The sequence below is a fragment of the Crocodylus siamensis genome, chromosome 7 (assembly GCF_052110815.1).
Source record: "Crocodylus siamensis isolate JL-2025a chromosome 7, ASM5211081v1, whole genome shotgun sequence".
NCBI lineage: Eukaryota > Metazoa > Chordata > Crocodylia > Crocodylidae > Crocodylus > Crocodylus siamensis.
Genome location: NC_143401.1, coordinates 8,680,538 through 8,751,906, shown reverse-complemented (window position 1 = coordinate 8,751,906; position 71,369 = coordinate 8,680,538). Strand labels below are relative to the sequence as shown.

At 49.2% G+C, this 71,369-nt stretch overlaps 1 protein-coding gene across 2 annotated transcripts; it reads left to right on the top strand.

The window, feature by feature from the left end:
• Nucleotides 1-44,301: 44,301 nt before the first annotated feature.
• Nucleotides 44,302-53,478, top strand: C7H1orf216 (chromosome 7 C1orf216 homolog). 2 transcript variants are annotated; one of them, XM_090058281.1, is made up of 2 exons: nt 44,302-44,578; nt 49,342-53,478. In XM_090058281.1, the coding sequence occupies exon 2, from the start codon at nt 49,354-49,356 to the stop codon at nt 50,239-50,241; it is 888 nt and encodes a 295-aa protein (XP_089914407.1). In that variant the 5' UTR covers nt 44,302-44,578; nt 49,342-49,353; the 3' UTR covers nt 50,242-53,478. The 2 variants fall into 2 exon arrangements, with proteins under 2 accessions (XP_089914407.1, XP_089914406.1); XM_090058280.1 differs by having other exon boundaries at nt 49,338-53,478.
• The last annotated feature ends 17,891 nt before the right edge of the window (nt 53,479-71,369 follow it).

The following is a 71,369-nucleotide window of genomic DNA, read 5'->3' as shown; positions in this document are numbered from 1 at the left end:
TACTGCCAAAAGTCCTATTTGTAAAATTGTAAGTGTAGCACACCAAAGTCTAGAGGCTGAGGCTAAGGACAAATATTCAGAAAGCCTGAGCCTGAATTGATTTAATCTTTGCAGGTTAGTCTAATCTGGCTAGGCTAAACCAGTTTGTAACTGTGCAGACATTCCCTCTGGACTGAAAAAAATGCAGGCACATGCCTTCAGTGGCTCAGGCTAGAAGACGGGGGGTGGGGGTGACGCTAGAGCAGCCCTCCTTTCCCCTCCACAATGCTGAGCTGAGGGGGCGTGGCCACGCCCCTGGCAGGAGGGTCTTATTAGGGAGGGGTTCCCCACTCCTGACCAGCCCAGCAGAGAATTGGTAACACAGTGTTTATCACCCCTAACTCACTGTTTATGAGCTGATTAAGAAAACAACAGAGGGGCATTACCAGCTACCTGTTGGTTCTGCCTTTGTCCCATCTGCCCCAGCACAGGCCGAGGCCAGCATGCGGTCTGCTAGCTAATGCTGAGACGTGTCTGTGTAAGTCAGAGGGGCGGGAGAAATCCCTGCTTTGCAGGGAGTGGTGGTGGGGAGGGGCAGCAGGGGGAAGCCAGGCAGATGCCTTCAGTCTCTGGGGCTCCAGCCAGAAGCAGAGGGGAGGGGCCTGCTCTGCTGTGGAGCAGAGAGCCCCGCCCAGCCCAGAGAGCATGCTGGGATGCTGGAGGAGTCTGATTTAACATAGACCAGCAAGGGGTCTGGGACAGACATTACATAAACCGGTTGGACCCAAATCTGTTAAGTATGATACTACGTTCAACCGGGTTTCTCTCAAACCGGTTTCAGCCATTTTCAAACTAGTTTATGTGAATGGAACAGCTGCTCTGTTACAGGTTTAAACCAGTTTCTGATCACTTAAACCGGTTTATGCATAATGTCTGTCCCTAGCCAGAGTGAAGAAGGGCTGGCTTGCTACACATTATTGCCTCCAAAACTCTCACCGTGACAGCGATGCCTGGGCTCTAGGAGTCGCGCTTGTGGTGCCGGTGTTCAGGGGCATCTGTGTGTATTTTTCAATGAGAACGTCCATGCTCCTGGGGAACTATTTATGAGACAAAAATGATGGGAAGTCCAGTCTTTTCACAACTTTTTAATTCCTAACGGTGGAAATGGAGCAAAGAGACTGAATCTTGCATTGTTACAGCTCTCAGAAACAAAGGAGGGATTAAAGTCTGTGAAAAACATAGGCACAGCTTATACAGGCTTTTGGCTTGCTTGGGTCCCTCTGAGGTCAACCTCCTCATCATTGCCCCTCCATGTGCCATCCAGAGCTCCAGAGCACACCCAGCGATGCTCACTGGCTGGGGTCTATACGACATTATATTGCCATATTATGAACACCTGTCATGGGAACTGGGACTATCTGCCGCAGTCACATATTTCCTCACCAGGACATTTGAAGAAGAGGTTATCGTGGTTGGCAGCGAGGTGTAGGTATGATGATAAGTAATTACATTGCTAGGAGATGAGGTTTTCAGGTCAAGCACTGCAGGAGTGACTGATAACCCCACTGGAGTTGCTCAAAAACCTTTTCAATGGGACAGTTTTGCAAGAGAAAATGCAGGTCTGTTGCAATCAGCAGGTTTCATTAAAATGTCAACAACATTTCACGGGGAAAAACCTGAAACAAATTGTTTCAACCCATTTGCTTCATTTTGATAACATTGAAACATTCAGATTTGAAGGTATTATTCCAATCAATTCTGTTTGGACGTCGATATTATGCGTAGCATACATTATAGATCCTATTCAATATAAAATACAACTTAAGGTAATACAAGGAAAATAATATTTAAAATAATAGAAAAGTAGAAGGAAAATAAACAGATGGCAAAGGGAAATGTGTTTTTCTTCTAGAAAAGACATGGGTTGGCGTTAGCGAACTGAAATGATCTGATGGCTCCAGATGAAAACTGGGAGGATTTCCATTCCCCAACAGATTCCAGCTTTTCCTTCCGATATGGAGTGAATATTTTTTTGAAATTTCATGGTTTCCCTGGGAATGGAGATTCTGGTTTCCAGCATGCTCTTCAACTGTCTTTGTCCCTGGGAAGTTCTCGTTTCAGTGAAGTGGGGGGCGCTGAGCACATTGCTACACAAACACTAACGTCACCTGCCCAGAGGAAATCTCGTGGGCCAAAAGCGTCCTCCACTCAGCAGCATCTGAGCTCAAGCAGACACGCGCTGATACTGTGTTAAAGGACCATAGGTGCCAAGGCTTTGTTGTCAGTTGTTATCATATTACCAGCATGGGAAGAAGCAAAAAGAAAAGAGCAAGCAGTAATGCAAGTGGCCAGAGAGGCTGAGCTAGCAGGAAAGGTGGAGTCTGGGTAAGCCCCAAGCTGGTTGATCTGTTCAGCTGTCTAGAGGAGTGAGGGAGAACATAGCACAGACCCTTAGTGGCACGAGTGCCAGGACTGCACTAGCAATGGTTATTTTAATCCTTTTTTGGTTTTAAGCCAGAAAAAGGAGTAGTTGCCCCAAATCCCATCCATTCCAGGTGAGCTGCTTGGAAGGAGGGCACAGTGCTGGGGGGGAGATGGTGGGGAAAGCAGACTGCAGCCAGTTTGGGGGTGCCTGGGATTGAGCTGCAGAGAGAGATGCGGAGATGTGAGGTTGAACTTTGGTTCACCTTACAGTGTTTCAGTATGTATTTCACTGGGCAGGATCCTGCTACACCTTCTCAGAGGACTGGCATATTTTAATGGAGAATCTCCTGCAAGACTCACCACTTTTGAGTCAGTACAGTGTGCACTCACTTTGCTGGCATTTCAAGCATTGTTTCCAAAGCAATGTGTGCCATGTTTGATGACGCTTTATCAGAGCATGCAGGCATTGGTGCAATAAACTACAGTTTCACTAGTGGTGAGTGAAGCTTCAAATGGTCCAAAATTGGGGCTCAGTTTGGAGAGCCCCTGAAGGTCTCAGTGCATCTGAGCAGCACTGTATCTAGACTCCTGGCAGCCCCAGGCAAGCTTTTAGTATTGGGTCCCCTTTGCCAGAGATAATTATAATAATAATCGGACAATGGGGAAAAAAATTACCATTTTGGGGCCCCCTGTCTGGGCCCTGGTTGGCCGACCAGTTCACCCATGCCTGTGTCCAGTCCTGCATCTGGGAGGAACGACGGGAAGCATGGCCGGGGGTTAAACCTGGGGCCAGGAGTCACGAATCCTGGCTTCTGTTCCAGGCTTTGCCACTGATTGGTTGGCCAGTCAATGGCTCAGTTTTCCTTTTGATAATATGGGAATAGGAGAGAAGATCTCCCAGGAGCTGTGAGGTTTAATGCGTGTGTCTGCTGCGCACTTGGGGATTCTCAGCTTGAGTTTGAGATGAGTAGAAAAATGGACTTGTTTTCTGCTTGGGGTTTGATTCAGGTCTGCAGAGATGAATTCAGTCAGCTCCCCCAGCCTTGCCTGTGAAGGTATGTTGAGCAAATATGAATCACCACAACACGCACTTTTTCATGACGATTTCGCATGCTCTGTTAACCAGTTTAGTATTTCTGCATGTTCTCCAGTTTAGTACTTTCCTTGCCATATTTTGCAAGACAGGGGCTGGGGGGGGCCCATTGCTTGTGAACTTCTACAATGACTGACACTGTCTTCCATGCATCTGCAATGTGCTTGCTTCCTGGCTTCTTAGTGACAGTGATGGGAGAGCAGAGACCATGTGTTGTCCTAAAGTGAATATATTTGCTAAGGCGGAAGAGCAGGAAGCTGCTGTCTTCCACACATTTTTGCATATACACCAATTCCCAGGGGAGAGGAGGCCAGTTGCCACCTGCCTGCATGTTCATTGGCCTGTCTGCAGGAGGGGAGCTAATACGGCTGGCTTGTGTGGTAGGGTGGGAACCAGGCTGCCTATCTGCTGTGAGAGGGGGTATGAAAGGGGAGAAGATGAGGGTGAGAGCCCTAACCACAAAGCCATGCAGAGAGAAATCAGCTTCTGTCTGAACTTCATCTCCTGCCTTGTGACAGCTGCTGCTTGGGAGTCCAGTAGCTTTGAAAAGGGGCTAGGCAGTGAGCACAGGCCCTGACACACATCACTGTCCGCCCAATGCCAAGCACAATGGCTGGGTGCTTAGAAGAGGAATAGGTCCTTTCTTGTGATCACTCACAACTGCAGTGCTGCTCCAGAGCCCAGAGTGTGCAAAGACTTTGCAGAGACAAGACAACCCCCAAGACAACATTAGCAATAGCTAAGAGCAGAAAATCAGGGGTGACCCCCAAACTGAATATCCCTGCGAGGCCCATTTCTGCAGCTCCTGCAGAACCTTCCTTAACTAGAGCTCATAGACTCAGAGAAAATTAGTGTTGGAAGGGACCTCAGGAGGTCACATCTAGTTCAACCCCCTGCTCAAAGCAGGACCAGCCCCAACTAGATCATCCCAGCCAAGGCTTTCTCTAGCTGGGTCTTAAAAACCTCCAAGGATGGAGAGTCCACCACCTCTCTGGGCAACCTGCTCCAGTGTTTTACTACCCTCCTAGTGAGAAAATTCTTCCTAATATCTAAACTAAACTTCCCTTGCTGCAACTTGAGCCCATTGCTCCTTGGTCTGTCATCTGCCACCACTGAGAACAGTCCAGCTCCATCCTCTTTGCACCCCTTCAGGTAGTTGAAGGCTGTTATTATATCCCTTCTCAGTCTTCTCTTCTCCAAAATAAATGAACCCAGTTCCCTCAGCCTCTCCCCCTCAGTCATGTGTCTCAGCCCCCAAACCGGTTTCATTGCCCTCCACTGGTCTCTCTCCAATTTGTCCACATCCTTTCTGTAGTGGGAGGTCCAAAACCAGACTCAGGACTCCAGATGTGGCCTCACCAGTGCTGAATACAGCAGAATAATCACTTCCCTTGACCTGCTGGCAGTGCTCCTACCAGTGCAGCCCAGTATCCCGTTAGCCTTCTTGGCAGCAAGGGCACACTGCTGGCTTGTATTCAGCTTATTGTCCACTGTAACTCCCAGGTCTTTTTCTGCAGAGCTGCTGCCCAGCCAGTCAGTCCCCAGCCTGTCCTGGTGCGTGGGATTGCTCCATCTTAAGTGCAGGACTTTGCACTTGCCCTTGTTGAACTTCATGAGATTCCTTTTGGCCCAATCCTCCACTTCGCCTAGGTCACTTTGAATCCTAGCCCTACCGTCCAGCTTGGTGTCATCTGCAAACCCATCCCATCTTCCAGATCGCTGATGAAGACATTGAACAAAACCCCCCCAGGACCGACCCCTGGGGCACTCCACTTGATACTGGCTGCCAACTGGACATCGAGCCATTGATTACTATGCCCTGAGCCCAATGCTCCGGCCAGTTTTCTATGCACCTGACTCAGATTGCCTTTTTGCAGACAGCTCTCTTATTTTATATCCTATAAGATGTTCTCAGCGTGCGCTGCTCTAAAGGGGATGGCACACTATCATAACAACAAACATGTTTTTTATAGCTATGATACTTACTGGCTGGGAAATTATACATTTAAGATACAGCATTCAGTATTTTCCCCTGGGTTATCTAAATTATCACAATATATTTTCATGACAGTAGTATCTAAAGGGTCCAAATAATACAGGGACTATAGTCCTAGTGCCATAGGAAGAGTTACAGGAGGAATGGGGTAGACCTCGGCCTTCCCGCATCGCGACACTGTTCCCTGGACTGTGACCACTTGGTCTTGGTCTCTGACCTCTGTAGCCTGCAGCAGGAGTGGAAATCAGAGTAGGAGGGAGGCTGCTTCTGGATCAAGGGTGCTGATGTGCAATACAAGCTCCAGCAGTCTCCCACGCTTCGTGACGGTTTTGTCCTCCATAAGGCTGTCTCTGCCGAAAAACTGCTCCTGCTTAGGGCTGAGCTGCTGTCCACCTGCTTCACTGTCACCGCTCCAAATAGCCGCAAAATCTACGGGAAACATGAAGAGGAGGAAGTCAGGCATGGTGGGAACAGAGCTCCTGCCCTGCAGGTAACACAGAAGCATGAGCATGTGCCACCCCCTCAAAGAAGTCTCCAAGCTCCAGTCTTGAAAGTAAAACCTAGACAGCGCAGCTGTGAATGAACGTGGCCTTAAAACGCCTCTAGGTGCGGGGAGGGGAGGCCAGGAACAGAGAGAATGACGTGCCCAAGACCCTACTGGTCTCCTGGAGCAGAGCTGGGAATGGACCCTACATCCCCTACAACCCAGGGGAGCATTTTAGCCACAGTCCCGTCTGCCTGCCTGCTGCTGTGGCCAGAAAGCAATCCACCCATTTCAGTGCATTGAATCATGCTTGGGACTCGTTGGCATCTTTTCAAACCAGACAGAAGTCCGGACGGGGAGGCCTCAGATGTAAGGGCAGTTCTCCCTATGGATAGCACAACTCAGAGGCTTATACCCATACCATTACCAGGCTGACCCAGAGCACCAAACCCCCATGTTCCCAAGCCATGGGGAGAGACTTAGGCCCTGCCACCCCAACCTGTGCCTACCTCTACTGTGAGCGCCATTCTAGTCAGGCCAATGCTCTGCTTTGCAGAGAAGGTTCAAAGCAGTAAATCTCTATTAGGGCTCCTTGTCAGATAACAATGACAGGATCATTTTGTCACTCAGAGTCCAAAGAAAAAGCATGCTGATGGCGTTAAGTCCTTGGGCCTTAAAGGATGCTTTGCAATGTATTCCTCCCCTCCTGCTCCCCCTTCCCCAGTTGCTATGAATAAATCATTGTTTTATTAAAGGGAAGCAGCTGCTTTTTTTTTTGATACCCCATCCATATCCACAGAACTCTTATTGGCACATGCTCTGACTCCAAAACCCCCATTGACAACCTCTGAAGCATAGCAATTTATACACAGAGCTCCCCAAATCCCATTGAGGCCTCGCTTTTCTGCACGAGCAGCCTCTAAACAGCTAATTCACTGCTCTTTTTGTCACTGGGGTTAAGTGGTTAAGTGTGTGTGAATCCCATAAAAGGCCTTTACTCCATGAAAAGCTATATTTACATTGTAATCACCAAAGAACTATTTAGACAGTCAATAGCCTCCATAGAAAAGGCAGCAATTGTTGTGGCATCGCCAGGAGTGACCCCCCCATCTGCACCCCCTGCTGAAGAGGAAGGGGATTATGTCCCACCAAGCCAGCTGCCTAGTGTCAGAGGCGGGGGAGGCCAAGAGCTCTCCCGTCTTTGCGGGAGTAGTTTTAGTTGCTCAAGTTCAGTGGCAGCCCTTTGTTTCTGCACTTCACTGGTGGATGCTTCAAACAGGGCTTGCAATGGATACAAATGGCTTCTGGAAACTCACCCAGGCAGCTAATCTCAAGCATTTCCAAGTTCCAGGCAAACTTTACAAAGCATTTGTTGGCTGTATAGTCTGGTCAGCTGTGCTGTGCTATGTGCTGGGCTCAGCTCTGCGTGCCTATGTTTCTCACTTATTTTTGAATGAGCAGTTATTTGTGTGCATCCTGGCTTCAAGGGTTTTGTCTGAGGGCTCCGACAGGACCCTTGCTTATAGCACAGGGCACTTTGCAAAGCCAAAAAAGATGCTCCAAGTTTGGAGATCTTACAATGTCCAAAGCCAATCCTATCATTTTATCAAAGAGGAAGGTTTTGATGCCTCCAGCTGTGCAGATGCGCCAGTTTAAACCAGGCTTATTTCAGTTTAGCTGAGGTCTCTACTAGGAACAGAACTGAGCTATGTCAAACTGTCAAATTAGACCAGAATAAAGAGAATCCACATAGGAGTTTGCAGTCTCTCTTGAGTCGCCTCCGATGATCACCCTGCTCACAGGACTGCATGCTGGCAGGATGGTGTCCTGGTTAAGCAGAAGAGAATTTGATTTTCTAACCACAGAGGCTGCAGCATCAGAGCAGTGGTTCACCAGGGCCCTTCAGAGGGAATGCAGGCAAATAGCTTGGGTTACTGTCCTTGCTCAGTGCCTGAGTTTCCTCCCCTGTGCAATGGAGCTGATGTCAAATCATTTTTTCTCAGGGTGATGGGAGAGAAGATGCTGAGGCTGGTTTCACTGGTGCTTCGCAGTCACTTGGAAATCCTGCAGCAGGAGTCAGTAGATATACCCCAAGCAACAATACTACTCTTACTTGTTAGCAATGCTCTGGTATAGAGGATAACATGTAATTCCTATTTGCTGTTATTAATTAGGGGTGGATTTTCCAAGGCCCCAGATGTCTATTGGCTCTTATTGGGATCAGGCCCGTACTTGCTACCTTCCTATTGGGATCTCTCCTCTTATAGGTTCATAGGTTGTAGAATCGGAAGGGACCACAAAGGATCATTGTGTCTGACCCCATGCCCCTGGCAGGAAAGAGGATGTTCATATATAGCCCCATTTGCATGTATTGCTGGCCCAGTGAACTCAAATGCTAGTGCCTTGGGAGTTGATAATGTTGCATGTCTTTCTGCAGCGACAGCAAAAGAGGGTTGGAAAGAGGGGAGGTCTGGTGGTAACAAAGGGGCTAGGGCACCATTGCTGTGGGATAGCTCTACCACTGGCTCATCTTAGGCACATTGCTGAATGCTTGCCTCTAAAACGGGGGTAATGATCTTTCCTCTGCCACTTTGAGCTGTAAGGTCTTTAGGGCAGGAAATGTCTTTTACTCTGGGTTTGTATGGCCCCCGGGACAAGAGGACCCTGTTGCTGGCTGGGACCTCTGGGTTGTAACACAGGTTTTAACCAGGTGTGAACTGGAAACAGAGGAGGGATCCTGGGGACCAAAGCAGCTTTGGTCAAGGGCCCATCCCTTAGGGAGAGGGGCTTAAGGGGTGTCAGCAAATGCACTTATTTTAGGCATCACTGGCAACAACAAAGTGTAAAAGATTTTTTTGGACCAGAGCCTGAATTTCAGGTAGTTGCAATCCTTTTAAAATTTCCAACAAATAAGTGACTTTGTTACTGTCTGCAGTGCTGCCCTGGGACGATTAAGCATTCCTCATTTTCTGAAGGGTGTTTGGCTGGGCCCTCCTATGGCATTTGTACAAGTGTAGTAGATATCATTTGAGGCTGAAACACAGAGGGACTGGAATGGTGACCTTTGAAGCATGAACCTTGGCAGCCTGTGGTAGGGAGCAGGGCTCTGCATTAGACTTACATCCTCTGGCTTGGGTCTAGGCTAGGTATGATCCTCCATTAGAAACTCTAGCCCTGATCTCCTAGCTGACAGGAGGGTACTTGCCCCCCCTGTCAAGGGGGCTGCAGAAGTGCTAGCCCCTCGTTGTTGTAGGCTGGATCGCCTCCAGCCCAGGAGCTCCAGCCTTTTGCCCCTCGGCCCTTCCAACATGGCCCATCTGGCACCGGCCCACACAGCCTCTTGCTAAAATAACAACTCCCCATTACTTCATCATTAACTAATCTCCCTCATATCAGACAGCTCCTTCCATGTTCCTCTTTGTGTGAAGTGCAAACTAAAATTATATCACTTTAACAAGATTAAATGAGCACAGCAAAAAATGGCACAAGCTAAATTAATTCATTGAGAGTAAAGAGAGGGCTTCCCTTTCCACCAAGAGCGATTTCCAAGTAATCAATTAGACGATGTTCCAACTGATATCCTGCCACGAGGGAGCGAGCACGGGTGTGAATATTCATAAGAATTACACTAAAATTTTAAGTGAGAAGTTCCTTGCATCCATATCTCATCTTCCAAGATCTTGTTAGGATTCCAGTGTGAAGAGCAGAAAAAGGAACTCCTTTCTCCACACTATCGGAATTGCTGCAAAGGGTCAGACTGGACCCATCTGGCCCTAGATCCTGTACCTGACAGACGACAGAAGAAGGTGCAAGATGCCTTGCAGGTCTGGGATAACCTGTCTCCAGGCGAAGCTTCCTTCTGACTTCTGTTAGGTAGATGCTGGTTATGACTTGGACCTTTATTGTGATGACTCTGGAAGCTTTAGAATAAAAATAATGAGGCTTGGAAGGGACCTCAGGAGGTCACGTCTAGTCCAACCTCCTGCTCAGAGCAGGACCATCTTCAATTAGACCATCCCAGCTCAGGCTTTGTCTAGCTGGGTCTCAAAAACCTCCAAAGATGGAGAGTCCACCACCTCTCTGGATAACCTGTTCCAGGACTTTACTACCCTCCTAATGAGAAAGTTTTTCCTAATATCCCACCTGAAACTTCCCTGCCTGCACCCTGAGCCCATTGCTCCTTGTTCTGTCATCTGTCACCACTGAGAACAGTCCAGCGCCATCCTCTTTGAAGCCCCCCATCGGGGACTGAAGGCTGTTATTAAATCCCCCCTCAGTCTTCACTTCTGCAGCACAGACACAAGTTACAGATGATGCTGTTTTGAAATGTCTTCATCTGAACCCCCATACAGGGGGGGTTCAGATTTTTGCCCAATCGGCCATTTCTGAAGCAGTCTGCAGCCACGCACTTGTGTTTGGTCACGGCTATAGACCACTTTCTGTGACCAGATCAGGCAACAATTGTCACTTCCGTCTGTTCTCCTGCAGACTAAATAAGCCCAGTTTCCTCAGACTCTCTTCAGAAGTCATTAGCTGAATCCTCACCCTCCTTTGCATCCTGCAGAGCTCCTGACCTGTTTACCCCATTGTTAAATAAGAACAATAATGATGAGATACATGTCATCATCCACCCATTTGGCCATTGCATCTCTAAGTGCCCATCACTGTAGTATAGGTGATGGCAGTCAAGTTTGGTAGCTAGTTCCCTGGTATCCCGTGAGAGTTGCATGCTTTGGCAAAGTACTGGCCACTCCAGATGCTATTGTGCAGGCGTTATAACTGGCCATGGTCCAGCGAGCCAGCAGCAGTGGGCAAGACAGAGATGGGGGAGGGAGAATGGAAAAAGCCATGGATCCAGCGGAGGGAAAGGCTCTCTCCACTGGCATTTTACATGCTTCACCTTTTCACCTGGCAAAGGCACTGCATCTGAAACAGGCCCGGACCGGCACAGACTCTCCTGGTCCCCCTCCTCCCAAGCCAGAGAGGTCATTAGGCCACTAATTGCCACTGCCTTTCCCTGAGAACCTGACCTGTGCTCCAGAATATGGCTGGCTCGCAGGCTAATTTATAATGAAATAATTTATGCTAAATACTCTCTGGGAGCTGTATTGGCCAGGGCTCTCCCCACTGATTATGGCCTGCGTGTGAGTAGAGAGCGTGAAAAGCTCGGCTGTGGCGTTTGCGTAGTGCTGGCTGTAAGCAGCTCCCATCCTGCCTTCTATCCCCCCTATGCTCCTTCCCCCATTTTACAGCTCCCAGCCTCACTAGCTCCTTCCAATTGGTGCCGGTGAGGAAAAAAAAGCAGGTCTTCCCCATGACACGTGCACGGGGTGCATTATAGGCTCTCGGGAATGCTTTAGCGGAAGAACCCTGTGCTCCTCCATGGTATCTCAGGGCTCAAGGGTTGGAAACTGGAGACTCACCAATCCCCCTGGGACAGAGCATGGATCATAATGCCACTGACATGCTCAATAGTTTGAGAGAACAGTGAGCTTGTGGGGGTGCCCATGGGCTAGGACACAGCAGATTTGCGTGTGCCACAGACATGATCTTGGGCAACTTACTGAGCCTCCCTCTTGTCCAGCTGTAAAATGGGGCTAATTCAGCTCTCAGCTATTTAGATTGCAAACTCACTGGGGCAGGGGCTGTCTCTCTGTGTATATGCAGGGATAACACTAGAGACTATGGGTCTGGCTTGGGCCACTTGATGCTAGTAAAAAATAAGCAATACAATACCTAGATGTTTATATTTCCCTAGAAAATTTGAGACAGGCACCTGGATGAAAATAAAGGGGGGAACTATAGGAGGCGATGCTCAATGATGCTATTGGCAGCCCAATACCATGTACATCACAGTCCGGCTCCAGATCACGTTTTCCTTCTCAGTGTTCTTCGCTATAAAGATGCGCCTTGATTTTTCTCTCCTGCGTTTGTCTTGTCTGTTCTTGGAAATGGAAATTAAAATGTTTTTATAGTTATCAATTACACACTCTGACTTTTCTGATGCCTAATGTAAGCTTCACAACAGAACAAATTTAAAAGCATTTTATTGTACCCTCCAGCTGCATGGAAATTGTAATTATAAGGCTGAACACTTTGGTGAAGCAGAGAAGCCAATTTTCTTCATTGGGCAAAACACACAGACAGCATGGACTGAATCTGCCTGCTCCAGAAAAGGTTTAATGAGAATTTTTTCTCCATCCAAAGCTTTGCAGTGTCCTGCCAATACGAATGTCTCCCCGCTAGAGCACGGATGTGCTTTTTCCTGCAGTATCTGCATTCCTAACTCTTTCCAAAGTACAAATGTCCCCACTCTAGGACCTGTCCCACTAGTATCATGACTGCTTGCTAGTCAACAGCAACAGTCATGCATAACCCTGCCCACAGCATGGGGTAGAGAGACTAGGGAGGCTGCAGTGTAAATCTGAACAGGGCTAAGATATCTTCTCTTTTTCCCTGTGTTCTGAAGGGGACCCCAGGAAAAGCGGGGAACCTGCTCTGTTGAATCAGGGACCATATCATTCTTTGCATTGGAGAAGTATATTGCACCACAGGCCTGAAAGTGAGTTCATTTTTTTCCCTAACAAGTTCCCCCGATTCCCATTGTAAAAGTCAAAGAAAAAGCAATCCAGTGACAGATCTCTTGTGGCCAATCTCTGCCCTTATCCCCCCTTCCTCCTTTCTGGATATTGATCTTTGCATCATTAATATTGATATTTGTATAATTCCTAAGAATTACAGAAAATTTCCTGACAAGGTTCTCTGGGTGAGAAATGACAGAGAATTTCCTGGACATGGAAGTGGTTTAAGATAAGGAAGCAACTTTGCTGTCCCCTGCCCCCCTCCTGTTTCAGTCTCCTTCATCTCAACAAGTCTGCAGCTGCATAATATTTTGCAATGATTCATCTCCCTAATTGCGACAGTACCTCTCACCACCAGGATCTGCCATGTGCAAAGGATCCCCTTTATCTGACCTCCCCCCAGGGACTGAGGCCATGCTATGACTTTGAAACAAGACAACATCTCCCTTCAGCATCTTATAAGACCAGGGATAGATCACCAATAGGCTTCCTGTTGGTCTCCTTTTGGGGACTGGAAGCTTACAGGCCCCGCAGCCTGCAAAAGCCCCATTTCTCTGCTCTAATATCCGGTAACTGGAACCAGCAGCAAATTGTTCAGCTGGGATATTCTGCTATAAAAGGGAGAAAGAGGATGTTGCCAACTTGACCTTCCTGCCAGCACTGTACATTGACTCCTGGTGGCCCTGGGCGAACTTGTAGTATGGGGCCCCCCTTTGGCAGAGATAATGATAATAATATTGATGGCCAGACCAAAAAAATACCATTTTTGGGCCCCTTTTCTGCCTAGGCCCTGGGCGGCTGCCCAGTCCATCCATGCCTGTGTCCGGTCCTACTTCCTGCTAGTGACAGGTCCAAAACAGACCCCTAAGTATGAGTCTTGGGCCCCACATTTTGGGACTTGTGGCAGCTGAGTTCATATCTGAACCAGTGCTGCAGGGAGGGTCTCTTCCACCAGGAGGCAAATCAGTGATTGCACTCAGATGTAACACCATTTATGCCTAGATCTCATGGAACAGCTATAGGAGGATTGGGAGCAGGATCATTAGCCCCATTCTGCTAAGGGAGAACCATTGAAATAGGCATTGAAATACCACTTGCCTAAACTCAGAGCCAAACAGGGGCTAAGCCAAGAGTAGGACACAGGTCTCCTGGCTTGCAGACCAGTGCCCTGTCATCCACCCCAAAAGGCACCCAACCCATCTCCATCTCCCTCACAGCCAAACGTTGAAAGCCAGACTTGACCCTGTCCCTTAACTTTACATTCAGAGCCATGTCCCTACTACGCAGAGGCAGGATTTCAAATTGAGACAGCTCTGTGGTGCGGGGCCAGAATTCAAACGCTGAATTCCTGGGCCCACATCTCTAACACAGACTGTAGCCCAGGGGACCGACGGCAAACATACATCCCTTGTGTGAGCTGGGAGTTTTTCCTCCATTTGGTTTGGCTCAGACCTGGAATTTGCAAAGGAGCCCTAAGCAGCAAGTGCCCCCTCCCCAAGCACACATTGTTTAGATTAGTGCTAAATGAAAGGATATTGTTAGTTCCTGTATGAAGATAATAACCTCTGGTAGCAGAGGGAATTTCACCCATGCAGAGAGAACTTACCAAACTATTTCAGTCGGAAGAGACATGGGCTAGAGCCCTCTCGCAGGGATCTGTTTCTCCGTGGCCCAAACAAGTTAATGGAAACAAACTCACCAGGAAGCGAGAGTTTATCTTGGAATGTTGCTATAATTGCTAAAAGCCCTTGTTTCCTACACCGAAAATGTGCCACATTTCCCATTCCAAGCCTGGTCCTTCGACGGCAAAATGTTGGGCTAGACCAAATATACCCATCTTTCCCTCCAAGAGTCAAGCCGGCGAGGAGCTGCTGAGCTGGGGGCACTAGGCTCTTGCAGAGATTGAGATCGGTGGTGGTAATTCTTACAATGTGCCTTCTGGCCCAAACACACAACCAGCCCCGAGTTGTTATTGTAATGCATTAGTGGCCACCCAGGCATCCCTGTTTTGTCACCCTGCTGCATGGGGGTGGCTGTTTTGAACTGTATGGTGCAAATGGTCCCACTTGAGGCAAGCAGAAATCTCCCCTAGAAAGTAGCAGTAGGAGCCTGTGACACACTTAAGCATTGCTTTATAGATTCAGTAGAGGGCAGTGGTGTGCATTTACACACGCACGTACATGCACACATACACATTGCATTATACATGCCTAAGGTGGCCAACTTATAGCACAAGTGCCACAAATGGCAGAAAGGAAAGCAGTTTGGGAAGGGAGAAATGGGCAGGGGAGCAGAAAGCAGAGCAGCAGAGCAGGCAGGAGAAGGGGACTGGAGTAGCATTTGGGGAGGATGCTGGGCTAATTTGCGGCATGCTTACCAAAAAGGTCCCCCCCCAACCATGATTTACACTGGGGCGGGCAATTATTTTGGGCGGAGGGCCACTTACTGAGTTTTGGCAAGGCATCAAGGGCCACATGACAGGCAGCCCAGGGCAGATAAATATTAATTTTCTAAATTTGTAGGGGTCCTGCAAGCCGGATAGAATGGCCTGGTGGGCCGCATCCAGCCCCCAGGCCGCATTTTGCTCACCCCTGATATACACCCTGATATACACTATTACCCACTGGAAAACACTTGCACTTGAAAACGTTCCTGAGTTTCTCCTTTATTTTTCCTGAATATTCAGGCCCCCCCATCCCAGGAATAGGAGGAAAAAGGAAAAGCAAAAGAAGCGAAAAAATTCCAAACCTGAAATTTTGAGGGTAGGGAGGGCATTGTCTTGCTCAAAAATGGAAAGTTTTCAACCCAAATGAAAAGTTCCTCTGATAATTTTTGTTTTGGAGAAACAGATACTTTTTCACTTGAAAAAAAATTTGATGCAAATCCCCTCAGAAAAATGGCTCCATACAGCCAAAGAATTCACTGCAGTGTAATAAAACTGTCACACTCCCAATGCCTCCTCTTAAAGGACAATTAACAAGCAGACAATCTTTCCTGGGGGAACTATGAGAAACTCCCTAGGACAAGCTCTTCTATAAAGATATATTTTCCGTGTGTGTTTCTATCCCTCTAGCTTTGATCTCGGGGAAGCAGGGTCTCTTACTCCTTAGCTTGCTAGTGCTTGCTGCCGACTCTCTCCAGTGTGACGCCATTAGGCGAAGTGTGCAAACCTGCTGTTAGCAGGCAACGTTTGCCCGCTTGGGAGAGCTTGGTTATAAATCCTTGGTGGCTGAATTCAGAGTTTGAATCCACCAAATTCATGTGCTCACGTTCAAGTTTGCAGGAAGGGCTGCAAATGGTTTGGAACTGTAGTTTGAGTGCTGAGTTTTCCTTGTGAGATTTCTGAGATTTGTGTGGACCTTAAATGCAAAGAAAGCCTCTGGGAATTAATCCTGCTTGGATCAGAACCAGAAATAGGTTTAGCGAGCCCCTGAGAGCTAAAGCCATTCAGTCTTGCTCTGGGTGGTACTCCCTCGCTATGCTAGGCATTGTCAGTCCGTGATCCTCCTGCAGTGAGCACACTCAATTCAGTCCTGCGGGGAGAAACACCCACGCAACCCAAGGACTCATCTTCTGTAAAGTTCTCTATAGGACAAACCAGACAACAAAGGCTAACGCAGCTGCAAAGTCAGTGGCCCCCAATTAAAAACATCATCATCCCAGGCCAATATATATGCCACTGTCCCTTGCAGAGCCCAGAGATGGATTCATGGCCATCTGTCTGATATTATTATTATTAAAACAAAGTTGCTTTAATAATCTGGTTCATTTCTTGTGTTCTGATTGTAAAGCACTTTATTTCCTTCCTTGTAAAGCAAACTTGTAAGGAATTAGGGGCTGAGCTGTGAGAAGGGATACAACTTCGGCAGGGTAATGGCTTATAAACCTGCCCCACACTGCCTTAAAGAACTTAAAACCTACTTTTAAAACTCCAGGAGCTTTCCTGTCTCCTGCTAAGAAACAAGCTTAGCAATTTCCACTGGCTTTCTTTGACGGATGATGACTGACTTTAACCCACTGAATCTCAGAGTAAAGCTTCCACACTGAAACCAGCAGGAGTTTTCCTCTGAATCTGCTGAACCGTCTGTTCTGTAAGATCCAATACAGGGCATATCTGATGCCCACTTCAACAGAGCAAATGCCATGAACGTGCTGCAGCTCCACATGCACTTTACAGATGATAATTCAGTGCCCAAAGGCTGGCTTGGCAGCATCATTTCTATGTTATGGGCGAGGGAACTGGGTCACAGAGAGAGAGGGCAACATGCCTGGGATGTGGTCGCACAGTAGGTCAACGGGAACAACCATGCCAGTGTCCTGACTCTTGCTGTGGCAACAAGATTCTCCTTCCCCCCTGCCCGCAGCAGCAAGGAGGACGGCTTCAACGTGCATTGCCTTCTCTTAATGCAGTCTTGCGGCGCTGCCTCTTTCCCAAGTGACGGGTGATGAACAAGTTATAAAAGCAAGGGCCTCCTTGCTCTGTGGCTGCAGAACGCACCAGGGCACGGTGAAAAAGGGAGGCGGGGAAGGTCACACTGTATTCTGCTCAGGTCTGTACGTGTTGCTTTTCTGACTGACGTGACAGCCAAGGAGGTGACTCAGAGCAGACCTGGCATAGCACGGTCCAGAAACAGCCTGCTGGGAAGCAGGGACAGCCCAGTCCTGCAGAGGAGGTCACCTTTTGCTCCAACCGCCAACGGGCTGTCCTGACCCACGGTGGGGGAAGAAGCAGGGATTTCTTGCTTCAACCGTTGTTTCCAAGTACAGCATTTGCTTTCATTGCGGAGACAATGATCGAGTTAATCTGACAATTTATTGTGTCAGATTAAAGTAAAATTATATACTGTGGAAGTGACCTGAGGCAGGCTTGCCCAGGACAAGGTGACTGGATCCCTCGGCTCATTCCCACAGGATCAGCGGCTTGTGATCCAATCTGTGGAGGTTATAGTTACATTTGATTCTTTCTGACAAACATTCAATCAAAAGGGATTTTAAAAGATGTTGTATGGGTTATTACAAAGCCCTGGTTTCTGTGGGGGCAGAGCAGTCTGAGTGCAGGGACTTTGTGTGCACAGGCTCATCTCTATGCTGGGGGCCAGATCTTTAGCTGGGGGAAATTGCCAAAGCTGTACTGATTTACACCAGATGGCCTATGACCTTTATCTCTAACGGACGGCTTCCAGGTACAAAATGCGTATCCATTTTCCTGCAGTGAATGTGTACACACACACACACACTCACACACTATAAAAGTAGTGAGCTGGATCCTGAATTGGGGTAAATTAGCTTTTCTTGACTTCAGTGGAGCCATGTTGACTCACACCAGTCGAGGATCTGTCCTAGTACAAACGTGCACATACACATACACCAGGTGAGGAGCTGCCCTACTACACACACACATACGCACACACTTTAGTCTCTTTGGCCTTCCTAGATGATCCAATGCTCTAATGTCAGGCACTGCATCAGAGAATTTGCCTTGGCTTAATTTTCAAAAACACAGTGTAATTCGGCTCTGGGTTGAACTCTAGGTGCTGACATGGTGTCTCATCCTCAGCTGATGCAAATCGACGCTGTTCCATCAGCTTTGCTGGAGCAATGTTGATTTGCAACAGCTGAGAGTCTGGACCAAAGGGGGATGGGGTCCGACTCTATACTCAGTTATACCACGGGCACAAGAAAGACATGCAGAGTCTGATCTCCTGCTTGGGAATAAAAATTTAAAAAACAAAGATAAATCTTAACCCCCCCCCAACAAATATTTAAATAAAAACAACTACTGTGGCTGGCTGCACATGGGCTGTGGACTTTATGAGGTGACCCAATGCTATAATTTGCTAAGTTGCATTTGCTAAGTGGGGAAGAAAAAGGAAAGGAAAGGAAAGGGCAGGAAAGGACATGGTAATTGAGAGTCTCTTCAGCACCGAAGGGTCATGCTACCCTCGCCCTCAGCCCATCAGATCATAATGAAATGAGTTCAGTGTTGAGGCTGAAGGAAGGGTGGGCATAGTGGGAAGACCTGCAAGTTCCTGAATTGACATGACTCTGTACAAGTACACAGGGAAGAGGACTGGTGTCTGGTGTTGCAAGCCTGAACTGAAGTCCATGGCACTTGTGTTTTTGCAGCTGTGGTTACCTGTGTTAGCTAGGTTAGGGGTGCTCAACTCCCAGCCCCTGGAGCCATGTCATTTAGCCTGAGAGACTCCCCATAGGTCATGGCCCTGAGTGCTAGATGGAGCATGCAGGGTTGGCTCCCTGCACGTGCGGCTGGGCAGGGGCAGCGCAGGGACCCAGGGCCCAATCCCAGCCTGCAGGAGCCGTATGAGGCCACATGGGCCAAACTGGGCATGTGGACCAGCCCTGCGCCCCTCATTTGCCCGGCTGGCTCTGGTCAAGTGCCGTCCATCAGACCAGGAAGGAGGCTGTGGCTGGGGGGGAACTCAGGTGAGTGTGGGGCTGTTTTCCCGTGACTCCTCCGCACACGTCTCTGGGCGGCTTCACTATTCAGCATCCACAGGCTCCTTTGACTTGTTCAAAAGGCAGTGGGCATTGGTCGGTGCACTCTGCTTGTTGTCCCTCTTTGGATCCCTAGCGATAAAACTCTGCCCGTCACTCCCATCCCTGTTTTCTTTTTATTTGTCCCAAGCAATTAGTTGCTATGTCTCCACTGGTCTCCCTGATCAAGGAGGGCTTATAGTTTTTCCTTGTGGGCATAAGCCCATGTCTTTCCCATGGCACAGCAAATAGGCCTGTCTCTGAAAGTGGCGGGAGTGGATGCTATATAGGGAGAGCATCAAACTGGATATCTATAGAGTGATTTATCCCCTATTCAACACCCTCCCTGTCATCTACCATTTACTGTTTTACAGATGCCAGCGGAAGCATCTCAAAGCCATTCTGTTCAATGCCCATTCATAGATCTATCACCCATGACTTAATCCAATTCCTTTTTGAACCCAGCTGTGCTCTCTGTCTCCACCACCTCCTGTGGCAATGAATTCCACAAGTTAACTACGCCTTTCTTTTGTTCATTTTAAATCCATCATCAGTAATTTCAGTTGGGTGCCCCTCAGTCCTAGTGTTTTGGGACTTGGTGAACAACGGTTCCCTGTTCACTTGGTCTATGATGTTCAGGATTTTATAGACCTCTATTCAAAACAAATTAAATCATTTTGTTGATGTGGTTGACATTTCTGCAAGAATGATCGAAGTATTCAATGCAGTTACTCCAATGCAATTCTATTCTATCCTATTGTATTCCATTTTTAGCCAAGATGCTAAAGCTGAAATTCTAGGTTTTTTCTAAAATGAAATAGTCATAAAAACCTTATACAACCATTCTATTTCAGTAAGTTTGGAAGATTCGGCTTCAGCCTTTTCTCTCAAGTTAGGATGAAACTCAAATTCAAAATCTTCGAATTACAGGTGTCTGAAATTCTCAGTTTTCCCCACCTCTAGTTTTGACCAGTTCAACCCAGACAAAACTGCGTAGCAATTTAGAGACAGCAAAAACCTTTGCAGTCTTCCAGGTTCCATTTGTGAATAGCTTATAAACAGATAGTAGCACTTAAAATGGTTTATCAACTGTTATGTATTATTACAGAGACCAACAGATTAATAGGCTGAGTAATTATTACCACGAATTATTCTTGCTTATTAACACACTCTACTGATGTGCTTAGAACTGTCTGTAACACGCTCCACCCAGGTCTCTAATATGCTTGTAACACAGTACTTTTTTCATAACACGTTAAAAAACCATTTGCAAACAGAACTTAAAATGACCGGGTTTAGTTTGTGCTGCCACTAATTCACCAGATTCAAACCAGCTAAAAGAGGCTCTTATCTGCCTCAGATAATCATTCAAAAAGCTTTGTACTACTTCACTCTTCTTCCTTCCTTATTGCTACCCATTAAAAAAAAAAACCATACAAACCAAATGCAGGCCCAGAAGGAGAAAATCCAGGTTAATAAATCCTAATAACATATCAATGAATTTAGAGATGATAATGATTCTTAGCGCCAACATTTAGCACCTAACAATAATAGTTTAGCATCAGTTACCTGTAACTCTCACATGAGAGTTCACTTTATAAGTTAAAATTAGCACCACCATCATCGTTCTTCCTCTTATTATTTTTGTTAACAGCAACAGTAATACCAATTATACCAATAGTTATAGACACAGGAAGGGAAATGACTTGCTTAGCCTCCCACCAGGACCTAGGTGTCCTGACTCAAGTTTTCCTCCTCCCCGGATGAGATGTAGTTGAACTTGTAAATGTGTTAGAATTAGCAGGGCTGGAAGGTTTTTTAGGGTTTTTTTTTTTTTTTTTGGTAAATATTCACAGACAAGAGCCTCAGTCAACCCTAGGGGAAGTAAAGGTGCCAATGGTGCTTTTGTGAACTTCTTGTCCCTGCTCCTGTGCCCTGTTCTGCATTACGGAGGTATCTGTAACCCAGCACTTTTCCTCTCCTTTCCAGTGCTGTATCTGTGGGAAGCAGGAACAAGGACAGTGGTGTTTGGGGGTCCCATCCACCTTCCTCACCCAGACATGCAGCATGTGCCGGCTTCACTGAGTGAGTGGCCAGCAGCAAAAAAGCACTTTGCTTGCTTGGCCCTGGGCTGCTGTTTATTATAATATCTTCAAGCGTGGAGAGTTTTAGCCATCAGAGGGCACCAGAGCAGGAACCACATCTGTAGCTGCTCCTTTTAAAACCCCGAGCCATTCCAGGCTTCCTTTTCGACTGGATCGTCTGCTTTAGGGATTAAATTTGTCCCTGTACAAGGGACGGATCCATTAGCTGATGTAGGACACAAGTGGTGCCTTGCAGGGTTGAAGCGGTGTATGAGATCTTACAATGACTATCTGCATACGGGAGATTTTGCTCTCAGAGCAGCCCCGTGGCTCAAGGGATCTCTTAAAAGCCTCCTTCTCTCCTTTCCAGCAGGGACTTCTGCTTTTTTTGCTGTTTCACTTGTCAATTTGTGGAGGACAGAGCCACCCAGGTGAAGGGGTCAACCTGTTCTTACTTCCTGGCCCTCTCCATCAAAGCCCCACAGCAGAGCAGAGACTGTTTGGAGAGGGGTGGGAAATCCACTCCATGGCACCACGTGCATCCCCACCACAGCACTTTTTGCAGGCCATGAAACTCAGGGGCTGTGAAGAACTGATGAGAAGCACTGTCTGAGGAAGTCCACGTGGTCTCCTGTGATGTGTCCTGCGTCGCATGTTCAAGTATCGTAGTGATTCATACATCGTGGGGCTGGAAGGGACCTTGGAAGATCATCGGGTCAGCCTCCTGCACCAAGCAGGAAAGATAATTGGGGGTCAGGTGACCCCAGTGAGATGGCCGTCCAGTCTCCTCTTGAAGATCTCCAGGGTAGGCGACTGCACCACCTCTGCAGGGAGCTTATACCACAGTCTGGACACCCTGACTGCGAAGGAGTTTTTCCCAGTGTTAAGCCTGAATCAGACTTCCAGGAGTTTGTGGCCATTGCTCCTGGTTTTCCCCTCGGGTGCCTTGTGAACATTTGTTCATCAACAGCCCTTGATGTACTCCCCTAGTGTAGCTGTAAGCTGCTGCCAGGTCCCCCCTCAGCCTTCTCTTTTTCAGCCTGAAGGGTCCCGGGTCCCTCAGCCTTTCTTGTATGGCTTGCCATGCAAGGCTTTGATCATACGGATGGCTCTTCTCTGGACTCCCTCAAGCTTCACCACGTCCTTGCTGAAGTGCGATGCCCAGAACGGGATGCAGTCCTCCAGCTGGGGTCTCACCAGGGCTGAGTAGAGCGGAAGAATCACCTCCTTGGCTTTGCTGGAGATGCATCGATTGATGCATGCTGGAGTGTGGTTTGCCCTGCTGGCTACAGCGTCGCACCGCCGGCTCATATTCATACTGTGGTCTATTATTACCCCCAGGTCCCTTTCAGTCACGTTGCTGGCCAGTTTGGCGCTGCCAAGCCTGTAGGTGTGTTGGGGGTTGTTCGTTCCCCAGTGGAGCACTTTGCATTTCCCGATGGCCAAAATACCCCAAAATCTGAGCAAAGCTAAAGGGCATACCTACACTCCCTGGCTTTCATCGTTCTTCTTTTAAAGGGCCAAAGGGTCTCTGATGGCAGCCACACTGGACAGTACTTGCTGCTAGTTTTTCCAGCCTTGCAAATTAGATAACCGTTCCCTTCCTCGCATCCAGCGAGGGAAACTCGCCCCAGATGAAGAGCTCCTATTTTCCAGCCTGTCACAGCTCTCTCCCTCCCCGAGGGGAAGCACTGAGGTTTAGCTACATCCTGATATGTACATTCTTCCCCCATCACAGGGAGGACCATGTGACACCTTCAAATATGTTTCATAACTTCATCGTGCAGCCCAAGGAATTCCAGCCACCGTCTCGCCGATTATCTCATGCATTCACTGCCCTTTCTGCTCTCTGTTGATTCCCCACCAGTTTTCCCTGTCCTTCTAGCTTTCTGGTTGTGGGGTGCACTGGGGTACTTTCCTCCCACACTGTCATTCCCGTTCCACCACTGACGCGGAGCTTTGCAATAGTCCTTGATCCCCTTCTTCACTGAAAATTCAGGCACCCTGGGGTCTCTCTGACTCTCCTGTTGCTTTTTGCAGGGCTACCTCTCCCCCTGCTCCACGTTTCTTGTTTCCATGCCTGCCTCCTCAGAGGTGTTCAGAAGGCAGGACGTGCAGAGCTTGCTGCAAACCTGGATTTAAACCAGGCTTGAATTTACTCTGCTTCTCTGTCTTCCCTTCCTTCCACCTCTTTGTACTCAGACTACAGACACAGGCAGGCATCACTTTATGGGGCTCTTCTGAGACTGCTTCTTGTCCACGTTTCTCATTGTTAGCCCGAGCAGACTGTCTCCAGGAAGTTGGGAAGCCAAGGATGTTTTCCTCCCGCTGTCGCTCCCAGCCATGCTGTATGTCTGCTGCCTAATAGCTGCGCTGCTTTCACATCGAGCATATCACCATTTTTAAAATAATTTTTACAGTGTCGTAAAAGCCAGAGTTTCTGAGCTTAATTGTCTTATCGGGTTTGTTTGCGGGTGTGATTCTAGCCAGTGGTAATCTTGCATTCCTGCCAAATGCTCAGCAGACATTTTCCCAGCCCAGTCCCCACTATGTACAGTTGCACCACAGACAGTTTTATAGATGTGGACTAATTGCAGCCAGATACATTGCTATCTTATTCAGCAGGGCAGTATGCTCAGGAAACTCTCATTAAATCTATGAGGGCCTGGTTTTGACTGGTAGGACGTTGAGGACCGCTGTTTGGCTTACAGGGCTTTCGGGCAACTCCATTGATCTAGGGACTGCTGCTGCTTTTAAAATACCTCCAGTTATTTCTTTTCTATTTGTAGAAACATGTGGTGCTCGTGGAAGTGAGTGGCAGGTTGCTTGAATTCAGTCTGCACTGAGTGACAGCAGGATTTGTGCGAATTCCTGTTCCCAGCGCACCTCATTCCTAAATGTCACCTTGCAGCTACTTCAGCCCTTTCCTTACCAAATCATGCCACAAAACCAATAACACATCCAGATGAGACTAAGGGGAACCAAATGATCACAAGGGCTCAAGGCAGGATCAAACCCACACCTGACCATAGCATGCATTCTGCATCAAGCAGCTGGCTCCACAACGAAGATGCTCCTGGGGCTAGCAGATATCTCTTGTAGGCATCTGTACTTTTTCTAGGGTCCCTTCTCTACAGCTGCTGCAGAGGAGATTGGGTGGGTCCAGGGCTGGTGTGGTTTGCCAAGCCTTGGACGCATTGCAACCACACTGGATGCCATATCACTGTTTGCACTGCCTTCTATTGGTGTCACCTCCAAGAGCAGATGGAGGTTGACGGGGGATGTAGGGGGCTCATGTGGCCTCTGAGCAAGGGCTTATTTTACACAGTGGGCATTCAAATGCATAGAGCCATGGGATCATGCCAGTGGCTTCAGCAGTGCTGTATCTTTTACTTACACCATGGGTCAGTTTGGTTTATTGCCATTATTGCCATTCTCTCTGTAGAACAGCAGAAGGAGATCTAACAGGAAGAATATCTGTCATTTTGCTATCCTTGTTTATCAGCAGGTTCATCGATAGATAGCATGGTGATAGGCACAGTAGCAATCCGAGGCTAGGAACAGACATTGCATTTATCCTTGGATAAGCTGTGCCTGTGTTTTTCCTGGAACAGAAATGTTCCTAGCTTGGTGTGTACACACATCACCCTTCATATCAGGGTTTAGTGAGCTGATGAAGGCACTTCCGCTTTTCTACCATTGATTCAAAGAGGCAATCTCAAAATAACTGTACAGACGTACTTTGCCATATCCTGGGATAAGCTGTTACTCCTATCCAGGAAATGTTTTAGGATTTATCCTGGGACAACAGACATGGGTCCATACAATTGCACTTTGTCTCAGCATAAAATGCTTTATCCTGAGATAAATGGGATGTCTGCTTGCACCCCAAGAAACTCAAGGTTTGATGATGCAAAGACTTTGGCGTGGCTCTCAGAGGGGATTCCCCCACAGCAAGCTCTCTTGCTCTCTCAGGAAAGAGAGGCCTTTTCAGAGCTCCCACCGAAAACTCCCTGCCCCAAGGATCCACTTCTTAGGGGCTTCTTGATGTCACTGTTGCACAATTATATGGATGTGCCTAATGATACACCATCCAATTGGCCGTATGTCTTAACTGGCAGAAATCTTTTACCACAGTTGTCGATGCTGGTGTTTTTAATGGTTGGCCTTTACCACTAGGGAACAGCTAACTGCCTTGTCATGTGCCAGCTCCCAAGTGCCTGATGCTTCAGGAACGAAAGAATGTGGTAAAAATGTGGGCGTAAAGGAAGGCTGAGTAAAGGAGACCTAAAGCCCATAAAATGACTCACGGTAGCATTTCTCCCACTGATGAGCCAGTTAACCATGCTTTCACCCTTACTACTGGGGCTGCTCATAAAAACTTCAGTGACTTCTTCTCGGCAATAAAGAACCCTTCTTGTCCCTATATGCATTATTCACAATTTACTAAACGTCCAATGAATATTCATCCTCTTTAGTAGGCATTTCCCACAAACAAGCAAGCAAGTCATTACATTTAGACACCAGATGCCTGCTGCACTGACTGTAGAGTACAGTTTTATTCATTCCAGGCTTTGGAGATGACTAGACCAGATTGCATAGGCATGCTGATATAGGTCCCATTTTACTGAAGCCAATGGTTCAGCCTGTATTGCACCTTATCTTTTATGATCTCAGAAGCTACACATGCAGTCCTAGACCTGGCTAGTACTGGGATGGGTATCTAGTGTCCTGTAGTTAGAAGTCAAAGAGTTGTGTTTAAACCCAGCACATATTAGACTTCACAAATTAAATTAAAGACTATATTCAGCCCTATCATCTCTGCTCTGGCAACAGATGGGGCTCAAAGGGAAGAAGGTTATATTTGTGTTAATGTAGCAACTTTCATCCTTAAATGTATGTGGACAGGGGAGAACCAGCTTGCTGCTGAACCATTTCTGGGATATAGATGGGCAGCCAGGAGACTGTTCATTTTTCACATGCTGTTGTTTCTTCTCTCCCCTCTCTTGTACAGAGGGCCAGGTGGGTAAAGACTCCAGAGGATGAGACATAGGGCATGAATCGGCCTTTGACAAATTTAAAAAGCAGACAAAGCGGTCAAAGCAAAATAACCGATTTCTAAGCGAGGAACAAGTCAACAAGGCAGATCCTTCCACAAAGAAGATGTCATGCAAGCCCTTCACCATGTGTTTGAACAATTTTTTTGTTGCCAGGACACGCCTCATCTCTCACCTGGAAACACAGGGAACACTCACTGGTGCACCCACGCAAGTTGAAAGCAGATCCTGATCCACATTAAGTTCTCTTTGCCTTCAATGAAATGCTACTCTTCTGAAAATCACCTTCTTGGCTTCCTTCTGTGTCCAGCAATGTCCACAATCAGTCTGGGGGCCTCAGCTGAATCCTGCTCTCAGACGTCTAGGCCCCAGTAGTGGTCTGGAGAACAAAGGCAATCATTTATTCATTAAGTCTGAAGAGTGTTTTTTCCATGGGATGCTCAGTGAAAGGAGCCTGTGGGTTGAGAGCTACAGGCTGCCCATCCTGTGGGTTCATTGCCAGTCACCAGCCAGAGCTGCCCACAGTTTTGCATAGTGAATCCAGGCTGTCTTAATGCCTCTCCAGCACAGCTGCAGGAGCCTTGGCCACTTGATATTGTGAGCACTTGTGCTGGACTAGTTTCTGTCCCAACCAGGGATAGCTGGACCGCAGGTGCCAGCTCGTCTTCCATCTGCTAGTCATCTAAGTGGCAATTGTGCACCTAAGTCTTTAAGTACTTTCCTATTGCACCCTGTTGGAGTCCCTGTTGTCATGTGCCTTCCTCTTAGCTTTAAAACTCAGTCACAAAAAAGACTCAGCCACCTTTTCCACTAATGCTTTTTCAGAGATTGGAGCAGGCTGCAGTATGATTGCACTTTGACACCTCTGAGGTGGCGTAAGATTTGGCCCTAGGTTCAGTGCACCTAACCATTGAAGGGCTTTGAAATCCATTGAAGGGATCCAGGTTTTGCAAACGGCTCCCTTCCTGAACAGCTATAGGGTCTGCCCTGCATTGAGCTCAGCAGAGCATCTTTAGCCTGAATGACCTTTCTTCCCTGGAAAACAATGGATCTTAGATATTAAGATTGGGAGGAACCATCATGATCATTGTCTGCCCTCTGCATAACACAGGCCAGAGAGGTCTCCCCACTTGTTCCTGCCCAGTGACTTGTGGTTAAACTAGCATGCATCTTCCTGAGAGACAGGCAAGACTGGATTTACAGACTCCCATGTAGAGGATTTCTTACATTCTCTTAGCACTCTGTTTCATTGCTTTCAATAGAGAGTATTTATTTCCTCCAAGCTGAATCAAGGGAGGAGTTCATTAGTTATCCTCTCTGTGATGCACACAGGGAGCCTCTACATGAGATGCTACAGTGCAGTAGCAACAAGCTACTGCTCCATAGCTCATTGCTACCATGCAGCAGCATTGCCGGGCACTAACAAGGTGGCAACAATACTGCACAGTAGTTACGAGCTACTGCATAGTGGCGTTGGGAAAAAACTGTGCAGTGATGGTACTGTGCAGTAATGCTGGTTACTGCTTAGTCATTTAGTACTTGCTTATGCAAGTACTAAATAACTGTGCCATAACAACTGCGCAGTTTACACAGTTAACTCTACAGAGGGTTAGGGAAGGGTGCAAGATGTCAGGCTGCAAAATCAGCATTTCTTCCCAGCTTTCACCCATCATAGGGCCCTGGGGTCATGTTATTAGCCACAAGGAAGTGCACAGGTTTTCAGTCTTTAAGGAGTTTTGTCCTGGTGCAGAGAAGTAGCCTTCCAATCAAATGGGGTCTCACAGGCATTTAACTGACTGGGGTTTTCTAGGGTGATTAGGTGATCGTCATAGCCCACTGGGAAGAGACCTGAAGGACGATGTTGCTAACACCACTTGGATGCTTAGATATAAAATGACTACCTTCTCTAAGCCTTGAGAAAGCAATGCAGAGTATGAAGCTGCATTCGGAACAGCAAGAGGGTGGGGATAGTTCCCTGCTGACGATGAGATCCATTTCTCTCTCTGGATGCTAACAACCCATACCTGGGCAGGGGTGTATAAACAGCACCAAAGAACTGTATTAATGCTTTTTTGGAACGCACCAGATTGCACTAAAAGATACGTATTAGATATTAGGGAAGGAGACTGGTCACTCAGCACTACCCAGAACTAAGGCCTCGTTTCCTGGGAATGCCTGCATGCCCCTTCCTGCTCCGCAACCATGGAAGAAAGCTCCTTCCCACCACTGGGGACAGTCAGTGCCTAAAGTGTTTTTTCAAGGAGAGGGCTAGACTGAGCCCAAATGCTGCTGTTTGCTTTTGGTCTAAACACCTGGGGTCCTGGAGCAAAGCAGCTGGGGCTGTAAATCTGGAGAAGGAGGAGTGAGATCAAGTCCCGGCACTGCCCCAGATACCACATTCACTTAAAGGAAGGAAGGAAGGTAGGGAAGGGAAGAAAGCAAAGCAAAGCAATCTCCCAGCCCTGCCGCGATCCAAAGGCCTGGTCTCAGCTAGAGCACGAGGGCTCCACCCCCTTCCTTTCAGTTTTGCAAACAATTTCCTAATCAGACCTTTCTGTCTGGAATGTATTAGTGATTCACAGACCAAGAGGAAATGGTGATTTTGGGGTCCTGGTCTAATGGAAGGGGTGGAGTCGGCATCAGTACTCTCCTTTTGTAGCTGAGCAGCTGAGAAACCACAGAGGAAGTGTCTAAAGGACACCAGCCCTGTTCTCTTGGCACGCAGAGTCTCCTTGAATCAAGATAAAGCCCTTTTTTTTGAGAGTTATGAAAGTGAAGAGAGTTTGGGGAGTGAGATGAAGGAATCGCTTCTCTCTGGGGGAAAAAAAAACTTCAAAAAGGCTGCTGTTTTTATGAATGGGTCATAGGCTTTTCATCCACAGAGGAGAGTACGAGACTGGATGGGTTATTTCCCAGATAACCTCAGTGACAGATGGATCCTAGCAAACCCATTCAGGTGGCTTTTGGGGCACACCCCACTGTATACTGTGTGCTAAATCCAGCTCTTGGAAATCCTTATAATCCTACAAATGTGATACCAGCACAGTTACCTTGTGTGTGGTCCTGTCTTTCTTCTTGCACAGTGTCGCATTTACATTTTCTAACTACTTTACTTCAGCTACCGTAGACTGCCTGACTAACTGCTTGTCTTAGATGGCATCAGTATATGCCAACTCTGCACATATGTAGCTACAATGTGTGGGGGCTTATATTGTGTTCCAACTATACCAAGCCATGTAATAACTACAATTTTAACATTTTTCTGAATAAGGTTTTATATCTGCACTGGGCACCAATGTGAATGAATTTGTCTTAGCCGTGCCCCTAGGAACAGGGAGTTCCTGGCACAGGCGGGGAAGATGGCAGGACATACAAAGTGACTGGTTGCATGGGGAGTGAGTGGGACAGCTGGGAACTGAATCCAGATCTCCTGAGCAACACTCCAGTGTCTTAACCACAGGATCATCATCTTTGGGCAGACCAGGGATCAAGGTGCTCCTTAGATCCCATCTTCTCCGAGTGCTACAGGCCTGTAGTGTCCAGCACAGGGTGCCGAGGAGGCGGCGTATTTAGCATCCGTAGTCTGCAGACCAAGATCCTGAGCTGGGGGAATGGCCGGGTGTGGCGTGGCATGGGCCCGTCTGAGTCTACGTGCCGTGCAGAGGAGTGTAGGTGCTCATTGCACAACTGACTCTCTGTGACCCTCCTTCCAAAGTGAGGCAAGGCTGAGGTTTTCCAAGAGGTTCCCCATCGACCCCACTCAGTGCCTATGTGTGGCATGGTCTGTGCTGGTACTGGAACAGGGCTCCGACTGAGGGCTAAGGGTCCGCTTTGTGGTCACCGGTGCGGCTGTGCATCACAGGGTGACATCCGGCCCCGTGTCTGCAATGACTAGGTCTGCTCTGGCCTTCCGCTCTGCTCTGACATTTGGATAGTCAGCCTCCCACCTTAGCACCAGCAATGACCCTCAGGCCATGGGGGGCCTTGTCAGGAGACTGGAGGGTGGTGACTCATTCACAAATACTCACCTGCTAGTGAGCCTGGATCTGCAGGAACTACTTCCTCACACTGCCCTTCTCTCCAACCCCTCCTGTCCCAGGCAGTCCCTTTTGTCCTATCAGCATGAGCGCTCTTGATCCTCTGTGCATGGGAAATGTTAGCCAGCAAAGGGGGGGAAAACCCCCCAAAAAACAAGGCCTGACCTCATATCATCTTGAAATCATCTGGAAGTCTTGGCTCCTGTGAAATCCAATCTGGCTGTGAATTCTTGGCATTTTTCATCAAATATAGCGCATCTGTCACTCGCTTTGATTCTGATTGAAATGCAATTTGTTTCACAGGTGCAGGAATAGCCTGATGGTAGGCAGTGATGGGATGAGAGCTACGATGTTAGTATTTGGGTTCCAAGGTCAGTGGAAAAAGCAAGGCCTCAGCTGAGTTTATTTCTACCTTGTCGCCTCTTCCTCCTCCCTTTTAATTCCCATAGTGTTTCCCCCCAGAAAATCCCATTGTAGGACAAGGATTTTGCAGCTGTCTGTGTGCACTCTCCAAAAGGTGACAGGACTGATAGCTAAGTCTCTTCTGGTGAGACTCTTGACCATCTTGGTTTTTATGATGGAGCATGAGCAATGTCTGTGAGAAGAGGGAAAGAGGCTGAGGAACCTCCGTCCACACATTGTCCTAGCCTTGATCCTTGAAGAGGTCAGCCAGGCGTGATCATCAGACCTTCCCAAGTCCTTGATCCACACACTTCTTCCAAGGAAGCTCAGGTATCACTTGAAAAATGTCCACTTTTAACCCCTTCCTGGGCTGTCCTGTCCAGCTCTGCCTTTGTGCCTCTGTTTTGACTAGAGCCGGGCAAGGCATTTTTCACTAAACAAAAATGAATGAGGAGGAAAATACTTTTCAGGGCAAAGGGGTTTCCAGGTGGTTTCTATTCTGGAGGGAAAGAAAGAGGGAGCCAGAAGCTTAGGGCTTAAACCTATGGGAAACACAGGGGCAAGACAATGCTCTCTCTGATTCCAGGTGACTGGAGCTATACTGCTCTTCCCAGTGGGGCAGGGGCTGGACCCTGGGCCCTCTCCCCCTGACCCCAGCAGCAAACCCACCAGGATATCTGCTTCCAACCCCACTATTTGTCTGGGCAGAAAAGTGCAGGTTTCAACTGGAAAATGGATCTTCAGCACCATGCCCCCTTGGGGAAACCGTTCCAACCTGGTGTCATCCCAAAGCAAAACAAGAACCACGCTGCATAAGCTTGAAAGATGCTGTGTTGCCCCTGGGCAGCTCTTCTGCTGCCAGGCTGCTCCAGTCCTGGGGCCTTGCTCTGGTGCTGACCCCCAGCTGTCTGTCTTAGGTAATGGTGTATGCTCAGGGCCACTCTCAAGCAGCTCCCCCACCTCCTTTCTGGGATTTAGTGCTCTGTGAAAAGGGGTGAGTGAGCAAGTCATGTTATCAGCTGCTAGGCATAGCACAGAGGCAGAAAAACATGCAGGATGCATCTACGTGTGCAATTAATTCAGAGTACAAGACTGGATGGGCTATTTCCCAAATTTCTGGCTGGGTTATTTCTGAGCAGAAAATTCAGACTCATTAAAGTGCTCCGTGGTGCACATCTACATGTGTGCCCCTATTGGGAGCAAACTGAGCCCAACAGGAGCAGCCCAGTTCAGCCCTGCTCTGCCCCCCTGCAGCAGCCAAGGGGAGCCCCACGCTGGCAGGGGGCACGGGGGCTTAGCCCTGAGCTACTCTAGTGGGGCGCTATCCTGGCTTGGCAGGCAGCTCTGTCCCACTGGCGCAGGGGAGGTTGGGCTGATCACGGGGGAACCTGACTTGGACTTCCCACCTTTTCAGTGTTGTCGGGTCTCCCGATAATATGGCACTCCCCAGGATACTGGTGTTGCTCTTAAAACACCAACTCCTGGGGTTGTGCAACAACATGGACATCAAGGCTTTCATTTAAAAGAAAGCGAGTTCCTAGCTCACAGAGACAAGTGACATGACAGCCCCAAAAGGCTCAGAAACAAGAAAGAAAAAGGAAGAAACAAGAAAGAAAAAGAAGCCAATTATTTTATGATACCTTTTAAGCTAATCTCAGAAATTTTTGGCCTGGCTTGCTGGCTATTGAATGCTTGAAGTTGTCAGCACTGAGCACTGTGTTCCTGCCCAGTGACTTGTGGTTAAACTAGCATGCATCTTCTTGAGAGACAGGCAAGACTGGATTTACAGACTCCCACGTAGAGGATTTCTTACATTCTCTTAGCACTCTGTTTCATTGCTTTCAATAGAGAGTATTTATTTCCTCCAAGCTGAATCAAGGGAGGAGTTCATTAGTTATCCTCTCTGTGATGCACACAGGGAGCCTCTACATGAGATGCTACAACGCAGTAGCAACAAGCTACCGTTTCCCTTCTGGGAAGAAGACAATTGTAGGAAGTTATGGGCGGGATTGCAATTTGTAGTCCCTGAGTATAAAATGTTCAGATGTGCCTACATGACTTCAGTGCCAGTCCAAAGTGACTTAGGCCTGGAGGAAACAATGACTCATTTAGAGCCTGTGCGATACTGGCTCCCGAGTCTCTTTGGAAAGCAGGACTTAGGCTACAAAGTCCTTAGGCTTGTTTGAACTTGGCTCAGAAGAGGTCTCTGTAAGCCATGGGTGAGGGCGTGTTTGATCCAGAGAAGATGTGTGTCGGTCCTCGTTGTGTGCCTGATCCAGAGAAGATAGGAGTTGTGATCGCCCCTGCCTCGGAGCAACACCCACTGCTCAAACCAGAACAGCTCCAGAGGCCGCTGTCCCTCCCTCGACATGTCTGCCAGGAGGGTGCCCTTCACCTCTCCTGTTCAGCGATGCTAAGATGTGATGCTCCTTATGAGTTCTCACAGGACTTTCATTCTGAAATAGTAGATTTTCTCAAGGTGCATCAAAGAAACCCTGTTGACCGTGCCTCTTCAGCCCAAGCTGCAGAGACTCATGCTTTCAGATCTCAGGAGTTGACCAGCACGGCATGGCAGCACGGTGGCCCTGCAGAGCCACGCGGGATGAAGAGACACTGTGGCTGCTGACACAGCTTTCCAGTCCCCATCTCTCAGCTTTGCATCTTCTTTCTCTGAGAGCACAAGAAGAGATTTCTCTTTTGCCCTGGGACAGATGTTCCTATCCCAGGCGCATTACTGGATCCTTTCTGAGAGGGAGCTGCCTGCCACCGGACCCTTGTATTTACTGAATGTGTTTACAATTAAACAAAATGTCAAAGCGTCTGTGACCATAAGAATAGACTTGAGTCAGTCGCAGGGCAGCGAGGGGTCGGAGGTCAGAATGTTGTTTACTTTAATTTCTTTGAGAGCTTTTTGGGAGATTTTTTTTCCACCCCCCTCTCGCTTTATTAAATTCAGATGAGCCGTTCGGGGAGGTTAGGTCGCATGTGGTTCAGGGTTTGGGTTTTTGTTTTTTTTTTTTTAATCATTTTGCTTTTAACTCTTCCCAGGCTGGCTCCCCGTGGTGTTCGTTTGCCATGGGGGAGGGTTGGATGGAGCCCTCTGCCGGGACAGTGGCCAGCCTCCCGTTGGCTGGGCAAAGCTGGAGGTAGCATGAAGACCCAAGTGCCTGTTGCCTGGCCAGGGATGGGTCCGCTCTAGCCCAGTGGGTTGATGCTAATGCCCAGCACAACCGTTCATCAGAGAGGACAGTGCTGATGAAGCAAGGAGGTGGCTGCTGTTGACTAGAGCTGGGTGGAAGATGGGCGGGCGACATGCACGGCCACCCTGGTGACATGCACGGCCACCCTGCCCCATACAACGCCTTGTTATTCCAACCCGGGGCTCGCCACACAAGAGCTCTCTTCGTTCCCGAGCTAAAGTCTCCCTCCCCTGGCCTCTCTTCTTCATGGGTGGCTTGTCGCAGCCTTCCCATCCAGGCTGGGCAGAACTTCTCTCCCCGTAGGGCACAGGGAGGACGTGTAGTTTAAGAAGACTGCTGTTCCTGGTGGGGCTGGCAGTGGGGCTGCGTGGAGAAAGGGAGAACATAGGCCTGTTGTGTGAGGTGGCTGGATCATGATCAATGGAGCTTGGCCTATGTACTCCCCACTAGGGTCCAGGTGCTGCCGCTTTGCCCTGACTCCTCTGCAGTGAGGCTGGGTAAGGTCTTCAGAGCTTGGGAAGCAAGGGTATCATTTTCCCACGGGAGAGCAATGAGGATGGGACTAACCCTCTGGACAGAGCAGGCACATTCAAGCAAGCAGGAGGTGGCACATTGGGTCCTTGAAAGGAGAAAGGCTTTGGTATTGTCTTCTGGGTGCATTGGGCAGTGGCTTGGGATTAAAGGCAATGGAAGAGCCATGGACCACGATGCTAAGCCAAGCCATGGGCTGGGACTACGGGGAACCAGCAGAGGGGCATGGGGGAAGGGAGCCAGGTTCTGCATTAGGTGGAAATTCTGCATTGCTGAATAATCATAAACTTTGGAGGCAGCAGTGACCCTAGGACACCCCAGTTATGAGGAGCAGAGAAGAAAAGGGTTCCCATGTCCACCCCAAGACTCAGCATTGTCCTTGGCCTCCTGCTCCCCGGCATGGCCACGGGCATGGGGTAGTCAGGGCTGTGAGGTCAGCATGTCCCTGTAGGGGTAAAAAAAAAAGAGAGGAGAGAGAGAGAAAAAGAATGTGGAAATCTCCCAAATAAAAGTTTCATTTCCTTCAAGTGCCTGCAGATCCCAGTGCAGATGCTCCCGCGCCCTCCCCCCGCCCTCCGCCCACCGCTGTATGCACAACAGTGCTAGCTGGCTTCGTTGGCTATGCACCAGCCTTTCCAGAAATGCCAAGGCCTCTTGCTTACTTACTTTTCCAGTCTCTCAATCCTCCTCCTTTTGGTGCTTGCTGTTGCCTCTAGAAAGGAGCCATGTTCTGGCCACTGCAGGTGGGGGGGGCGGGGGGGGGCTTGCAGACCCCTAATTCTCTGCCCATCCTCACTCCCCTTTTTGGGTCTCTTGTGCTGTCTAAAATAGAGAGCCTGACTGACTGGCACCGACTCACACCTTTCCTTTGTAGACCTGGGTCTTTGCGTAGATGTGATATCTTTTATTAGACCAACTAAATAGTTGGGAAAATTGTTCTTTGCAAGCTTTTGGGCACAAACACCCTTCTCCAGACATAGGGAGGGTCTGTTGGTGTTTGTGGGCTCTCTTGGCATCTGCAGACCTTCCCTTCGTGGACTCTCTGCTGCTCCTTAAAACACCCTGATTGCAAGAAGGGCAAGGATGCATGCAGTTGCTAGCTGTACGTCCCCGACCCTCCTAGGCTCAGTCCCGTTCCCTCCACACTGGCACCTCTTGCTTGGGCAGAAACCTGCTCCTTCAGCATCCATGTGCTTCTCAGCTCTCTAGGAGTCCCAGACTTGTCTGGCTACCAGGTGCCACACTGGCTCCATCTCATCTGGACATAATCAAACCTGGCCTGTATGTTAATGGGTACCAGAACTGCCTGATGGGGAAGTTTTGTGAAGTGTCCTGGGGAAGCTCCTTGTTTCTGGGTAGAAATACCCATAGTGTGTAGGGAGTGTGCAGTGAGGTGGAGACAGACAGGACAGCTCAGTCAGTCAGTCAGTCTAGCTAGATGCTGGGGGGCTGGCAGGAGCTTGGCCGGCTCTGCTCACACATACCGTCAGGCGCTGGAGTTGCCAGGCCTTGGAGAAGGCATCCGAGGTATCTGGGGAACAGGAGATAAAGGAGCCTGCATTCATGTCCAGTCACAGAGCCAGGACCAGGGGACATCTCTATACGCAAAGTAGGAAGCCCAGTCCTGGTGTAGCAGCGGGGTCTGAGGATTGGGTCTGAGCGGGGCTGGATGTGGGAAGTTTGCCCAGGTCCTTCCAGCCTTGTCCAAGCCTCCAGCAAACACTACTGCGCCCCCTCCCTTGCAGTGGAGAGGGCAGGCATGTGCCTCCTCCAAAAGGCTGTGATCTTCTCCTGTCTCACATATTCCCCCTTCTGCAAAGCTGGCTGGTGCCACACGCAGGGCCAGCCCTTCCCTGAAACCCAGTGCTGCGACAGAGCGGCTGCACCGCGTGCCTTTTGCGTGTTGTATTCACCCCTAACTCATCCAGCATGTGGGATGCTTTGAACTTCCTTATTCATCCTTCCTGAAAGAAAAGGTTAGGAACCAGCAGCAGAATCTCGTGACACGGAGCCGACGTCATGGGGGTGCTGGAGCTGATTTTGAGGGCTTGTGCTGGGACCAATTTTGTTCAAAGCCTGTGGCACGGTGCCTGGGTTAATGGGAAACACGGCATATGAGAAGCAGGTGGCAGGCTATTTGCATGAAGGCTGGGTCAAGTTTGGGACGGGGGAGGCTGGGACCTGGTTTTAGCCTCAGCAGCATGGGCTTGGAAGGACTGCTTTTAAGAGAACTTGCCTCTGTGCTTGTAAACCTCTGTGATCTGGTAAACTACAGGCTGTGGGACACGCTGGGATGTGAGAGACCTGGGCTCTATGCCCAGCTCTGACGGGCAGCAAGAGCCTGGACAATTCAACCACATCCTTCTGCCTTGCTTTCCACGCCCACCTCCTTGCCTGCCTTGCCTGTCATGGTGGAGGCCTGGTTCAGGCTGTGGTGGAGATTTCACATTAGCAGCAGCATCTGGACAAAACTTGGCATGAGCTTGTTAGTGGTTTGGGGTGGAAGATGGGCTGGTGCAAAGAGAAAAACAAGGGCGCCAAAATCATGAGATTTTGAACGTGTCTGTGGAGCAGACAGCTGTGCGGCGGGCTTGTGTCTTCCCAAGAAACATGGTGGACTCTGCGCTTCGCTCCACTTTTCGCCAGGGGTGCTCAGCAGCTCTGGGGATCAGGTCAGCGGTCCCTCACTGTGGGCACCCAAAAAGTCAAGGCACGTACAATCGAATGCTGCTCTTGAACACTTGGGGCTAGGTCATTGCTTTAGGTCTTCCAATGACTTGGAGGTACTGTTACGTGAGCAGCCCAGGGGGCAAAGGAAGGAACCAGGAGAAGAGCCCAGGAGCCCTGTCTCAGCCCTTCGCGGTAGCTGGAGGCTGGGGTCGGGTCATCCCTAGACCGGTTCTGGATTGCTGGCCCACGTGCCATAACCCCTCAGTCAAACCCCGCGCGGCATGTTGCGTTTACCTCCTCCACAACATCTCGCTCTGGGAAGCCAGCTCATTACATTTGCTGCTCAGAGTCTTCAAAATAATTTTCAATTTCCTGTAAGGATAGTTTTTAATTTATTTCTGACATCAGGAATGGGAGGGGGGAGAAGGCAATTCTAAAATTCAGCATTAAGCCCATGTCCTCCTCCTCCCCCCCCAGCATGTCCTCCTTCCTCTGAGAAAAATCAGCACGTTGCATTTTACACCCCTTTCCCCCCACGCCCCAAAGTCTCCCTGCTTTCCTGGCTTCCTGGCCAGCAACTCAGATTCCTAGATGCTCTTTCTTGCTGAAGAGAGATGGCTACTGCAGCAAGATTTGGAGGCTACGTCTAGACTCCACCTCCTCCTCCCAGAGGGTGAAATTAGGGAACAATGGCAGCCCCGGATCCAACATCAACAAAGGAGAGGGGCTTTGATCTGAAAAGCAAAACGATTTGTTTTTGTAGCAGATGCACAAATGAATTCCATGCTCTTTGCTGCGTCGTGTTGCGTGCGGCGTTTGGGGCTGGATTAGCGCCGTTTCTCTGTGTGGTTCAGGCTGTGATCATCTTCTCTGTGAATTTTAGTCATGGTGGGCTCTCAGCCTGCTCCCCACTAGGGGAAATGGCCGCATCACAGAAAATGGCACGGTTGTCAGCTGCTGGGGACAGGTTTAGCAGCGAGGCAAAGGAACAGAAAGAGGCTTGTGGCTGGGGCTTGGGAGATCTGGATTCAGGTCTTGGCTGTACCACAGACTCCCTGTGTAACCTTGGGCAAGTCACTTGATCTCCCCTTGCCTCTGTTCTCCCTTTGTGCTGGATACGAGTCCAGTGTGGAAGGCGAAGATAAAGTAGTATTAGGGGTCCCTGCGCATTCGCCCGGATGAGTCATTTCACTGTTCTGTGTGTCCTGCTTCCTCATCTTTAATCCATCACATCTTTGTAGACTATGAGTTCTTTGTATGTATGCGGCACCTTGCAAAACGTGGCTCAGCTGGGCTTTTTAGGGGCCAGTTAGGGGCCTTGGAAATGTAACTGCCCTCTTGCTGTCTAGGAACAAGAAGAAGTACTTAGGATGGTGAAGGGCAGGCTGCTTAGTTGACAAACAGGGCATCACTTCCTATTGCTCTTGATCCATTTATTTTTTACAACAGCATGCATGAAAATTGTCCTGCCACACTTCTAACCAGAGAAGCTTGTTTCAGGGAAGCTAGCACCAGATGTGGATGAGTGTATGGTTTAACTCTGGGTGAGTCTATGGGTTTTAGGGAGAATGTTTTTCAGTGAAACAGGATTATTTTATTTTCAGATGGCAAATACCACTCTGGTCTGAATTAGGATTAGAGCAATTCCCTGGTTTCTGTGGGGAAAGGGAAACTCTTGTCTGACCCATTAACCACATAGTCCTGAACAGGCAAAACAGCTGCAAACTTTGTCCATGCTTCACTTCTTAAATAAGTGAATAAATCGAGGTTTGCAAAGTCACCAATAGCCTTGAAATGGGACAGGTAAGATGCTGGGGCTTATTCTATATGCATGTGAAACCAAGCCTGGAAGTGTCCACACCAACCTGCCCATGGTGACGTACAGAGTAAAGAGCAATCAATCTGTGGGAGAGGAGCAGGTGCCTTTCCTGTGAGAGCTGAAGGAGGCTTGGCTTCAATGAATTCCTCAGTAAAAAGAAAATTTTAGGGAAAAAAAATCATGTTTCAGGTTGACATTTTCAAAATGAAAATTCTCTGTTTTTCCTGTTCCAGACGATCGTTTGCATCAACCTCTAAACCAATCACAGTAAAAGACCCCAAACTTTATAAATGTTTAACATGGAAACAAAATGGCTTGGGTCAATTCAAGCTCTTTTTAATTGTCCATTTGCAAACAAGTAAATACCTAAGGATGGGGATTTTGACTTTTTTGTTAGGATTTTGGGATGGGAAAACTTTTCCTGGGGCAGGAATACCATTTTAATACCCCAACCCCCTGTGTATAATCATAAACACACTCATCAGGGACAGCCCAAACTCCTTCTTTGGTTGCAGCTCAGTTCAACAATGAAGAATAAGGTAATAGAGGATCCAAACCTTCTCTCCCAAGCTGTGCTACCTGTATGGTTCCTCTCTCTTGTCTGCTCTCATCACGACCGAGGTCCATCTTCCAGACACAGCCCCCCTGTTTCCCGACTCACTCATCTTTCTCACAGCAGGACCGATGCTCTGATCGTGATTTCAGGCCCACTTGGCTCTGTTGGCCTATGCTTAGTGTGCAGCAGGAGCCCCTTTGCCTCCTCAGAGCTGAAGGCTAAGTCCCCTATGTGAAGCAGCTGCAGGTGGTACACGCAGGTGTAGAAAGCTGCTGGTTTTCACTGTTTGCAGAGAAATACAGCACCGTGCAAATGCTGATTAGAGCAGAGATCTGTCTGCTGCAACTGGCTATGCTGTGGTGCAGCTAAGTTCTTTGAGCCCTACAGCCGTCCCTTTATCATTCACAGTTGTTGTTACTTTTGGGTCTCAGTTCTTGTGGTTGGACTGTGAAACTCATAGAAATGTAGAAAATGAGGGTTGGAGGGGAGCTCAGGAGGTCACGTCTAGTTCAACCCCCTGCTGAAAGCAGGACCAGCCCCAACTAGATCATCCCAGCCAAGGCTTTGTTGAGCCAGGTCTTAAAAACCTCCAAGGATGGAGACTCCACCACCTCTCTGGGTAACCTGCTCCAGTGCTTCACCACCCTCCACATGAGGAAGTTTTTCCTAATATCCAACCTAAACATCCCTTGCTGCAACTTGAGCCCATGGCTCCTTGCTCTGTCATCTGCCACCACTGAGAACAGCCCAGTGCCATCCTCTTGGGAACCACCTTCAGGTAGTTCCACCTCTCTGTTTTCTCTTTTCCAGATGAAACAAGCCCACTTCCCTCAGCCTCTTCTCAGCAGTCATGTGCCCCAGCCCCCTAACCATTTTTGTTGCCCTCTGCTGGACTTTCTCCAATTTGTCCATGTCCTTTCTGTAGTGGGGGACCCAAAACTGGACACAGGACTCCAGATATGGCCTCACCAGTGCTGAATAGAGGGGAATAGTCACTCCCCTCAATCTGTTGGCAGTGCTCTGACTAATGCAGCCCATGATGCTGTTAGCCTTCTTCACAACAAGGGCACGCTGCTGGCTCCTATTCAGCGTCTTGTCCACTGTAACCCCCAGGTCCTTTTCTGCAGAGCTGCTGCTCAGCCAGTCGGTCCCCAGCCTGTACCGGTGCATGAGATCGTTCTGTCCTAAAGGCAGATGTCCCAGGATTGCATCACTGGACCAATTGAAGAAAAGCAGGAGTGCATTCAGCCACTCACTAAACCCTGATTGGAGGGGCAATGTGTATACATGCCAGCATGCCAGTCCTGTGACTTTTCTTTTTTGGGACATCCAAAGGCACAACTTGTCCCAGGACAAATGCAACAGCTGTTGGTAGCCTGTTTGTAACACCAAGGACCCCGCTTCAAGGAGTCTTTGTTGTGCTGGGCACCTTAGAAATAGAATAAAAGGCCAGCCCTATTGAGCATTATTACTATGATAGGGTTGTATTGCTGCAGCACTGAGGACATAAGCCAGGGCTGGGACACTCGTGGTGCTTGGTGCTGTACAGAACAAAGACACAGTCCCTGCCCCAGAGAGGTAGAAGTGTAAATCAACATTACAGCTGACTGCTTGGGGCCAGAGCTGACGGGGGATAAACATAGAAAGGAGGAACACAAACCCTCCTTGTGTTCATGTGAAGCACATTTTCTTCCCCTTGCCATCTCTCCAACCCCCAAGACTCATGTTTCTTGCTTAACATGCTGACTTCACCCAAACCATTCAGAAGCCCTTACATTTGCTCTTTCCCCTCATCCTGGCATTAAGCCCGACAATGCCCTTTTATGCCCAAAGTGTTTGTGGTGCTTCATGTGACCTTCTTGCTCCAGGCTTTGCATTCATCCCTGCTTGTTTGATGTGCTTCTGCTTTTTATTTTAACCTTTGGAGACACCCCCAAGTTCCAGCACAGATGGATAAAGGGTCTATTGAGAAAGCTGCCTCCATAGCCCCCTCTCTGTGCTCTGCAAGGAGCTGATGGACTGCGAGGTAGGTACCACAGGGGAGTCTGGGTAGCATAAGCTCATAGGACTGATCGGGGGATTGGGAAGGGGTAGAAGGAGGAGCTGTTCTGTTCATGAAAACTTGTCTTCAGTGTGTTGCTGGGTGAGCTGCATCCTCATACACACATGCCCATACACACGTACACAGTGGGTGTCTGCTGGGCTACAGGCTGTGTTTGGGGTTAGACCCACAGAGACGTTTTGCCAATACCATCCACTCATTACCCAGTAGCAGGTGGTGGTGCAGGGACATGTCTCTCTTCTCCTTCAGGTTTTAGCAGGTTTCATCACCAGGTAGGTACCCCATAGACTCATGTTGTGCCACAAGCCAGACACATTTTGTAGCTTTGCCTCACTGCTTTTCCATTGGAGTTTTTCCGGGACTCTGAATAAATCTGGGATATAGCAGAGAGGCCTCATCGACCTCAGGACTTTCACCTGCACAAAAGGGTTCTAGGAAGCTTCCCTCACCAGTGCGTGGGCAGCTAAGCAGCGTGGTTAAAATCCCAGGCACTGCCTGTTCATTGCAAGCTCCTTACTGTGGTATTTGTAGAGAGAAGAGTGATTCTAGTACACCACCAGTCTTGATGTTACAGCAAAAGTGGTAGGTAAGAGTAGCTTGCAGGTCCCATTAAGCTACATTATTAGGTGGCAAATTCTCTGTCTTTGAAGTCTTCTGAAACCTTTAATTAAGCTAGAAAGATAGTTGGGTTTTCAAGGGAGTGCCCAGGGAGGCTGAGAAAGCTCTTATCCACTAGGGAGATTTAATGATGGGAGTCATACAGCCAGTGGGCATCAGCATCCTATCCTGATGTAGCTCTGTGGAGGGCTCTTTCATCTAAACTGGGACAGCCTGCCCTGGGACTCAGGGTGCACACAGAATGGCAATTTTTGCCCCATCTGGCCCCTGAAAGCACTCTACAGCCCTGTCCTAACACAAGTGCGTGGCTGAAGAACACTTTAAAAGGGCCTGATCCCGCGACAATCTGAACCCTCATTACATGAGGGTTCAGATGAAGGTGCTCCAAAGAGGAGTGTCTTCATTAACTTGTGTCTGTGCATGCTGGGTGCTGTCTTAAGAAGTGGGGTGGGGGAAAAGAGAAAGTAGGGAGCTCATTTTGGGTGTTGCTTAGTCAGTGCTGGAGGGTGAGGCAGGTGGATTGGATGCCCCCAAGGTTGGGGGATCCAATCCATCCATCCCCTGACTCCAGTGCAGTCTGGGGAAATCCCAGAATGCAACTCCCTCCCCTGCCTTCTCCCTCTCCCAGCCTGAGACAGCACCGGGGGCCAGGAGAAGGGTAGTGGGGCTAGGGGAAGAGGGTGCAGAGTTGCAGCTTTTCTTCCTGGATCAGCTCCAAATTGGAGCTTGACCCCCCTCCCCACTGATCCAACACCTAACCTCTGTTGGGTCAGGAGGGTCGGTCTAACTCACAGCGCTTTCTGTGAAGCACCATGAGTTAGACCAGGAAACTGGACTTCTGTCTGCATCTTCAGAGATTCTGTACCAGCCCAAGGGACGGGGGAACTTCACATCCTCTTGCTGCCCTCGTATATCAAGGTCAGAGAAGCCACAGCCTTCTGTTATAAAGAGGAACAGAGCCAGTCCCATTGCTGGACTCTATTAAAAAGATCCTATGCCCCAGGCCCTGGAAGAAAACATGGCTGTAGTCCAGGACAGTCACTGACCAGACACTCTCTGCACAGAGCTTCATGATATGCCATGGGCAGGGAAAACCTTGATCTTGAAATATTGCCTCAACCCATCACACCCATGGTAGAGGTGAGGGGAGAGGGGCTTCAGTTGTGCCAGGTGTCCTACTTGAGAGAAGGCCTGATGCTCTAGTTCAGCTGGACTGGCACCAGTTATAGCAATTTCTAAACTAAGGGCTTGCAACTGCCCTGGTTTCCACTACGCTCTCCCCATGTGCTTTGTACTTGGACATTACCATCAAGTGTGCGTTCCCAGCAGCAGAGCTTGGCTGCACGGGTGTCTCAGAGTGCGCTGGTACAACCAAGGCTAGGGGGTGAGAGCACCTCTATTCTTTTCTCTACCTGCACCCCTCTGACTGCTTAGCCCCACGCTCCCATCCATGGGCCCCACGAAAGACAGAGGGACTCGCAGGGACTCACACCAGGGGCAGGGTTATGGCAAGCACACCAGGTGAGCAGTGAGTGGAGGGAGGCTGTGGGGATGGATCAGGCTCAAGTTTTGGTCTGGTGAAAAACAAATTGGAGACATGTAAGCTCCCCCGCCCCCCCACTGCACTGCAACTGTTTCTCTGACCCCTTGCACGTGCCTGGGGGTGTGTGGGGGGGGGGTCAAATTCCACTGACATGCTAGCAAGACTGCTGCCAGGAATACATGTCTGTTTATTCATTCCTTTGTATTGTGGTAATGCCAGGGAAGCAGCTATCACAGAGCAGGCCTTCATCATGCGCAGCGCTGTACAAATCCAGGGGAAATCCAGGGCATAATGTATCGGGAATCTGTTCACTTACCAACCAGTCTGATCAGGGCTAAATCTTCCAGAGTGATTTGGTGGCTTTCCGATGCCTCAGATTCCTGGGGCGACCCTAATGCAGCCTGATTTTCAGAAAATCCTAAGCCGCTCCCCCGCAGAAAAGCCGGTTCCTTACAACTGCCTCTAGGCAGGCCCTCCAAAGTTGATGCTGCTGAAGTGTGAGTCAGTGATGTGCCGGACTCCCAGTGCAGGTTCCTCCGCACAGCATGAGCATCCCTTTACTTACCGAGGGCTGATCTCCCGGCTGAGTTTTGTTTCCAGGGAAGCCGATTCCATTGCTAAGGAGACAGATCATCTTTTATAGGCTCTGTTAAAAACACCCCCTCCCACACACACCCCATGCACACACACACTCACTTAACAGTGTCGGGCTTGTGCTAAGGTGGCCGTAGGTGCTGCCTTGCATTTCTTGCCTGCATGCTGATCATCCTGTGACAGGGCACTCCCAGCAGTGCCCGTTGTTGTAGGAAGTATGCAGTACATGACGCTTTCCTGCTGCTGGAGCGAGGACTATTTCCGTTCTTTCCAGCTCAGCAGCAGCAGCAACAGCAGCAGCAGCAGCACCAGCAGCCTGAGAAATCCACCTTTGCTTTCCCCAGGCCTCCTTGGTAAGTGTGTGCGTTACGTGGGGGGGTTGTTTGTATTTGGTACGTGGCAGGAGATAACCTGATGCCAGGGGTTGAAGTCACCTACTTCCCCTCGGTGCCAGGCACAAGGCGAAGAGCACAACCCCATGGCCACATTTGGACCCCTTTGACAGGGTGTGTGTGGGGGGAGCGGGGGTTTCTACTGCCTTTCCAAGTAAATAGCACTTTACTGTTCTGCTCACACAGATGGTGCCAGGATCCCAGCCCCACCTGTGCTTGGCCTGGTGTGTGTGTGTGTGTGTGTGTGTGTGTGTGTGTGTGTGTGTGAAAGAGAGAGTGTGTGTGCATGCATGCACATGTGCGTGTGTGCATGTGTGCACATACGCATGTGCTTGTTGGGTCTCTGATTTGCAAAGCATTCATTGGTGTATTTGTAGGGTCCCACAGCATGGACAGGGCTTTTGCTTGGTGCCATCTTAGGGGTGTGTGACTGGTAACTGTTGTACCACACATGCCCTTCCCCTCCCACCCCCTGGCCCCTATCCCAAAACACAAAGTTTGGACTTAGGCATGATAAACCCTCCTGCCCCTTCCCCTTTGAATGCCCAAGTGCTGAGCCTGCTACAGCTGCATGAGCTGGTACAGGGGACCCTGCCATAACTGAAGATCAAGGTTAGCTCGGTGGCCACATGAGGATGCATTGGGACAGTGATTCCAACAGTCTCATAATCCTGATCGCAGCTGTTCTCTCCGTCTCCCTGCAAGGATTACCGTGAGCATTAGCACCCCTTTCCCCTTTGCCTCTGTGTTGCCTTTCCCTTGCATTTCCCTTAAACCATTTGCAGAGCTCACAAGTCTGGGGAGCTGTGTGTTTCCCCCCAAACTCTAGGCATGAGGGAGAAAGGGGAGGTCCACCCTGCCGGCACGCTGCAAGGCAGAGCTTTGTGATGCTTGTATGGGGACAGCACAACTCTCCCCTGTGGCTCTGGGCGCCACCCGTCACATGCTACCACCACACTGCAGCACATCATGCTGTCTGCTGCTGCTACACACACACACACACACACACACACACACACACACATCTCTGCTTGCCATGGAAACCTCACCATAGCAACCATACTGGAATCCAGGCTTAAAGGGACAGGGTCATGGGGTGCAGCACAGGTGAGAGTGTGACCCCGTTCAAGTAGCCCTGAAAACACTGGGCCTCCTCCTCCTGCTGGGACCAGTCCTACACCAGTGTAGCTCCGTTCTGTGAAGTGCAACTAATCCTGGTCTACACTGGGGTAGAGGGGAAGAGGATCAGGGTCATGGTCCATATGCTGCAGTCGTCCTGCAATGAGGGTCCACCCCCTGTAGCAGGAGGCTGGGGCAAACACTTGGTCCTGTTTCTGCTGAGTTGCAGGCCATAGCTGAGCTGTAGCCCTCTTGTAAAGCAGGTACCTGGGGAGCTGAGCTAGGGCTTTGCCTCTGAGGGCACAGGCCTCTCTTCCCCGAGGCCAGTGGGGGCACTTGCAGTTGGCTGCAGCTGGTCCTCAATCCCAGAGAGGCCTGTCCCTCACACAGGCCCGCGAAGCCAGCCCATGACACTCCACGCTTCACCCCAGCTCCACTCTCTGCTCCTCTTTCTCCCTCCTAGGATTGCTCCTGCACCAGCAGCTTCAAGGACTGGATTCTGTTTCCTTCTAGCATTGCCCCTTCATCTTGTCTTGTGTTTCAAGCACCCTTACCTCTTGCCCTGTAGGCATTCCTTCCAACATTTAGAGATAACCAGACCTAGATCCAGACTCCCCCCCTGCCGGTGTCCAGTCCAAACCCTGGCTTCCAAACACCTGTAAACTCTGGGTATTTCCAGCTTGAGCCTGGAGTGACATCTCTGCGGCACTTTTCTTGCTGATTAAATAGTTTTTAGTGCATTTTCCCTCACAGTACTCCTTTGCAGCACAGCAGTACTATTCAACCCACCCATTTCACTGGCTCACAGGGGCTAGAAGACTCACCCAAGGTCTGTGGTAGAGAAGTGGTTGACCCCACTTCTCCCATATTGCAGCTCAGTGCCTTAAATCAATGGACTGATACAGAGGAAACTCTCCCAATTGCTTTAGTAAACACCCGCTTTTGTGGATCCTCCACATCTGATCTGTCAGGGGAATTGCCATCCAAGATATATTGGTTATTACCTCACTGAGGAATGGCAACGGTAAAACAACTAATGCTGGTTTTGGGTAGCTTGCTAAAAATCTCAGTACTGCTTAGGCAGGGCTGGCCAGGGAAACTTCCCCAAGTTACAGTCTGTGCAGTAAACACTCCCCATCAATACTGGTATTATTCCCACTCAGCCACTAACTTTTGCATGGAAAAAAGGGGTAGCTAAGCAGTCTCATCTCCTTCTGGGGAGGGAATGTTGTTCTCCTGGGTTTTCCTGCATGTGATTTCTAGCCCTAAGCTTGCCTCCATCTCTACTCATAACCCTGGCAGGAATTCTAGTTTGACTTTTTTTTTCACTGTTTCCAGTTTGCAGCTATGTTTTGTAATGAAGGAGCAGGCCTACTGGTGCTATTGGCATCCTTGAAAAGTCAGAGACCAATGGAAAGCTGCACATATCTATTAAAATAATCCAATGAGATTTAATAGGATTTCCCCTGGGGAAGGTGAACAGACCTTAAAAGAAGTAACCAAAAGTGTCTCAGATTTACACAGGTTTCCTTCATGCACCTCACCAACAGGCAATAACAGGGACAAAGTTTAAACTGTTTCCCACCGTCTCCCACAGCTTTTTTCTTGCAGCCTACAGTGTTTTGCACGGCTGACTTCATGCTCCTGGCTTGGTTGGTGCAGGGAAGAGGTCCTGTGTGATGATGCCTATTTAGGCCCATTAATCCAGCCCAAGCATTGCTCCTTATCAGCCAGACGTGCCCCTTTGCGGGGTGGGCTCCCACACGTCCTTCGGAGTGTCGCTGTCCCTTCAGCACCTTCACCGAGCAGCCGTGGCACCATAGCTCACGCTCCCGGGAAAGGTGTGTTTCACTGCACAAAGCCCCGTATTGGGACACATGGGGTTTAAGCCACTGTCTTCTCTTAAGTCTCCATGGCCATCTCCTTAGTCAGTGAAGCTATACTGATGCCGGCTGAGGATTGGAGCCCAGGTGTTCAGGCTACCGACGTTCCCGACAAGAAGTTTTGTCTGGCTCCATTTCCACCTTTCTCATCCCGTTCGTTGAGTAAGAGGAACTCACTTTGCCAATAGGTAGAGTCTGCCATTCCAGCTCACAAAACCAGAGCAAGAGGCGGCCCAGGCTTCAAGCAGGCCACATAATCTGAAAGGCGATTAAAAAAAAAGGATGGAGATAGACGTTTCTTTGTGGCCATAGGGGACAGGACTAGGAGCAGTAGACTTATATTGCAGCAGAGGAAATGGAGGCTGGAGATTAGGGGGAATTTTCTGGTGATGAGGGTGGTTAATCGTTGAAACAGGCTGCCTAGGGAAGTTGTGGTATTTCTATCCCTGGAAATTTTCAAGAGCAGGTTAGACTGTCCCTGGGCTGGCACGGTTTACTGAAGGATGATCCTACCCTGAGAAGGGAGTTGAAGTAGACAACCTCATGTGGTCCCTTCCATCCCTACTTTCCTATGACCCTGTAACTCGGTGACACCCAAATGCCGTCCTACTGAGACGATGTTTTGTGCTACTGCAATGTCTTGTTTCTTGTTTTGGGGTAACCATGCTGATCCAAGGACACAGGCAGACAAGGTTCTTTGGGTGAATGTGATATCTTTTATTAGACCAGCTAAAGAGTTGGAAAACGTGTTCTTTGCAAGCTTTCAGGTACAAACACCTTTCTTCAGGAAGAGGGAGAGTCTACAGTTGTATTGTCTACAGTTGTACTGTATTACTCAATACAGCTATAGACTCTCCCTCTGCCTGAAGAAGGGTGTTTGTACCCAAAAGCTTGCAAAGAACGATTTTTCCAACTCTTTAGTTGGTCTAATAAAAGATCACATTTTCCCAGAGAACCTTGTTTGCCTTGATTCTTGCTTTATATTTAGATCATAAGCTGTTTGGGGCAGCCTTTTGTTGTGCATCTATACAGCACTTAGCGTGCTGGGGTCCTGGACCATGACTTGGACTCATAAACACTGTACCAGGACAAAAAATAAGTGCCTTACCCCCACTCCAGCTACACTAAACAGTTCTTTCCAGGCCAACACATGAACCTGGCCCTATTCTTATTGAAGTCAAGGAGAAGTTTGCCACTCTTTTCAGAGGGGGACTGAACCAGGTTTCATGTCTCTTTTCTAGACTACCCCACACATTGCTATGCCACATGGTGTCTTTAGTAGAGCTGAAGGAAACCAAAAACCTACCATCCGAGCACCAGAAAGCTTGTGACTCACATCTGAGCTTTGCCTCTGCCCCCGGGACCAACTAAAATTTCCAGAAGACCCCAAAACATTTGGCATCTGGTCTGTATTGCAGCTGACAAGACCAGCATATAATTTAGTGCATCATCCTAGACCACTGGTCTCCCTGCTTCGTGCTGACATACCCATGTCCTTGGAGCCCAGGTTTCCTCTTACTTCATATGGTAGAAGTCAGGAGCTGCTTTACTCAAGTCACAGGATTACTGGCCTTGAATGGCAGGTGAAAACAGAATCACACCCCTGGAACTAGAATTGGCTCCGAAACAAGGTTGACTCTGGTAACTCAGAGAGAGGCCCTTTTTCCTCCCGGTTGTGTTTCTCTCCATTTCCCTTACTGTCTCTCTCTTTCTGCCAGCCAGGAAGGTGGAAGGATGTTTACGGTGTGCCCGCCCGACGTCCCCCTGAACAGATCCTTCCACGAGGGCAAACAGGACCCCACACTGGGCATGGCCTTCCTCGGTGAAGGGGAGCTCAGGCAGGACAGTAACTTCAACTTTGTGGGGGAAGTATATGACAGCAATGAGAACTGGAGCCAGACAGTGGCTGGGACCCGGATGGAGGAGGACCCCAGCCAGATGGAAAACATGAGAAATCCCTCAGATAATCTGGTGTTATTAGTGCAGAGACAGACGGCGAAGGACAGGCTTAGGGATGCTCCCCAAGGCTTGAAATCAGACAAACTGTGCCTTTCCAAGGAGGACGTGCGCAGCCCCCCGGAGGGGGCGGAGGTCAGCAGTGCCGAGCTGGAGAAAGCTGCTACTGAGGACGTGGCCAGAGAATGCGACAAGTCCGTCGTCTCCCCCTTGGAGGACAATGGTTACGGCAGCAGCTCCCTCAGCATTGACAGCCCTGATAGCAGCACTGGCAACACGTGGGAGATGCCCGCCTCTACCAGAGACCAAGGGGGCCTGCCAGACCCACAGCTGCCCGACACCGACTCCGAGAACTCCTCTGACTCAGACACCATCTTCCCAGTGCTGGCGGAGGCCTTCCAAAACATCCAGGACAAGGAGAGGTTCAAGGAGCAGGAGAAGGAGAAGCACCACATCCAGCTGGTGATGTATCGGCGCCTGGCTTTGCTGCGCTGGATCCGTGGCCTCCAGCAGAAGGTCATCGATCAGCAGAACCGGCTGCAGGAGAGCTTTGACACCATCCTGGACAACCGCAAAGAGCTGATTAAGTACATCCAGCAGGGCATGGTACACCCCAGGGAGCTGGCTCATGCCAGCCTGGCAGAGACGCTCACTACTACCCCATGACAACTTGGTCGGCACCCTAGCTCCTCACCCAGACTTGGAGGGAACTTTGCTTGTGTGAACCCCAGGATGGAGCCCAGGCAATCTTCTCCGGCTCTGCATGGGAGCCTTTCAATGAAATGCTTGTCTTCGGCTCCCCAGTCCTCTCCCGACTCTCGGGCTTCCCACTGCATGAAGGCCCCATCCCCTGACAAATGCCACGTAGTGTTTAGGAGCAGGCACAGGTTAACTAGAAGCATGTTCCAGTCCATTGTAGTGCATGGCTCACTTTGTTAGTGCAAGTGAAAGGTCCCAAGTGTCCCATAACTAGAGTCTGAGAAATGAAGGGGCAGGAGGAGATGGCTTTTATTCTCCCTCACGCCGACCAACACCTTCCTCGATCACAACCCAACGGCCCTGCCCCAGCTGAGCAGCAGCCAAGGCTCTCCTACTGCCCAATGCAAAATGGCCCAGCCCATGATTCAGGGCACTGGAGAATTGAAATAGGTAGGAGATTAGTACCCAACTGGTTGGTGAAGGGAAGAGGAATTGTGCTACTTTCAGGGGAAATGGTCCTTCACAAGTGTATACCCAAAAGGGCTCTCAGTTGACAGACCTTTCTCTCGATCTGTCTCACGGCCTGGTCTCTCACTTTATCCTCCACCAAGTGAGTCCCTCTGAAGGTCCACTCCTTCCCCGTAAACATTAGTCCTGATGTGCTTCCAAAGTGACCGGTCAGGAACTGCTCAAAGATCCAAGGACATTATGCTGCCATCATCCAGTTCCTCATGCAGAGCTGGGTCTCCTCAATAGCTCCTCTTCCTCCCTGAACCTTATCTTTCACGCTCACCCCCTTTTTCACCCAAGACCATCCCTATGGAGGGATATTCCTCCGTTTTAGTCTGGCCAGCATAGCTTAGGTAGCTGCATGCTTTAGGGAGAAGCCATTCCTTAGGGTCACAGCTCCTCTACTACCTTTTGTTCATGCCCATGCTTGCCTGCATGCCTCTTCCAAAGAGCATCCTCAAAATGCCTGTGCTCCCATCCCAGGCCTATGGGGTCACCCATTTAATTACCGTATAAGCTCACAGAATTCTCATTAGCATATAGGTTTGCTGAGGTTTATGAAAGTAAAACCTATCTTTTAAACCCTACTTCTAAATCTTTGTATTATTTCCAAAGGGGAATTCTGGGCACTTGTTTGCCACAGCTTGGCAACAGTAGGAAGGTTTAGAACTGTCCCTGAAAAGGCATTCTTCACTTCGAGCGTGAATATGAGCTGCGAAGCATACTAAAAAATCTTGGATGGGAGAACCCCATGAGCCACGGTTAGAATGCCACAGGGCACCCCGGCCTCTCAATTCAGTGCTTTCAGGCCTGCATCTGAGAGTTTAGGACACTGCAGGACTGGTCACTGTTATTTTTGCAGCCATCACAAGCTTCTCCCACGTACTCAGTGCTGCAGTGAGCATGTGGCTGTCGACGAGCCCATGTGCTTCTTGTGTCTGAAGCCAGTGCTTTGTACAAAACAGCTTGTACATGTCCAGCGAGCTCCACAAGAATTGATGAGTTGCATATGGCCAGGGATTGTTTGCTGCCACAATGTATGAAGTCCTTCAAGTACAAAAGTCCATCTGGTGACAAAGGTTGCAATTCAGCAAAGCATTTAAAGCAGGCATTTGAGTTCTTTCCTATTCAGCAAAGTACATAAGCACATGGGTGGCTATAAGTATCCATGATCATTGTGAACATCTAGTCTCACTTCCCACATAAGAAGCCAAAGCATCTTTGGCTTTTGCATCAAGCCCATATCTTCTGTCTGAGCCACAACAGATCTCTTTAAAAAAGGCTTAGTCTTGTCTTAGAGGTTTAAATCCCACTGAAGTCTAGTTAAGCACATGCTTAAAAGTTTGGCTGCTTAGCTGATGGGCTGATTAATTAGGCCCCAAAGAGAGAAAATCTTACTAAAAATCTGACCTCAGAATGCTTTGAAATAGGCTTGAGGCTCATTGCACTTAAATCTTATATGTATATTGTAGTATATATATATTCAGATTCTGTATTATTGTGTATGGGATTTAGAATTTGTATTATGAACGTGTCGTCGCTCATCTCAGTCTGTTTACACTATCTATTTAAAAATAGGTGCCAAATCAGAGAAGGCCCTTCTCAAAGCCCGTGCTGTTCATAGTATCTTAAGTTATCATTTCAAAGCAAAACAAGTATTTTTTCTAATCTATATTTCTCCAACAAGGCAAACATATAGGATATAGGAAAGATATTCTATCTAAAGAGGAAAGAATTTAAAAGAGTATATTGGGTTTATTTGGTATATATTCTTAAAAATTAGTTTTCTACATATCATATCCTATTTACTTTAATTGCAGTACAAGAGGCAGGCTGGGGTAGTGGCTGGAGACCAGGACTGGACTCAGAATACCTGGGTTTTATGCTCAGCTCTGCCCTGACCTGGTGGGTGACCTTTGGTGAGTCAGTTTGCCTCACTGTGCCTCAGTTTTCCTGTCTGCAAAACAGGGGTAATGATCTTTAACCCAGGCAGCCAGAAGAGCGCTCCAAGATGTAAGGGTAAAAAGAGGTTTGTAAGTGTTAACTGGTAGATTGTACTCCATGGCCTCCATTCCTTTGCAAAGGTGCAGTGGATGCCTGCAACAGGGTTTGCTCATGTGAGAAAAAGGGTGGAAAAAACAAATCTATATGACTCTAGTCCTGTCGTGTTCACATGTGTTTGGATAATAAGCTTGGTACGACAAGGACGGCCCTTCAGTGGCTAGCACAGTGGGGTCCGGTCCTTGGCTGGCACCTGTAGGTACTACTGCAGTGCAAATCAGTGATCATGACAAGGCCAGCAGGAGTGATTGGGATGAGCAAGATCACGGTCTGAAGACACCCAGCAGCCCCAGCACTTGAACACTGAGACAGTCTGAGTCGTGCTTCCTGAAGGATGGAAATGACCCGGTCTGATCAGCAAACAATGGGAGATCTTCTTGCAGATTCTTCGTAAAGGGCCACTTTTCAACGGGCGAAAATGACCAAAGCTCATGCTTTCCTACCTGCACCAGGCTTCTCACCAGCTGCATTCCCGTCAGGACTTCAGCATTTCTCCTTAGTGAAGCCCCTTGCTGCTCTGAAAGACATTGCTGTGCTCATGTTTGCTTGTGTGCCACTCCAGGACCTGCTGTTTGTAATCACAGACATGTGATGTATCATGGGCATATGATTCATATCAATAAAGTTGGGAGACAAAGAAACCCAGCTCCACAAAGGCCTCCATTATTTTCTTTCAGACTCCTACAGCTAATGCCAGTCCTCCCTACTGTGCACATTTAAAACCCAACTGCTCTACACCTCAGATATAGCCATAAAACACAAGAAGCCTGCTTCTACCTTGCTAACTAGGGATTCATCTCTCTGGAAGAGAGCTGTACAGCAAAGCAGCTTGTCCGAGCTTAGTGGGAAGTGAGCATGGGGCACTGGAGTGGTGGAGTTGCCCTACGACGCTCTTGCGAGAGGAGAATTTAACTCAGGAATCAGGCTGAGGCAGAGGGCTTCGTATGCCCAGCATCTTGCTTCTCTCCAGAATGAGCCCTACTGGTACATGCTCAGTGCAACATATATACATACGTACACGTGTGCCTACGTGTGCATCTACATGCCAATGCTCCTTGCGCAAAGTTGTTGTGACATGGGACTTTTGATGGCTCAGCTGGTTCAGGTAAGATTCGAGCCAACCCCCAAGTCAATATTGGTCCAATAAAAATTGATGTTGCCCTCAGCGTATACCAATATCTATTCATTATCCCCTTTTCACAAATGGCAAAGTGATGCCTGGAGAGCTGAAATGACGTGCCCATATGGTCCCATAACAAATTGGTGGCGATTTCTCGAAGAGAACCCAGGCATCTAGACTTCAGCTCCCCCCCTTCTCTGTCCATCTAGTGAGGAAGATTAGAGGTGGCTACTTCCATAGCTTGTGGATACAGCCTGTCCCTGCCTCAACCCCGGCCTCCAGCCTTACTTCTTTCCAATTATGAGGCAGCTTCTGAATGAGCCCATAAAACTCACGCAGCCAGGGTTCCTGATGGGCTGCGGTGACTGGACTGGCAGTCCAAAGTCCCAAATGCCTCCCTGACACCCCGTAAATGGCAGAGGAGTCACCCAATCCCTAACACCGGTGGACTCATTCCATGTTCAAGCCCCCAAGTTTTACTGGTGGCACTTTTCATGGCAGTTGTAGCTTCCCATGGAGAGTTACAGTCCCTCTAGGCTCCAGCCTCTTGCCTCTGATTCAGGAACACACCTGGGGCAGGCTTGAAAAATCACCCAGAAATGCACTGGTTGTCATGTCCAATTGCTTAAAGGGTAAGAAAGACCATGGCAAGCAGAGCACTGAGTGTGGTGGAGAATGAATAAGCCTTGCATTGTCAGTTCAGCTTACTGTGATCAACTAAAGGTAGAAAGAGCCGTTGTCCCAGAAAATTCAAGTCTCATGACTCACGTAAGGGGATTAATAATTTAGCCAGGTTTGCACCACCAGTGAGAGGTGGGTCCAGTGATGGTGTGGCACATCTCACATGGCAGTTTGGTACATGGCCCCAGACCAGCCAGCTGTGGTCCCACCATGCAGGAATGATGCACAAGTCAATTGAATCTGAAATGGTCAGAGGAGAATGCAGCATGTGATCCTTCCTTGCACCACTGGGAAGGGTCTGACTGTCCAGAAAGGAGCCTGAACTGGCTCCAGGCTTGGGCACCTTCTGTCCTGGAGATCTACCCCAATTGCAGGCAATAAAGCATGGCTGATGGTCTAAGTTACTCCACTGCTTAGAACCAGGGTGAGCTGCCTCTGTGCCATGGGTTTGAGCTATTGCAACTGTGCCAGGAGCTGGGCACCCATGTCTGGAATGGAAGCTGCAGATCTCTTTGGCTATTTCAAATGGAGGTACGGACCCCTTTGTGGGTATTCACATACTTTTGATTGATCATCGTCATCTTCCACAGACCCCTTGGACATGGTCTGTGGACCCTCAGGGGACCATGGCCCACAGATTGAAAACCACTTTTCTAGAAGAAAAAGGGCTATATTACCAGACCCACCACAATAATCAACCTACCAGTTGAATGTCCTGTGGGCAAACACAGAGCAGAAGGCAAAGGCTGACCATTTGGGGGCGAAGTTACTCTTTACACTTAGACTATAATAAATCTGTGGAATATTAAGCGGCGTTAAAGTTTAAAATGGGCTGTGAGCAGCTGCACATTAAGGGTTAATATCACTTCTTGGCTGCACCGCTCTGACTTGCCACTAGAGGGCTGGTGAGCAAGGATACGGCTAGGAGCCAGGACACCTGGGCTCTATTTCTGTTCTGGGTGGTGGGGAGGAGCTGGAAGTAGTGCATCCTGGGATGCTGGAGGACAGCAAATTATTCAGTTCATCTCCATGGAGCAAGCTGAAGTTACCCTAAGATGAGTTAGGTAGCATCATCCAGAGTCGAACTTCACCTGAGACGCTCAGCGGGCACCAGCACAAGTTAATGAACTTTAATGTGTGGACACGTGTATTTGAAGTGCCCTTACTATGGTCTAAGCATAATGTATAACTTCACCCTAGGACTGTCTCATCACAAGGTGGGGTCATTCCAAGTCTGGTGTGGGGGCAGGGGGGAAGCTGATGTTGCTTGGGCTGCATTTGTGTGTCGGATGAAGAGTGGCCATGAGCAACCCAGCAAAAAGTAGACAGGGGGCTAAACCAGAAGCACAGGATCCACTCCACCCTCTCCCCAGGCTCAAAAAGTAGCAACCTGGATTTCATACGTGCAACACTAGAAAACCTCCAAGCAATCAAATTACCTACCGTCGACTTCCTTGCTCATGAAGCTGAACCCCAGTGGCTGTGACCAAGTTTTCAAGTACCCATCAGTGAAGAATGTAATGAAAAACAGTTGCATGGAAGGGTCCAAGTTTTTAAGGTTGACCCTCATGGAGCAGACAAACAGCGCATGGAGCACTTTGAGGGTCCCTCGACTGCAAAACCCAAGACGGAGCCTGCCTTGCACTCCTCTAGTTCCAATAAAGCCGAGTCAGCAGGAACTGCTGCTGGTCCTGTGGACTGGAGCAGCTCCATTATTCACCCTCTGCCTTATTAGAGCGTGGCCTAAGCCAGGGTGACTGGGTTCCCTGGGCTCCCCAGCCCCCTCCTGCCCTGCAGCTGTTGGTTGATAAGGAGGGATGGGAAGCTGGCTGCAGGCAGATGAGGATGGCAGATAAAAACACCTGAGTATTGACCTAAAGGTGACTTTGCCTCAGGCCTGGCAGAGATTAAATAGAGTTAAAAAAAAAAAGAAGCCATAGCAGGCCTTTGAACCTGCCTTCACCTTCCCCCCTCCCCTTTCTCCTTCTCCTTTACAGCCCTGACAATCTGTGGGAATGCACAGAGGCACTAGCCCCTTTTAGAAGCAGCCGGCCCATTTACACACGGAGCCCGTGGAGGGCAGCCTGGGGCTGCCTGCCTCTGTTTTCACCACCTGGGGATGCAAGCCAGGAGGAATTTGGTCCCCACGCTTCTGCCAGCATTTTAGGACTTGCGTGCGCTATAACTTAATTTGTCTAAGGCAAGACTGTTTTGTAGTTTGGCTTCGTCTCCACTTGAGAGCCTGGCTGCACACGCGCAGACAGGAGTTCTCCGGGGTTCGGGGAACCTTAGACCCTAGGCTGTCTGCTCGCCTTGCTAGCAGAGAGCACTAGCGATCCTCTGTTTATCTTGGTCGATGGTTTTTACACAAATCATGATTTCCAAGGTAAATATTGTGAAAATCCAGATTATTTGCTCAAGAAATGAAAGAATAACTCAGGGAGCACATCAAAGCTGTCGATCTGCTCCATAAGCAATCGGCTTCCTTCTCAGTTATTCTGACGTCCCCTCCGCTCATGCCCTGAGTGCTGCTTTTAGATGGCCAGTCCTGATTTGCAAAATCAACCCCATACAGAGATTCCTTCCCCTACCCCACAATTACCCAAACAAGACTTGCAAATGAATTAAAAATCCTACCAAGTGCAGATTAAAAAAAAAAAACCTGAGCCCATGCCAGCCTCAGAGGAGACCAGGGCTCCTTTTCTGTTTTCAAGGCACCAAGATCTAAGGAGATTATAACTTTGCAAAACAAATTCCGCTTGTGCCTCTCTCCCCTGGTCCAAGAGTTTTCCAATCCCCTTAACCTGCGGGTCTCTAGTACCAACCCCACCCATCCAGCTCAGCCCCACTGCCCCTCCCTCACTGGGAGGGTGATCATTGATGCATTGCCCTATAGCTGCCCTTTGACCTGCGGGGCAAGCAAGCGGCCTCCTTTCTTTCATTGGCCAACATCAATTTTGTTCCCAGCAGGAGGGGGGGAGTGACTCAGATGGTGCCAAGGGATGGAGGCATATTGAAGTCAATGGAAATATGCTGATTGGCTCCAGCTGAGGATTTGGCCCAGTGAGCCCCCTGTCACTTTTCCCAGCAAGGCAGTGCACCCAGCATTGTCCCTCTGCCATACCCGGGATGACACTCCTCACCCTGCTTTGCTGCCAGGACACCACAGACAGTCTGTGCAGTGAGAACCATCCTGCAAGGTGGGGGCTTTTTGGGGTTATTTTACCTTACATACCATTTCCCAGTGACTTTCCCAAAGGGTCCCTTGCACCTTCCCTCCCCACTGCTCAGCAGCTCTGGGGAGGGGGGAGAAGTGGCAGCGGTGCGTGGTGCAAGGGCAGACAGAGGTTCATTGCTGTGGGGGGAGAGGCCAAAAACCAGGGAACTTTTGGCCACTCGACTACCCGTTGATGGCAAAAAGAGAGGGTGACATTCCCCACTTTTTCCCCCTGCAGCAAGCCTCCAGCTGCCCTTCCACTGGGCACCACTGCCCAGAGTCTTTGGGGCCCCTGGGAAACTCTCTGTGCCTCGACTGCCCGTCTATAAAAGGGGTAACCTCAGGGAAGGGAGGGTTATAAGGAAAAATGCTTTGAAGATCCTTGGGAAGAAGAGGCCTTGTAGTCCTCCCAGACAGAGGTGGGCAAAATGGATTGCAAAGGGCAATGCTGAACGTAAAGCAGTAGGGTGGGCTTCTGTTTTTAAACGCTCCTTTTTGATAGGTCTTGGTCTCCCGGTAATGAGCTGCTTTTCTTCTGCTAATTGTGTGCCTGCTGCCCAGAGAATTTCTCCCAGCGCCTCCCCTCTGCTGTATTAACACTGTGCTGTGCCTGGCTTCCTGGGATCAGAGACCTGATGTTGTGTCGTTGCAAATTTGTCTAACTTTATCCCAGCTCCATAGTTGGTCCAATAACAAGATATCGCCCTATGCAATCCTTGCCTCTTGCATACAATCCTTTAGTCTGACTGTGGCAGCGCTCAGTCCCCTGGGGGACATCAGAATCGGGCTCTTGCTGATCAAATGTATAGAGAAGCAGCTACATACGCTACTTGAGCGCAGGGCTCTTTACCTCTTCAGCGGTTGTCATCTGGAATGATCTCAAAGCTCTTTACAAGCTCTTAGGCCCAATTCAGATCTTGTTTGATGCCTGCTGTAGCTTCATGGACTTTCTAAGCTTTGCTCCTGCATTAGGGCCCGATACAAAGCTCACTGAAACCAATGGAAAAAGGACGTTATCCATTGCTATGGGCTTCGGATCAAGCCTTTTTGGGGCATAAATGGGAACAGAATCAAGGTATTTACACATACACATGCACAAAGACCCACCTTTCACTGAAAGGGAACCACTTTTGGGGTTGGGTTGAGAGAGATCTTTAGTACGCAACCGTATCCCAGCTACGCAAGGGAAATTTTAGCTAAGGACCTCAGGGCATAGGATCTTGAATTTCCATACAGAGGAGACAGGACCATTTGTTTTTAAGGTCTCCTCTGAAAGTTTATTGTTATTATTATATTAAATCCCTGTAACATTGGACTGATTTTACTGCGCTAAGCAAAGTCTGGCAAACGTTGCCTTTCTTTGAAAGCTAAAATGAGAGCATTAAAAAAAAAATCAAGTATTTATGAAGGTTTCTTTGGAGGGAGGGAGGGAGGGGGGGAGGAATATTTTACCTTGTAATTTGAATCCATTCTAACTATTTCCAGTATTTTGTGGCCTTAAAAAGTCTTTAAAAAATGAGAGAAAATGATGTGATAACTGATGCCATGAAAGTACAAAAGAAAATTAAGTATCTTGAACCATTAACATCCCAAGATCCAGACTGGGATGTATTTAAAACATCTTAGAGGATGTTTCCACTCTGAAAAGTGACTCTAAAATGGCATTGTGGGATTCTGTGGTTATTGCGTCTCTGAGACGGCCACATCTCCTGGGCTCGGCTTACAAGTACAAAGGGTCTCCTTCCAACCTCCAAACTCACCCTGAGAACTGAGAGCACATCTTGACAGCCCCTCCGTTTCTTTCTTGACCCCCAGCTACCAGCAACAGAGATCGTGCAATAATATGCAATTTGGGTAGCCCCAGCATTTTCCATCTGTGCTCTCCATGCAGCCCTTCACCTCCACTGAGGTTGCAGAGACATGGCTGGGTGGCTTTAGCAAACAAATTTGCTTATGAACAACGCACTGATGGTGTGTTTCCTGCCCTTCAGCTGATCTGGCAGCTATGCATTTATGCCTCAAGTCAGTCATGAGAACAGCTGGTTTTGGGTGCAAAAGAAAAAGGAGATGCAAAATCAGAGGCTGGCTTTAGACATCATAAAAGCCTGTGTTCAGAAGATGCTGTCCGAGTTAGCAGCACTACAGGGATACTCACCCCTGGTTAAACAGCCAGCTGGTTTTATGCACAAGCCATGGAAAACCCAGCTGGTACAATTAGTGCCAGGGGAACTGGCCCTGCTTGCCCACCCCTTGAATATTGCAGCCCCCAGTCTGCAGCAGTGGTGGTGGTGGGGAGGGGGAGGCCGTGGAGGATTATTTTTGCACATGGCTTCACAGAACCCTATCACTTCCTGATTTAGGCACACATGCACACGCTTCTTCATTGACAAAGGAGCCACTTTTGGAGAAGCAGAGAACCCGCAATGCTGGTGGAGGCTAGGGGTGCAGCATACGCCAGCGAGCCAAAAGGACACTTGCAGTCATTTCACCTAACAGCAAACAAACCCTTTGGTCCGAGGGCAGGTTTTGGAGCATCGTCCTAGAGGCAAGATGCTCTGTTATGCTTAAACCATACTAAGGGCACTTCACACACAAGCATGCACACTTTAAAACTCACTAGATGCCCTCTGAGGACCTCCAAGTTATGCCGCTTCAGGCCAGGGTTAACTCTGGGCTGTGCTACCAAGCTTGCGTTAGGTCAGTGCCACGGCAAGGAAGCTTGGTGTTTGGGGCAAAGCCTGCAGAGGCAGCCCACCCTCACCCCGTGCACAGATCCAGGGAGTGCATGCCCTGCCCCCCCTGCTTGCCCAGGAGTGCACACAGCGGCGGGAGCCACCCTTCCCCCATCCCCGCGCCCCACCAAACAAGCCGCTCGCAGCTCCATCCCGCACCCCGCCATGGCTGGGCAGTGCCTGTTGGCACTCCTTTGCTTTGGCGTCCGGGACAGTCGCCCTGCTCACCCCCCACCCTCCCTCCCCTTGCTAGGGCACTGGTTATGGTAACTTCAGCCTGCTCCATGGAGATGCAATGTGCAATCTGCTGTCCTCCAGAATCCCAGGATGCACTGCTTCTAGCCCCTGACTACCATCCAGAGCAGGGATAGAGTCCAGGTGCTAGCCATGCCCTTGCTCACCAGCCCTCTAGAGGCAATTCAGAGCTGTATGGTTGAAAAACCAGTATTTCTCCTTACCCTGCAACTGCTCACAGCCCATCCTAACTTTAACCCTGCTTAATGTTTCACATGCTGAGTGTGGTCTGAGTGTAACCTGCTACTTCACCCTACTCGGCCCAGTGCCGTCTCCCAGAGCTCCCGTCCTGGTGCCTTGGGCAGGACTCACAGCTCCCTCTCTGGCCACAGATCCAATTGCCAGAACTAGTGTCTGTGAACAAAGTCACCCTGAAAGATGATCTCATCATCCTCTTATAGGATCCATATGTGCGTCCGTGCTTGGAGCACCTGCCACAGCCTGGGAGGTCTCTGGAGGATGCCGAAGCAGAGAAAGGAGCGCTCCCTGGGCAGGGAGCCGCAGGCAGGGCTCAGCCGTGCTGCCTAAGGGGGTCTGATGAGCGGAGTTAAGAGCCCTGCCGTGCAGCCGCCCCCTTATCTATCAATGAGCTGTGTCGGTCTTGTAGCCCCTTCCTCAGCCAGCAGAGATCAAGCCCATTCAGGATGACGGATGCATTGTTGCTCGAACTGGAGGCCAAGCCCATGCTCCAAGCTGATGAGCAGGGATAAAAAACACCAGGTGAAAGAAAGGATTTGTCTTGCTTTGGATTGGTGCATGGGGAGGAGTGAGGGGAGCAGAAGGAGAGAGTACAGGGAGCCTCCAGCCTGAGAGCTGGCATCATCTCCCTCGCTCTCCCCAAAGGAGAGTCACCCCTGTGCGGAAGAGCCGGCATGAAGCTTCAGCATCACTTGGGTCCCAGATCTACTGGCGGGGCCCAGCAAAGACCACTTCTAAAGCCTCCAAAGCTGCTGTGACCTGAACAACAGCCCTCCAGCCAGCTCTGAGGAAATGATCAAGAGGCAGTTTCTGTCTTCTGGCACGAGACCCCCCAGTGCCTCTTGCCCAACCCAGATTCGGTCTCAAGTAACCCTGGAAGAAGTGTGAGCAACCACCATGCACAGCTCAAGTGCTGGATCTCCAGACTGCCCAGGCTGCAGGCTGTGCAGCTGGATTGTGTCCCGGTGGCTTGATGAGTGTCTCTCCTGTGGCGCTCTTGGTGCTGGCAGCTTCGTGGCAGCGCGGTCCTTGCAGGCTGTCGGACCTCCTTGAGCAGTACTGCCAGGAAAGCCTACAAGCAAAGGGGTTTAACCTTCTTGCTACCCATCCAGGTGTTGCCTAGGAGGTGTCTTTCCTTCTCTGTCCTAGCAGTGGGGCTCTTCAAAGCTAAAAATTGCCCTTTGGGCCATGACTGCACCTTGAGGACAGTTCCTGTATCTATGGGGAAATGCAGAAGGAAGCCAGCTAGGGACAGACATAGTCACCTCTCACATGTTAGGTGGCTGACTGCATCAGTTAAAGCACTGATATGAAATGGGAGTCTCCTGGTTGATTCCTCAAGCTGCCCATTATGGCCCTGCAATAAGGAATCTTCTGGGGGGAAAAAAAATATCACCGCTGCCGTGCAGGGTTTGGTTTCTCTGTGGGATGATGGATGGTGCACAGGGGGCCATCAAACAAAATGGCAGGCCTTCTCCAGAAGCCCCTTGGCATCATGCATGTTTCATGAGGAGCCATCCAAGAGATGAAGAAGGAATCTGTTCTGGTTTCCGGAGATGAGCCCGTGCAACGCTGGGACTATTTAAGGCAATCCCACAACCTGACAGCGCTACCGCGCACACCGCCTCTGATGACAGTGACCTCTGTTTGCGAATGCTAAATATAAACAGAAACACTCTGAGCAATTTTGTGCCAGACAAGACAGAAGCGAGGCTGACATTTCAGCTTATTAGGGTTGCAAATATTGTGTTAGCGAGTCAAGCAAAATCGCTCAGCCCTTTCGTTCTCCCAGCATGCCGTGGCGCTTCCTTGGAACAGGTCTCGTGCTTTACATCTTTCAGGTCATGATTCTCACTCCCCCTCCTTTCCTTTGTGTTTGATGTTGGAGCAACTGGGCTAACTGTAACAAGCCCAGTTACCTCTGCCTCCCCCTCCAAAAGAAAATCTCATCAACTGGCACGTGCCATGCAGCGCAGAAAGCAGGATGCAGGCAGAGTCTAGGAACAGTAGGGTTTGGGGTATAGGATTTGCCACACTGGTGCTCTGAGGATATCAGGGCAGGGGTTGGAAAGCTCTGTTCACATTCAGAAGAACATTTTTGGACTGCAGAGTGCTGCTAAATATAGTCACTTGTCATATGCCAACACAGATGCGCATGGTCGTTCTGGGCTCATACATACCCCACTCATTGGAAAGGCACACATCGACGCACAAATGTACCAGTCACATGCACACATGCAGACAACACATGTGCACTTTATGGGCATACAACCCCCGTGTATGTGTGTGTGTACATGCACGTATGTGTATATAAAAGCTACCAGATACTCATGGGCTTGCCCACATAAACACCTCTGATGTGCACACACGCATGTGCAGGTACACGCTTCCATGCAGTCCCAGGTTTCCTAATGTGGGTGTTTCTTTTGCCAAGCTGTTTCCCTCTTGCCTCTTTTTCAGCGGCGCCATGATGGGCACGATACCGAGTGTTTAACTATGCCACGGTATCTGATGAAAACACAGTTTGAGACTGCCTTCTTTAATGATTCCGTTTGAAATGCTGTTGCTTCCTCACTTCCCCCTTCAGGGTAGAATATTAAGCAAGAGCAACTCGGCTGGAAATGCAGATTGTTTTCGTGTCTGTTTTCATTTACATTTTAATGATAGAGAAATCTTATAAATCAGGCTATTTGCAGTGTGGGTCCTTGGGAAAAAAAAAAGAACAGAGCACAACAGTCCTACCTCGCCCCACACAAAATTCAACAGGAGCTGGGGATTTACCAGTAACTTTTAGGTGGAAAAGGGTCTGAAAATGGTCTGTGCCTCTGTTTTTAAAGGGAAAGTTTTAAATGTGTAGGAGAGTCAGGTCTGAAGATCTGGCCTGATATTTTATGTATAGTAAAAAAACCCCCAACCCCTGTAAACAGAGCAGTTGGCATGAATCCCTGACACAATTGTTTAATCAGAGCAGCTTGGATGGGTGTTGCTACTTTGATTCTAGAAGTGCCATTGCACTGGGCATTGTATAAACACAGTAAGAGGCAGCCCCCTGCCTGGAAGGACCCGAAGTATAGATAGGCATGGCAGGCACAGGGTAGGGGATGTGAAAGAGTCAGAGAGTTAGATGACTTGGCCAAGGTCACTCAGGAAGTTGGTGGCAGAGTCAGGACTAGAAACCTGTGTGATACACGAGCCAGCGTGTACTGCACTGTACCGGCACTCCAGACAAAGGTGTTTGGTGGTGGCCAGGTGACCCAGGCTATGTATATCAATGATCATTATAATGGGGAATTTGGAAGGAGAATTGATTTGCTAATGTCTGTATTCCAAGCCAGTCCTATGATCTCGTTCAAGGGTAGTTCCAGACCCAGAAGGGGTGACCTACAAATGTTGGCCCAAAATTCAGAGGCAACCAAAATCTTCTTGTGAGAAATGTCTGGCTCGGGGGTGGGGGGGTGTGAAAGAAAGAAATAACCAACCAGAGAGCTACTGCTCACTGCTTTCTGACAGTATCACCCACCAGACAGGTGAGCACACCCATGCCATGACAGAGAGGGCAAGTTCATCCTACTCACCTGACTATGTATGGCTGGATTTATTAGCAGGCAGGATAGATTTGCACCTTATAGACGAACCAAAGCGTGTGCATGATGATTAGTACAAGTTTTCATGAGCTATTGCTCACTTCATCAAATGGTGTGAGAAGCTTCTGCAAATCTACCCTGCTTTTTTCTTGCTTCAGATGAACACGGCTAAGTAATTATGTCAATCTGCATTTATTAGCATCCTTGGCAAAGCTCCCCTAAGCTGAGAACAGAGCAAGATTCAGTTCACCTTCTTGCAAAGGAACAGAATTTGGTTGTGTGGTGTAGCCATTCTTTGGCTTTAACCTAAATAAAGCAAATAAAGTGTGTGGGGGGGTCATCTAAAAGGGTCACTAGGGGCTCCCTCTTGCATCTCAATCCTGATATATTCCACTTTCCTGGTGTCAGGAGGTTTGGGCACCTAACACCTCTGAGAATCAGGCATTTGCTTTTTGGACTAGGGACAGGCAGGAATCCAGGTCTTTTTGAGAAAAACAGCTGGGAGAAAAGCTCACTACGAGAGAAGCAATAAAACTCTCCGTTATTCTTCTGTCATCAAGGCCGATCAAGCTGCAAAGAGTGCCTTAAGGCCAGTTGTACATCATTATTTCATAGTGCATTCTTTGTATGATGTAGTGGCTGCTTTGCTGGAGGGAATGCCTTCGTGGTTTTAAGCATCGGAGTTGAAATATCTAGAACCAGAGGTTCAAATCCCAGTAGATTCTGTAGTCTATTTCTCCAAGGGAACGTTAATCTGAATCTCACATACTTTGCCATTCATGAATAGCATTTTGATGGAGATCTTGCTTGGTCAGTCAAGAGAATATTGACTGTTCCAGTAAAGTCACTGGAAGTTAATTAGAAAGATCTCATGGCACTTCTTGAGGAGTGAGGAGATCGCTTTGGTCTCTATCTACAATACACCTAGCTCCTGCCACTGTTACTAAGTGTGCCATAGGATGGCTGGCCCTATCCTCACCCCAGTACTGGATGCATCATTGTACTACTGCTTTAGCTAGTTTATCAAGAGCATTGTGAGTCTTTGGGATAATGGTAAGATAATGCGTAAGGTGGTTGTTCTTACAGTCACGTGCCTGCACGTTACCCCGCCACGCCACAGAAACACTCTTGTGTAAACATCCTTGCAACCTTTAGATGTCCAGGAAGAACATTCAGGTCTGGCGGCAAGGAGAGAGTGGGCAGAGAGCGAGCGAGCCACGGAGATGTCTTCAGTGGGCTGGCTCCCCCGCCACTTGTGGATTGCAGAGGCTCCAGCTGCTCTTGATTTATTTAATGGGTTTGCCCTGCCTGCTTCCAGCCGGCACCCTGGGGATCCATTCATGCATGTTTCAGATCTATCCTCCTAGCTGCCCCGTCTATCCAGACCCCTCTGGGGGGCAACATGGTTTGCAGTGCACTTCCCTGGGTCAGACGGAGGCTGTTGAACTGTTGCAGCAGTACCAGGCTAAGAGGCTCTGCTATTGCACAGCTCCCTTTCTTTCTGTGACAGTGCAGAGGCTGTCTCTGACAGACAAAGGTCTGTTTCCAGGAGCTCTCCAGGCCAAATTCAACTCTGGCATAAGCAAAAGTAGCTCCACTCAGCAGAACCAGGCTGAGGATTTCACAAAAACACCCTTCCTGTAATGCAGAAACATCCCCCAGCTGGGATGGAAAAGCAACAGAAAGCAACTTTTTGCCTTTTACCTGGTCTTGGTGAGAACCTGGAAGTCTAACAGACATGTGGTCCTGGAGGCAAATAATTCAGAAGGTAAAGCTGGATGAAGCGTAAGGGCAAGGTGGGAGGATGATTCTTATTACACACCGATTCAAACCATAACCCCATTTCCAAACATCCCTCAGGTTTGACCATATTTATAGCCTGGATCCATTTTTCCATCTTGGGTTCCTCTCAAATTCTCTCCAACCTACTTCCATTGGCATATGGACAGGCAAGGAGGGACAGAGCAGGTCTCAGGGTGTGTCCATGCACCGACATCCTATTTTGCTTCAGAGCAGAAAAGATGTGGCCAAATGGGAATGGTTTTTAAAGCAAGTCTCGCTCTTCCAAGAGCTTCAATTGTTTTATTTTACCTTTAAAAAGTCCTTTTACTTACAGCTGTGCCAATCTGGGGTTGGAAATGACACTACCCATGTTTTTATGGATGATGGATGCTGGCTGAATGTGCAATGGAATCAGGAAAGAGGCATTTCTGCCTTGGAGATACACAGCTCCGTGCTACTTTCTGGGCTCTGCCAAAGCCTCAGCACAGCAGATCTGATATCCAGAAGGGGCCTTTCATTTCAGTGGCTGTGCATGTGTGTGTATACACGGGGTGGGGGGTGTTTCTCTATCCATCCCTCAACTTCCGAGCTTCAGCAAAGGTGGGGTAGAGAGATCCAACCTGATTTTCTGCTTCCTTTGTTTTCTCTGCAAAGGCAAGGCAGAAGGAAAAAAAAAGTAAACAGGACTGCAAGAAGCAAAAATAATAATAAGAAAAACCCCACTGAAAAATAAAAAGGAAAGAAAAACCATGCGCCCAGCACAGACTATGGAGAGGCTCACAGAAGCTGAAAGTTTTTTAAAAATTCATGAAAGAGAAGAATACAAAGACGAATTAGGAGAAGCCAGTAGCATTGGGCTGAGTCTGTTTGGTGTTGATACTGTGCAGAATTAAGTCACTCTGGTCTTACTTGTGGCCAGAGGGTAAGAAAAGGGCTCCCAGTGGAGAGAACCCAGACTGGTACTAGCGATTCTGAGCTTGGATTGATAACCTAACTCACGGGGGGGAGGTGGGGGGGGGGGGGGATGAGGCTCTGCCTGATTCTGCTCTAGGCCGAAAAGCTTGCATTTATCCCAGTGATAGCAGCCAAGCCAGAACTGCAGGCCTTGGGGGTAAAAAAGGCTTAAAAAACCATCCTTCATTCATCAGGCAGCTGAGACACAGAGGGGGAGGGGGAACACGCACACAGCAAAATGGAAAGCGAATTAAGAGTTGGTGAAAATGTGCAGCACGGGCTGTTTCCCCTGGATCTACTGCCACCCACTGAACTATCCGCCCAAATCCCCCCTTCTCCTCACCCCGTTGTTTCCGGGAACCTCCCACAGAGCAAGAAGCCAACAGACCTGGAAGAGGAACCCGAGGACAAGAAAGTCCCTCTCTGCGACTGTTGACAGGAGGAGTGGATCAGAAATCCAGCTCTGAATTTGTGGCCTTCCACCCCACCAAAAATCCCCAAATCACAGCAGTATCCACTGCTGGAGAGAAGGAATATCCTGAACATCCTAACAGTAAAGACATCTGGTCTCATATTTTACAAAGCCGCTTCGTCTCCCTGCACTAGGTAGCTCCCAGCCAACCCGTGCCTCGCCCGATTCGACCTGTCAGCGCTCCCAGATCTCTGTGCCGTAGGGTCCTCCAAACAAGCCTTGGTCCCAACGCCCCGCTCCCAGCAGAGTCAGCAACACAGAGTCTGAGAGGTGGGGATGCTCTGCGTTAGGGACATGCCAGTTCAGGAGCAGGTGATTCTGGGCTCCTGTTCCCATCTTCATAGAAGCACAGAAGTCGGGTCGGAAGGGACCTTGTAGATCTTCAAGTCCGACCCCCGGCCTGGGCAGGAGAGAAACTGGGCTCAGATGACTCCAGCCAGGTCGGCATCAAGCCTCTTCTTAAAGATCCCCAGGGTAGGGGCCAGCACCACTTCCCTTGGAAGTTGGTTCCAGCTCCTAGCCGCCCTGACCGTGAAGTAGTTCTTGCGGATGTCTAATCTGAACCTCCTCCCCAACAATTTACGGCCATTATTCCTTGTTATGCCGGGGGGCGCTGGGGAAACAAGGTCTCTCCCAAACGCCCCTAGTGAGTTTATAGACAGTCACCAGGTCCCCCCTCAGCCTTCTCTTGTGGAGGCTGAACAGGTTCAGGTCCCGCAGTCTCTCATTGTAGGGTCTGCCCTGTTGTCCCCGGATCATGCAAGTGGCCTCCTCTGGACCCTCTCCATGTTGTCCACATCCCTCCTGAAGTGGGGCGCACAGAACTGGGCACAGTACAGCTGTGGCCTGACCAGTGCCGCATAGAGGGGGAGGATCACCTCCTTGGCCCTGCTTGAGACGCACCTGTGGATGCACGACAAGGTCCGGTTAGCCCTGCCGACCGTGACCTCGCATTGTCGGCCCATGTTCATCTTGGAGTCAATAGTGACTCCAAGATCCCTTTCTGCCTCCATGCTCTCAAGAAGGGAGTTTCTCATCTTAGAAGTGTGCTGCTGGCTACTACTGCCCAGGTGCAGCACCCTGCACTTGTCAGTGTTGAAACGCATCCTGTTTTTGCTAGCCCACCCCTGTAACCTGTCCAAGTCTTGCTGCAGTCTTTCCCTCCCTACTAGCGTGCTCACCTCCCCCAAGGGTTGAGGGAGGGCAGGAGCCTTAGCTGCTCCAGGGTCTCCAAGTTCCCAGCTGTACTGCTGCAGTAGGATCTGCCTGCCCAAGTTATTGCTGCTATCCAGGGTCCCTGCACCTGGCATCTGCAGTTGCCACAGCCTGGAATCGGGGCTGCCATTCTGGAGTCCCCCCTAAGTTGGCACCTGAGGCCAGTGCCCCATTCCCCCTCCCCAAACTCTGCTGCTGTTTCAACCTGTAGGCCTGAAAACACTTGATGAAGTGAAGTCAGTATCCTTAGCTCCATTGGACTGGTAGAGAAACCAAGGTGCAAACAGGCGAAGTGAAGTGGCTTGAATGCAGCCCACCAGGTCTGCCAGGCTGTTAGCCACTGGCCCCCCCCCCCCCCCCCCCCCCCCGGCTTCCTTCAATAACCCTAGAAAGCATATCACTTGGGTGTCTGCAGGGAACCTCGTTTGTCTCTGCATGGCACACATGGCGGTCTGCTCACCAGCAGCGCTGCAATTGTGACTGTGGTCCCTGCTGCTAAAGCAGCAATTGTTCTCCGATGTCTGTAGGAGCAAGACCTTTAATTGTTCTCCTGCCCTTCCATCCCTGTTTGCATGCTAACTTGATCTGGGCCCATATTTGGGGTCAGGAAGGAATTTTACCCCATGGTCAGATTGATATGGACTGTGAGGGGTTGTCTTCCTCTGTAGCGGGAGCCGTGGCCATCTTCCTTTGCTCAGAGCATATTTTAATAACTTTTTCAGCACAGGATGGGGGTTGGACTAGATGACTTCGGGAGGGCTTTTCCAACCTTTCTTCTCTGTCATTCTAGGATAACCTGCAAGGATGCATGCTGCTTGGGTGGAAGCTCCTCATCCACATTAAGCACTAAGGAAAGGAAATGAGCCATCTGTGCAAAGCAGCCAGCTTTCATTCCCCCCACCAGGCCACAGCCAGGGAAGCCTCTTGGAAAAGCAAGTTGTTAGAGGTCTTTGGAAACAGGAGCCTGTCCTGGAGCCAATTTCCTCTGAGCTGCGTTCCACTAAGTCTCCGCCTATGCTCTCTGCTAGCCGGCCGGCAGTCCAAATATTGGCCCTGCCTTTGTACTGCTTGATGGCTGTTACTGCAGCAGAACATAACTCCATTCTTTCAAAAATAGCTTCCCCTTCAGATGGTTTGGCTGAACGAGAAGTGTCCTGTACTTGGGATACTAACCCCAGTGTCCCAGCCAAACTCCAGCTCAATGGAGGACCCGCTGCCTCCTGCACTCAAAACTGGATCTGGGAGTCTTTGCTTCTTGCCTTAAACCAACAGGCAGTGCTAAAGACCTGGAAGCAGTGGCCCTTCAGTGGTGCAAGAAGCAGTCCCTTTGAGTCATGAGGCTGAAATCCTAGGAAATCAGGGGATGAAGAATACTCACGGGAACAAACTGGTTATGCAGCTGGTGTGCTTAGAGCACTGCCTATCGTGCTGACCAGTATCATCTCACTGTATTGCTGTCCCTACCTGCTGTCTCTTGACTCCAATTATAAGCTGCTTGGAGCAATCCTTTTCATTTGGGTTTGGACAGCGCTAAGCACAAGGCCAGTCTGTGACGGGCTTTTTCCTATCACAGCAGTACCAATAATCACAGTATTTCTTTGCCTAAATTTAAATAACTGAAAGGGAAAAGAAGCATTTATAGCCCCATCTATGCTCTGAGGACATGGCATGCTAAAGGCTGAATGCTGTTGCTTCAGAACTCCCTTGTTGCATAAGAAGTAACTTCTTTATTAACCATGAAGGGACAGACCAGAAATAGGAAAATGCCCTGAGCCATCGCTGAGAAAACACCATGGTCTTGAATGCTGTGGCAGAGGTCAGTGTGAGAGGGCCTGGCTTTGCGTATGGAAGCTCTGGAAGGGCCCAGGACTCGGGTAAGAGGGGTTGCTGCAAGTCAGGAGGGAGGGGGGTTGGCAGAGGACTGATGTAACAGTCTATATGTAATGTACTGATGTAACATATTCTGCACGTAACAGAATAGCAGCTATGGGTCAGGACTGTGGTGCATCAGCAGAGCCATGGGGAACAGCGTGGCTTGGCTTGCTCTGCTTTTCAGGCTAGAATCTATGACCGGACATTTGGGTCAGCAAAATATTAGGAAAACCCTCAGTGGGTTTGGTGTGAGGTCTGTGGTGCTGCATTTCCCATGCTGCCTGTGGCAGCGAGAGACGCTGGGCCAGGCCTCCCAGACGATGCCCAGGCTCAGGTTGGACCCCTCACACCCCGGAAGAACCATTTGTGCTGCTCATGCTGTAGGACAGGGGTAGGCAACATG

Excerpts from the sequence above, each read along its gene's own strand:
- C7H1orf216 (XM_090058281.1), top strand. The coding sequence starts at position 49,354 with ATGTTTACGGTGTGCCCGCCCGACGTCCCCCTGAACAGATCCTTCCAC.